General features: G+C 36.8%; 3 protein-coding genes across 5 annotated transcripts; all 3 read left to right on the top strand.

The window, feature by feature from the left end:
- Nucleotides 1-275: 275 nt before the first annotated feature.
- Nucleotides 276-9,408, top strand: LOC133531773 (zinc finger imprinted 3-like). Its single transcript, XM_061870166.1, has 6 exons — nt 276-499; nt 1,306-1,420; nt 2,558-2,662; nt 4,253-4,393; nt 7,439-7,596; nt 8,313-9,408. The coding sequence occupies exons 1-6, from the start codon at nt 359-361 to the stop codon at nt 9,306-9,308; spliced, it is 1,656 nt and encodes a 551-aa protein (XP_061726150.1). The 5' UTR covers nt 276-358; the 3' UTR covers nt 9,309-9,408.
- A 1,219-nt stretch (nt 9,409-10,627) lies between these two features.
- On the top strand, nt 10,628-24,198 carry LOC133531776 (zinc finger protein 431-like). 3 transcript variants are annotated; one of them, XM_061870172.1, is made up of 3 exons: nt 10,628-11,373; nt 12,961-13,029; nt 15,098-15,746. In XM_061870172.1, exons 1-3 carry the CDS (start codon nt 10,857-10,859, stop codon nt 15,376-15,378), a joined length of 867 nt encoding a protein of 288 aa, XP_061726156.1. In that variant the 5' UTR covers nt 10,628-10,856; the 3' UTR covers nt 15,379-15,746. The 3 variants fall into 3 exon arrangements, with proteins under 3 accessions (XP_061726156.1, XP_061726154.1, XP_061726155.1); XM_061870170.1 differs by lacking the exon at nt 15,098-15,746 and adding an exon at nt 22,312-24,198 and having other exon boundaries at nt 10,660-11,373; XM_061870171.1 differs by lacking the exons at nt 10,628-11,373; nt 12,961-13,029; nt 15,098-15,746 and adding exons at nt 17,725-18,249; nt 22,312-24,198.
- On the top strand, nt 13,037-15,089 carry LOC133531779 (zinc finger protein 726-like). The gene has a single exon (XM_061870174.1). The coding sequence runs from the start codon at nt 13,041-13,043 to the stop codon at nt 14,151-14,153; it is 1,113 nt and encodes a 370-aa protein (XP_061726158.1). The 5' UTR covers nt 13,037-13,040; the 3' UTR covers nt 14,154-15,089.
- Nucleotides 24,199-72,089: the final 47,891 nt, after the last annotated feature.

Raw genomic sequence — 72,089 nt, forward strand, 5'->3', positions numbered from 1 at the left:
AACACTATATCTGTCATCTGTGGGGATACCGCGTTATAAATTATCTTAGAGTCGGTTTTATTGTGCCCGAAAATAAATTGTATATCTCAGATATAAAAAAGCTGAGAAGTGCTTTAAAGACCTACTTACCTATCTAACTAGACTCCTGTTTAGATAGAAAAAAATAAAATAATTAGTAGAAACATTTGCAAGAACATGACTTGTCTTCAAATGTGCCTTTTTTTGGTGTTTTTTTGGTTTTAACATGGCAACAACGTTACGATAAGCAATGAACTCGACCAAACACCAAACTAAATATTTGTATTCTTTTCATTTATTAGCATGTAAACTGATGAAATTTACTAAAAATATTTAAAATATGGACACCATTCAAACTTTATACGGCAAGTGTCGTTGCTGTTTAAAGGCGGGCGAGCATTGCGACGTACTCAAAGAATATTACTGTGACGGAACTCGCGAAGTCTATTTCGATATATTCTTGGAGTGTTTCAATGTTTTTGTAAGTATTTTACATTAGATCCTTACAAGTGTTACAAAATTGTTATACCCTCATTACCGTATTGTTTACTAACAAAACATATGTTACTAGAAGTAATATTTAATAAGAGTTTCAGTTCTAAGGGCAGGACCCATTTATTATATAGCTATCCATGCCGTGATCGGCAACGGCGACCCTAGCTAATTACGAGCGTGAGCTCTAATATGGCTTGCAAAGCCGAACTTACTTTTAAAAACTCTATTACTTTATAAAACTCTAACATTTTGACTAGGTACTTCTTATGCTCCAACCTCATAACAATAGACCCAATTCAATTCAATTATTTATTCATAAAATTTACATCTTATATGGAACTATATATTTACAGATTATATGTATATAATAAATAGATTTTATATTTTGCTGCAACTGAGGCGTTCCGGATCCGGCCCTGAGCATTGGCTTATTTACTTTTCCAGTTTATAATTTATACTACATTTCCAATTACCATTTATATATTTATACATTTACAGTACATATTTATACATTTACAATTGATTGTATCTATTTAATATTTCTACATACTTGTTACAAAAAATAAATTGTTGATGGAGTACAAAGCGTCTTTAACTAGCTTTGTTTTCATTTGTTGTACAAATGAAGCGTCCCCATTGATAGAGTCTGTGCTGAAAGAGAAGAGTTGTAGAAGGTATGGGATCCCTTACATTCTGCGACTCTTCTCTTTCCGCACAGACTCTACATTAGGTAGAAAAACAATACATACAGTTATATGTTCCAAAAAAACATACCATAATTTTTGGTTTTAGCTTACAACATCAGATAAGAGCAGTAACCTGATTTGTGTGGATTGTATCCAGAAATTGCGGGATGCTAATGACTTCCGCAAAATGGTGATAAATGCAGAGAAACAACTAGAGTCTGGTAATACTTTTCTAATTCTAGTAGGGCCTTACCATTGACATTTATCTAAGAATGGGCCTTCCAGGCAATAAGAATGGGGCCAGTACAGCGGTGTCACACACACAAATTCGAGCAGATGCAGATGCAATGTGCAGATGAATGCCACAACGCGATTGGTTGATGAGTTCGCATCAGGCGCATGATTGATGGTCGCAACACCAATACACACATTAGAATACATGATTGGCTCGAATTCGTGAGTGACACCACTGAACTAGCACTATTCTATATGATAATATATTTATGATATTTCATGATTTCTGTTAAGTGTACTCCATAATGTAAAATAAATTAATAAATTAATTCTTAGTGCATTTAAGGCCCATCCTTAGATATACGTCAATGGACCATGAGGTTTCTTAAGTTTTAGTAATGGGACAAAACTTCTCACATCTTTCTCTGTACCTGCGGACCACTAAAGTAAAAAAGGAGTACCTATATAGGGTACTATTGCAACCCTATGAGGTACAGAACATTACAGCCCAAAGAATCTTTAATTTCCTAGATTCAAGGCATTTAAGAGCAATCACAATAGATCACTGCTTGGTGGCAAAACCTCAATTTCCATAGGAGTTGTAATTAAATAATCGGTTAAAGTGACCAAGTCCTTATTTAACAATAGACAAAGGATAAGCCGTTGGGGGCCAGCTACAAATATAACGACTATACAAAAAAAAATGCTAACTTAACTAAATTTACATATTTATAGAGCAGACCATTCAAGCAAAAGTGTATGTTATTTTCTTTTGGAGGTCCAGTAAATATGCCTTGCAACGCAGTTTGAAAACCGCCAGGGACTTACTGTTAACTAGGGGTGGCGGCAAATTGTTCAAGCATTTAGACGCAGCATAGCCAAAACTCTCTCCTCTAAATGACTGAAGCCGAAATAGTGGAAGGAAGATACGCTCTTGTTGCTCACGCAAAACTTTCAAATTTCGGTTAGGCTTCCATTTAAGTTTACGCGCGAGATACGGTGGAATGCCAGATTGTTTAAGCGTAAATACCATTGCCGCAAGCTTTAACATTCGTCTGTTTGACATATTCAGCTTACCCGCTTTATTAAGGTAAGGGGTAATATGTATTTTGTTAAATTTACAGTAAAAGATCTTCCAGACTTTGACGTAAAACAAGAAGAGGGTTTAGAAGTAAAGCTCGAACCTGATGATGATCATGGCTACATGGACACAGAGAATAAGGATTTTGGTGAGCTATGACCCTTTATATGACAAATTAGAAAAATTAGAAATTGGTGCAAAAGATCAAAAAAAAAATCAAAACAATAAATAAACAATCTTACACAGATCGACCTAGCCCCAAACTAAGCAAAGCTTGTACTATGGGTACAGTCGCCATCAGATATATCGGAGCGGCCAAGGTGCTCAAAAATATCTGAACACGCACTCTAGCGCCTTGACAATAGAGGCGTGTTCAGATATTTGTGAGCACCTTGGCCGCTCCGATATATCTGGTGGCGACTGTACTAGGTGACGTAATACATACTTATATAAATAAATACATACTTACATATGACACCGTTAGGTTGTGCACCCTTTAGTTTATAATCTAACATAGTTTAGGTTAGTTTGTAATCTAACTACCGTCAGTTTATAATGTAACTAGCGAGATTATAAACTGACTAGTGTTTACAATTTTACGGTGATATATACATAGGAAACACCCATGACTCATCGCACAAATACATGCCCTTGCCGGGATATGAACCCGGGACCATTGGCTTCATAGGCAAAGTCACTACCCACTAGGCCAGACCGGTCGTCAAGTAACACTCTCATTTTAAAATGACATGCTTAATATTACGTGAAACTTGGCATGAACATTTTACGTGGCATATATCTATCACCATGCGGCTAAGCCATACAAATAGAAAGTCAAAAACTCGCCACTGAAATTTGAACCTATAGTGCAGGGAATAGAGTCGATTTTGGTTTGTTTGAAAATTGAACGAATCAAAACTATGGACACCAAACGGAGTTCCATTGCAGAACTGAGATATTTGTATTATAGGCAAATTGTCATCACCCTTATTACCTAGGCAATAGAGTCCACCGCTGGGCGAGCGCGGCAAACAATTCGCATAAATTGTTTTAGTAGTTCTAAGATTTTGTCTTCAAATGTACCAATGCGATATTTGTGATGTTAAATTACTGATGATGTGCCGAAGGAAACTTTCCAAAATTGCGAAATTTTCCACATTGGAAAGTTCCGGAAACTCCATATTATTTTGTATGGGTATGAAAGTTTCTGAAACATAAAATGGAAATTTCATGTATTTCTGTAAAATTTTCAAGAAATTTCCGAGAACTTTTCCTATTTTTGGAAACTTTCCGCAACTTGCACATCTGTATGTTAAATAAAACTTTTCTATGTCTATGCCTAATAACACACAGATACTGAAAGTTACTAGGATCTTAAAAATTAAAAAAAAAACTTTAAAAAATCCCTGACATATATATTTCAAACAGCATTCCTAAAATACAAATCATCACCGAACAATAGACAATAAGTTATATTTTCATAAATAAAAATTTTCATTTCGTGATATCTAAATGGCTCATTCCAGAAACTTTCAGTATTACCCACGTAAATGCCCTTAAAAAGTATTTCAGACTGGCAGCGATCCATATTTTGTTAGTAACTTTATTTTAGCCTTACCAGGATTCTAACCCGGGACCTTCTGTTTCACAGGCATTAGGCTGGGTCACCACCGAATAGGCTAGGAGTTTAATGGCCTCCTATTTATATTTTTAATAGGTTTATTTTATCTGTGAAAAGGTCCCGAAAATGATGATGAAACGCTAGCACGCGACGAAGCTCGCCTGCTGGCTCGCTTTCCAACCCTGCGCGCCCTGCCCACCCGGAACACCCTGTACGAAGTATGCCCTAAATACGTCATGCATCTCGACATGTTACAGGGTAAGTACCTAACCTGTTTGTGTTTGACGAGCTGTCTGCCCTAGGGGGTAGTGACCCTGCCTATGAAGCCGATGGTCATGGGGTCTAATGGTAAAGGCATTTATCGTGTGATGAAAACGGATATTTGTTCCTGAGTCATGGATGTTTTCTATGTAGTTAAGTATATTTATATTATACACCGTGGGCTGGTAAAACCCGTCAGATTTTACCACGCATTACTCAGGTCATAAGGAGCAAAAATGTTATATGAGTTTTGGTCAAATTCAGCAAAAAAAAACTTTTTGTACATTTTTTTTTGCGTTTTCTGCACACGACGAGGTTTTTTTACATCTTGGCAAAAAAAACATAACAACGAATAAGTAAAGTTTTTTTTGCTTACAGATTAAAATTACGAGTTATTTTTTAAACTTTAAACTATGTCTAATCCAAATCACATAGTAGCAGCGTCGTAGCCAAAAACTAATTTTTGACTGAATTGTCACAGAAATATTTTTTTACAAAAATTTACATTATCTCTAAAACAAGACAGATTTCAGAAAAATTTGTATGATATTTTAGTGTCTAAAAGCGGTCAAGAATACACCTTTAAAACCTGTCGGGTTTAATTGGCCCACGGTAAAAATATAGGGGAGAGATCCTAAATTATATAAAATATTTTGTTTTATAGAATAAACTTAACAAAAGTCGTCTGTATATCATTTCATCGTCCATGCAAAGTTGATTAACAATTTGTAACCCTTGTGCCTTTCGAGTATCAATCAAAAATACGAGTATCCTTTAACGCAGACAGCAACGAGGAGGAAATAGACAGAAGGGTCAACTGCAGTTGGAAAAAATTCTGGGCACTAAAAGAAATTTTGAAAGGGGATTACCACTTAAAACTAAAGAAAACTGTAATGGATATATGCATTTTGCCCAGCCTAACTTATGGAAGCCAAACATGGACTTTCACCAACAAAATAAAACATAAAATTGCAGTTTGTCAGCGCTCGATGGAAAGAAGTCTATTACATTTAAGAAAAATACACAAAGTAAGAAACGAAGATATAAGAAAGAGAACCAAACTCACAGATTCCCTTCAGCATGCACTGAGACTCAAATGGAAATGGGCAGGTCATATTGCTAGACTTAACGATAAAAGATGGACACTTAAAACAACAACATGGTCAGGGCCTATAGCACAAGGAAAAAGAAAATCAGGCAAGCCACGAAGGCGTTGGGCAGAAGACATTTATAAGGTCGCAGGTGCAAGCTGGATGGAGTCAGCCAAAGACCGTGAAAAATGGCATAAGTTGGAGGAGGCTTTTACCCAAACGGGGTCCATATAAATCTATCATTCATGTTTTTAAAATATAATATATATAACTGTTTAAAATATGGAATAAATAAAGCTTTAATAATAATAATAATAATAAGCCCCCAGGGCAGCTTGTGGCGAGCTGAATGGGAAGTGACGTCCCTTGGGTCCCATACCCCCGAGAGTCGGCCAGGTCCCTCTCCGGCTTGCCTTGATTGGCCGGCTGGAGTGAACACTGAGCAGGGGCCGCAGGACTCTCACCTCTGGCTTGCCTTTACCGGCCGTCCAGAGTGGGGTGTCAGAGCTATATGCTCGCAGGGTGGAAGTGAAATTTGCATAAGACGCGAGTTGGCACAGTGGCTGCTTACAGCCACTGGGTAGAAAGCGGCGTACACCTCTCCACACCCTGAGCCGCTCACGCAATGTTGTCCCCTTGTCGCTCCGTGCGAGCGGCCGTTTTCGGGGACCCATATTGTGAGTTGGCAAGTCACCACCTGCCCATTTTGTCGTGTTTTTAAAAACATATGATCAGGGCAGGTGCCATAGTATTCTCCATAGTCTCGGTTACCAGTCCACTTGCAACTCAACCCAATAGCCCGGTTTATTTTGGTACCCTTTTTTTTTACAATAGTCCTACACTAACCGGGGCTTGTCCTTGGGTGCACTGCTATAGTGTGAACAGGGATAATCGTCGGTTGGTGTCACGTTACATTTGGAGTAAATTGTCTTATTACAAGGGGCCTCTACGTGTTGGCTTCGGCCCCACGCACGCCTTTCAAATGTCCGGGATCCCATGGTCCCGAGAATTTGTAAAAGACAGACAATAATAATAATAATAATAACCCTTGTGCCTACTGCTAGTGGAACAGCAATAATTAAAGTTAAACATACTAATTTCACATCAGTGATCATCACCTATTCGGATAAGGGTTTTTCCTTCCCTGCTAGTAGGAATCAAACTGGCAAATTTCTGCTTTAGGAATTTTTTTGCCAGTAGAATGTGTTTACACAAATGTGAAAATATCTGTAGTATGCAATATAATCGTTTGCATTTTCTTTTAATATCGATTTCGTACACTATTTTTTTAGCCTAAATAATATATTGAAACAATTTCCTCATATGCTGATGTGAAAAGCAATATAAATAATAAGTATTATAAGGACATTATTTTGACGACCGGTTTGGCCTAGTCGGTAGTGACCCTGCCTACGAAGCTGATGGTCCCAGGTTCATATCCTGGTAGGGGCATTTATTCGTGTGATGAGCATGGATATTTGTTCCTGAGTCATGGATGTTTTATATGTATTTAAGTATTTATAATTATTTATATATTATATATATCGTTGTCTAAGTACCCTCAACACAAGCCTTATTGAGCTCACTGTGGGACTTAGTCAATTTGTGTAATAATGTCCTATAACATTGATTTATTTATTTATTATTACACAAATTGACCAAGTCCCACAGTGAGCTCAATAAGGCTTGTGTTGTAGGTACTTAGGCAACAATATATATAATATATAAATACTTAAATGCATAGAAAATAGCCATGATTCAGGAGCAAATTCCGTGTTCATCACACAAATAAATGTCTTCTTTACCAGGATTTGAACCCGGGAGCATAATTATTTCCACCTTGGGCGTTAACATTTGAACTCCTCACTAATTCTTAGATTCAATGTACGCCCATGCCCTAAATATCTCATTTTGCTCCCTTGTGATACAATCTACTATTCTTCAATTGCAGGAAAGAAAACTCGCTCAAAAGATATCGAAGCCCTACTTAACCTGGAAACTGAATTGGAAAGCAAACAGAAAAGCGACCATCGCTACATCACCGAGAAGGTCGCTCACATCCACAACGCACAGCTGATTTTGGAGCACTCCAATGTTACTGCTTTCAAGGTACTAAAATTAATTCAAATTATAATAAACATTAACCCCCTTATTCATAAACGTGTACTAAAGTTACGATGCCGCTAATAATCGTTTGTCCCTTTCCATCATACCAATACGTCGGAAAGGGACAAACGATTATTAGCGGCATCGTAACTTTAGTACACGTTTATGAATAAGGGGGCAAATGTAGGCAAAGAAAATTGAGTATTGTCAAGTTGCGTATTGTCAAAATAAATTTTGTAGTCAACCTAATTTACTGCCATCTTTCGACATAGAACTACAACTCTTAGAATGACATATTGCTACTTGATCAATGTTCTTTCTCTGATATGTGTTAAATATCATACGGTGTTGCCATCTAAATAATGGCAAAATAAATAATTTCAATTTCAATTTCTACTCGAGTATAAGCCAAAGGTATATCGCCATCTATTCGAGCATACATTTTTCATGATTTTTCGAGTCACGTTTTTTTCTTAGATTTTATTTATTTTATACGGAGTTATATATATCTTTGATGTAGGTCACTCGATGTTGCCGCTGCACATCTTTAGGGGTTTTAGCATGCTATTGTAGTCGATAATTCTTATTGAAATTAAATTATTATTGACATACTTAAGAATATAAAAATTATAGACAAATTTTACAAAAGTAGTCAAGTTCATCTATTTTGTACTTATAGCCACTATTACCAAATAATTGTGTGTTTCTTGTTTTTTTAGGGTAAAAGTAGAGTTGGACTTCCCTGTTTCTACTGCAAAGACATCTTCAACAACATTGAAGAATTACGAACACACCAAAAAGAACATAAGAAAAGTGACATGAAGAAATCCTTGCATTCCCTCAGCCCATACTGTCTTGTTATAAATGTAGACATAACAGACTTAAAGTGTACTTCATGTGATGCTAGCTTAAATACCTTGAAAGACTTTAAAAGTCATCTAGAATCAAAACATAACAAAAAGTTTTACACTGAGTATGAAGACAGAGTAATACCATTCAAAGTACCTATGGATAATAATTATATTTGCCAAATATGTGGTTTGAAGTTTGAAACTTTTGGATCGATTGAAAGACATATGAACGGACATTTTAGAAATTATATTTGTGATGAGTGCGGGACGGGATTTGTAACTAGCTATAGGTTAAAAATGCACGTTAAAACTATGCATGTTGAAGGTACATTTCAATGTGAAACTTGTAAGAAGGTGTTTTCATCACATCAAAAGCATAAAAGTCATGTAGACACTGTGCACAAAATGGTAAAGCGCTTTAAATGTACAAAATGTTCGGAGCGGTTCACAGATTATTTTAAGCGACATCAACATTTAGTTAAAATACATGGTCAAGCCGAATTAGAATATAAATGTAATGTATGTGATAAAGTATATGCAAGAAGATATATGCTATCTCGACATATGAAACGAGATCATTTGGAAGAGCGTTATTTTCAGTGTGAGATATGTTTTAATAAATTTTTCGCTCGGCGAGATTTGGAATCGCATATGGTTAAGCATAACGGGGCTAGGATTTTTGAATGTACGGTGTGTAAAAAGGCATATGCGCGGAAGAAAACGTTGACTGAACATATGAGAATACATAATAATGATAGGAGGTTTTCTTGTACAGTTTGTGGTCAGGCTTTTGTACAGAATTGCAGTTTGAAGGGGCATATGAAGACGCATCATCCTGAGTATGTAAGCTTTGGAGAAAAATGAATTTTGGAGAAAATTGTTGTTATTCTGTATTGGATATATTTATTTATACGCTAAAACGGCATTTTATATCAATGTTATATTAAATTTTTATCACAAACAATCTTGTATTTTTTTATGACAATAATCCCTGCAGTTGCCTGTATGTTGCCTGCCATGTCCGTGTAGGTAAAATATCGTGACATATTATTTGGACACATTATGTTCCTTTCGAAATAGTAGATTGTGTCACAGCGGAGCAAAGTGACATATTTACGGCGAAGGCGTACATTGAATCCTTAGCGTGAGGGATTCGAGTGTTAACGTCCAAGATGGATATAATTTGGCTACAATGTGACATATAGTGGTTTTCACATCACCTATGAGGAAATTATTGTTAAAAACAATTATAAAGCTATTTAATTAAAAATTAATCGATTAAGTGCGTACTAAAGTAAGGACGCTAAGCACGAAGAACGTACATTGATCCGTCATTTTTTATGTCTATTGCACGCGCATATATAGATTTAGCTGACCCGTTCTCACTGTGGCATTGACCGCTGGCGCATGGGCGGGCGTGACAGCAATATAATTAAGCGCGCATTGTGTAAAACGGTTCGTGCTTACTTGCTTAGCGATGGCGTACTTACTTTATTTTCATATTTTTAATGATTTTAATATTTTATACTGGTAATAAAGTATCCTAGAACAGAAAAAAATCCTAGCTAGTGCAGTTAAACTTTGAGTTAAACCCTTAAGCGCCAATTACATCCACACTTCCCGATAACGGGTGCGAAATTAGTTCCGATTTCGGGCCTGATAAACGTTATCCGTTCGTTCACGGAATATCAGCACATCGTTAATAATAATTGAAATGTAAACAATACTTTGTCTCTAATTGCTAAAAAAGTTCAATGTTTAATACTTTTGCATATGAACCATTTTTTTACATTTCGAATATTGTAAACGATGTGCTACAGCACATCGTTTCCGTGTATTCCGTGATAGTGAAAAATATTCTTTTTAGGGCCGGAACGGGTCTGATATCAGGCCGGATAAAGTGTGGATGTAATTGGCACTTAACTGAATGTTCTATGTATTGCTGCTTCCCTACCCTACCATTCCCTACGGTCAGTTACACTGAATCATGGTCAATCGAATCAAGTGAGATCGGCGAGCCAATTTAATTTTTGCATCCGAACCACCAATTTAATCAAATTATTTAATCTTGTCGCGTACGAATAGGCTTTTAAAAAAATCACTGTCAGTGTCTAAACCATAGACGACAGCCTACAATTGAAACAGTTTGTTGATAGTTTGTTGGTTTGGCAATGATATTTATGTTGAATCATAGTTTTTTGAGAATATCTTAAAGGTCTAAGAAAGTCTAAGTACTCCTTTCAGAAATAATAATTGTAAATCTTCATTAACACAGTATTACGAGACTACCTCGAAATTCTTTATTTCATCTAATGATTATCTGTAAAAGTAAATGTGTTTTCTCATATATCGTAAACATCGGCGTTTTTTAGTAGAATAGCAACGTGTTTCCGTGTTTATCAGCGGTTGATAATGTCGCTGGAGGGTGTAGAGTGTGTGCGGGTGAAGGCGGAGCCCCCGTGGGAGTACACAGAGCTCGAGCAGCCCGAGGCACAGGCGACGCTCACATATACGGTGAAGGTAGAGCCCCAATGCCCCCAATCGGAGAGCGAGGTCGCTTGTGGCGTGAGCGATGCCAGCCTGCAGCTCAAACATGAGGTGAAAGAGGAAATTGAAATTGAAGTTGGCCCTGAGGAGTTCCATCAATCCAAAGTCTGTCGTTTGCTTCCGCGGGAGTTAGCTAGCCTATATACGCATGAGCAATCCGGTACGTTGATGGCAGAGGTTAAGACAGAACCTGAAGATGATATTTGTGACAGTAAGACACATGCCAGCTTGTACAAAGTTCATGAGAGTGCACAGACCAGGCATGTAGACTACATGGTGAAGGTTGAGGATGCATGTGGGGTGAGTGCCGCGCGAACAGGCGAAGACGAACTTGTTGGCCCGGAGGAATGCCAGAAGCCCAAAGAGATTTTAATGTCTCCAGGTATATTATTTGGTTCTTATTTTAGCATAATTGGAATAGAACAAACCTTGAAATCTCTGGGACAGTCCTAAAATTTGGTATGTATGTAAATTAAAGACCACTTTTTCATGTCCACACCATTTGACATTTTGGGACCTCGAGGAATCACAGCCATGTTGGAAAATGTGTACCATCCTGGAGAAATTCACATTTTATTCTAAATCTACGTTATGAAAGAAAATATGATTAAATGATATTAAATTCTACACAGAAAAGTACTGGATATCATTGCAAAAAAATACATCTTGTTATAAAAAATACTTCCTAAATCTAGGCTTAGTTCTTATACATTGTCAGGTGACATACACTTAATAGGAAACTCGTAGGCATATGACTTCCACTTTTTTCTATACATTTGTACATGATCTACCCCTATATCAATATTTTACTCGACTGCGACTTCACCAGAAAGTAGAGTTGTACTGATGATGCTGAACACCCTGTAGCTTAGGATACTTGCCGGATTTTTTGAAATGACATATCGGTAGATTCCTCTTGCCCTTCACAACTTGCTTACACTTGTTTTATTAAAGAAAAATCAGTACAACCACCTTGAGAGGATGCCGAATATTAAACAATATTATATTCTCTAGCACCTAAGTTATTGAGCCGATTTCAATACAACAGACATGAGGCTAAATATTGTGATTGCAAAAACAGATTTTAGATCTTAAATGGGTTTCAAACAATAGTGACAGTAATCAGTCTGACAGATGATCAGGCGCCATCTTGAGAAGTATATGTCTTTTTTGGTTTATCCAATTTTTTCAGATTCTATGAGTTTTAAGTGAATATTGTGTATGGCGAAATGGAAGCTTATTAAATTCTACACAAAAATGATATGATGATGTATAAAATTTGTTTTGATTTGAAACAAAAAAGTATATTTCCAAATCGGTTCAGGTGTCTTTGAGTAGGTAAATGGGGGACATACATAATTGAGAACCTAATCTTTTATTGAAGTCAGTTAAAAACAGAAAAATAATTTCCAGTAGTTACCACTAAAAATTTTAATGTTCAATACTGCTTAAAATACATAGATAAATATGAACTGGGAATATTTTACGACAGGTGATTCGGTAAACTATATGTGAGTAAAGATCTTCATTTTTTTCAGTTTGTGGCTATAATGTTAAACAGATTTGTGTAGAATTATTTCATACATATAAGATACAAGAAATAAATTGATGAAAGTCAATATTTCACATATGTATATTGATAATCTTATTTGGAAATATTTGTTCAGTTTTAGAGCAGTTTACTGAATTGGCTGTTGATGGGAAAAATAACCCACTCTTATATTGATGAAGGTAATTTTGACTGATTAATTTTTTTTTATGGGAAATTGGTCACTGAAAATTTCTACTTGATACCACCAAAATTATGTTGGTAAGTACTGGGAATTATTCTTCTAAGTTTTTTACCGGGGCTGGTTAGAATAAATATCTAAAATAATAATAGGAGGAATAACTCAATTCTCACAGCTTGCTATTGTATTAACTTTTGTTTTATTTGTTATTAAAGTTACATGTAGTATTTAATTTACAGGGCCAATTCAACGTGAAGACCGAAGGACGAAACAAGGCTCGAAATCTTTACGGATTAGCAAAAAACGAAGTAAGCACAAAATGTATGACGAAAAGAAAACATATCAATGTGAGCAATGTAGTTACGCTACTGCCAATAAGAATCATATTACAACTCATATTATGATACATAATAGAGAGAAACCATTCCAATGTGACCACTGTAGTTTCACTTGTGCCCGAAAGGCTGGTTTAAAATGTCATATTATGACACATACTGGTAAAAAACCATTCAAATGTGATCACTGCAATTACGCTAGTGCAAAAAAATTTCAATTACAACGTCATATTACGATACATACTGGTGAAAAACCTTTCAAATGTGAGCACTGTAGTTTCGCTACTACCAGTAAGAGTAATTTGAACCGTCATAAAACGACACATACTGGTGAAAAACCTTACAAATGTGACTACTGTGGTTACGCTTGCGCAAATAAGATTTATTTAAAACAACATATACTTACACATGGCAACAAACTTTACAACTGTGAGCTCTGTAGTTTCGCTGCTACCAGTCAGCGTTATTTGAACCGTCATAGAATGGTACATACCGGTCAAAAACCTTACAAGTGTGAGCAATGTAGTTACACTACTTCCAGTAAGAGTAGTTTGAACCGTCATAAAAAAATACATACTGGTGACGTTCTTTACAAATGTGAGTACTGCAGTTACACTTGTGCTCATAAAGGTAATTTAACAAAACATTTAATTGTACATTCTGCTGAAAATCCTTACAAGTGTGAGCACTGTAATTTTGCTACGACCAATAACAGTGCTTTGAAACATCATATACTAATACATTCTCGTGATAAACCGTACAAATGTCACTTATGTAGTTACGCTTGTGCAAGTAAGCGTGTTTTAGAACGACACATGCTTAAACATGTGGAGAAACCATACAGGTGTGAGCAGTGTAGTTTTGTTAGTACCGATAAGAGTTGTTTGGACCGTCATATGATCTTACATGATGATGGTGACAAACCATACAAATGTTATCGCTGTAGTTACGCTTGTGCACTGAAAAATAATTTGAATAAACATATGGTTGTACATTCTGGTGAGAAACCTTACAAGTGTGAATACTGTAGTTTTGCTAGTAGTAGAAAGAGTAATTTGACCCGTCATATAACTATACATACTGACAAACCATACTAATGTGACTATCGTTGTTACGCTTATATAGATAAGAGTATGCACTTTCAAAACATACAATTATACATTCTGGTGACAAACCTTACAAGTGTGAGCACAGCAGTTTCCCTAGAACCCATAAGAGTAATTTGAACCATACTGGTCACAAACCTTACAAATAGATTGCAGTAGTTTCGCTTGTTCACATAAACGCGTAGTTGTTTTAACTAGTACGGGGGCCACCGCCTATTTTTTTTTAATGCTACGAAATCAATGTAACGTCACATTGCAACATCAGCGTCAGAATTTAACTCTCATTTCTGACCTTTGTGTTCCGTATGCCATGGTATAAGGCCTATATAGATATTTGATCCTCAGGAAAATCGAGATTGATTGACTTTATTTACAAAAAACTGTCAAGTAGCCAATTGGATTTACCGCAATTTAAAACGAAACTGTTTAGGTGGTGTTTAGAATAAGTCCGGAAATTTGCCATTTGATAATGAAGTAATAATGTAAATATAGATTTAAGTTTTGTTATTATAGTTGTTAGGTTATTTGATTTGTATGTCTGTATAGGTTGAAAGTGAAGATATATCTATATAAAAAAAAAATATGTACACCAATTTTTACATATAAATATTTCCTGGTAGATGGCGCTGTTACGACCGGCGAATATGCTAAATCTTGCGAACGTTTTTGTATCGTGGGATCTATACGATGTTAAACTTGTTTTTGTATTTTTGAAGGGATCTATGTGGAGATCGTTTAGATTGAATAAACGTGTCTGTTTATAATTAAACTTGTTGTTTATTGCTTCCCCTTTGAGACAAAACGCTTCACTGAGTTGAAAAGATTGATTCATATTAAGGAGTGCCATAATTCATATTATATTAATATCTTCCGCTCGCGGAGGTATATATCACTCTGTACAATCGCCCTCGATTAAGGAAATTGTTTTTTTTTAGCGAGAAAAATTACCAATCTCATGCCAGTGAAAACGAAACAATCGAAAGCCAACTCACCTCGTCTCTGCACCGAACAGCTGGTTGGTACCAACACTTTACAATCGCGAGCTGATGCTGGGATGGCTCTGGCGAGGGTCTTGAGCACACAAATCGACAGTTGTAGCGTATTTTTGATTTATCACGACGAACGAGCTTGCGCCATCGAATCTATCTACCTTCAACTGCCTTTTATAAACGTCAAAAAAATATTCGAAAAAGCTACCCTACCTACTGTCGCTTAATAATGCGTTCCATTTACGATATAGGTATAGAAATTACGTGTATCAAAAAATAACAAATAAAACTAAACTACATAGATATAGTGTCCGGAACCATCACACTCATTTCGCTCAGGTGATCTTAGAGTGCGTAATAAATAGATGGTTGTATTGTAATACACACAGTTATAGTGCGACCACAGACATCTCAAACGCTATGAGTGCGACCAAGATGGCGAATCACACGATAAGATCCCGCCATATTTTCCCGACACCCGACACACCGGTCGTTTCGTATATTCCGAATATAATATTCGCATCGTCTCACTCATTTGGCTTGGCTGGATAATGAGGGATAGAGCGAGCAAGTGACACTGAGATGAGTTACTGAGCGAGTTAAATCTCAAGTGATACAAAAGAGTGAGTGAGTTCAATCAAAATATACAAGGTGACCTTAGTCATTGGACAAACCCTGAAATCCCACGTAGGGTTACTTCTCAGGAATGCTCTGACGTTAATATTTTTTAATTAGAACAAAAGATAAAAGTTATTTGCAATAATCTACAACAAAAAGAAACAACACTGTGTTAATCTTTGGCAGTATTTTTGATTGTTTCCGTATAATTTGTTAGTGTCATAAATAAAAAAGATAATAAAAAAGGTTGAAGAAGGTTCCATACTATTCTTTGAGGATATTTACCTTAGGAGCTACTAACAAATACAGGATGCTCTAAGTAAAAAATGGTAATTTGTTAATTTCTTCGAAACCGCTACAACGGTTGTTATGATACTTTGTACACTGGTTCTAAATACCCTAATGCATATGTATATTTCGGCTTTGTCCAATGACTAGCGACACACTGTATATTTCATTTAAATCACTCGTGTACGAGTAATGACACATGACTAGTCCAAAAGCTGCAAGTGTTACTTTAAACGTCAAACTCATAAATATAAATAATTATTATAGGGACATTCTTACACAAATTGACTAAGCCCCACAGTAAAAGATCAAGAAGGCTTGTGTAGTGGGTACCCAGACAACGATAAATATATTATATAAATACTTACACAGAAAATATCCATAACTCAGGAACAAATGTCTGTGCTCATCACAGTAATAAATGCCCTTACCGGGATTCGAACCCAGGACCATCAGCTTCATAGGCAGGGCCACTACCCACTAGGCCAGACATGTCGTCAGCTTGTATGAATTTATGACGTTAACACTTGCACCGTCTGGGCTATCAAAATCGCTGCCAACTTGGTCTGACTTTAGTACAAATAACCCTGGGCTATAACCGCGAAAATCGAAGTTCGTCAAATTGCGAGCATTTTTCTCTGTCACCCTAATTACGTCTTAGTAAGAGTAAAAGAGAAGGATCACGGCAATTTGCGAATTTCGGTCCTCGCGGTAGGCCCACTAGGTCCCATAACGAATGAAGAAACCTCGAGAGCAGTATAGTCTGTCTAAATGTGCACCGATTTCAAAAGAACATAGTGAGAGATTGTCATTACAAACGTCATATTTTCGCAGAAATTTGCCAAGGTACAGTCGCCTCGCACAGGTGCAGTTGCAATAATTTGTTACTCTTCGAAGGGCTCAAAAGCAAAGAGCATATAATCACTCCGTTTTACTCAAAAGTATGTGACACGCTCTTATGGCTCTACGATTAAGGCCGTGTCAAAATTATTTTGCGACCTTCGTTGTGTAACATATTATTGCAGGTGACTGTACTATTACTGTGCAGCGGCTGTAGCACGGTTGCATTGTTAGCACTTGTCACTTTCGCACTTACATACTTGTTAGAACGTGACAGGCATAGTGACAAGTGATAAAAATGCGACCGTGCTATGGCCGCAGAACAGAATTGGAGAAAAAATTGGCAGCACAGAAGACTTCATTTTATACATAGAATTGAAAAGCTATTTTGAAATATTTCAAAGTCCATCCAAGCTATACGCGGTAGCCAGCCAAGTTCAAAGAAAAATAAACTGGCGACCAAATTTGCAGCCACTTGAAGTTGCACAGGGAACTCGTTTACGCATTAGGCACGTATAGGATTGAAACCCTTGCGCAAGTTTTGAAGAAACCGTTTTTTTTTGCACGATATTTAAAAGTAATTACTCAACATAATTTGTGGTTATTATAACACTGATAGCTACTTAATAAGCTTAAGTAAGTTTATTAAAAATAGCGCTATATAATATTAAATAAAGATATTTACATTAATAAAAATCACGGAATAACAGCAGGATAGCAAGTAATCTCTATAAAATAATATTTGACCTCTATCTTTCGTCTGGCTGAATGCGCCAGGAGTGCGATGCCGATGCCATAAAAAAAAAAACTTTAACTGACACTGTGTCACTGTCAGTGTCGTATGCATTTGGGATATATATTTTTTGTTTTGAATCGTAGTTTTTTGAGAATTTCTAAATTGTTCCAATCCTAGACTTTCTACTTTATTCAAAAATAATCATTGTATATGTCCTTAATTCATCAGAAATCAAGAATCAGTGGCCTTCGGGGTCGTTATAATATTTCACCGTTTCGCCGTTAGATTCTGGCAAAGTAAAAGTGTGTCATATCGTGAACATCGACGAGTTTTAATGCGACAGCAACGTGTTTCCATGTTTATCAGCAGTTGATTCGTCTAGTAATGTCGCTGGAAGACGTAGAGTGTGTACGGGTGAAGGCGGAGCCCCCGTGCGAGTACACGGAGCACGGGCACACATTTATCGTTAAGTCAGAGCCCGATTCGGACAGCGAGGAGGGCGCTTGTGGCGTCAGCGATGCCAGCCTGCACCTCAAACATGAGATGAAAGAGGAAATTGAAATTGAGATTGGTCCCGAGGTGTATCAGCAACATGCAGTGCTTCTAGTGTCTCCAGGTATGATGCTTGGTTCATACTTCACTTTGTGTTACATGCTTGCTTGGTACTTTTCTTTGGTCTCTAAATTACATGGATCACCTCAAACTACAGGGGAGAGCATAAAGCATATCTGTCTAACGGAGACAATTTTGGTTTTGTGTTAAATAGTATGATGGCGTATGAAAGTTGCTTTATAAGTCAATGGGAATCAACTTTAATAATAAATTAACTGTATTGAACTTTAACAAAAGAACTTTAATAGTCTCCCTGTCAAATTAAACAGTGTCCGAACAGGTTTGCTTTTAAAAAATCCTTAAGTGAGCACTTTACTTGCAGTACTGAAAAATCTTAATGTTTCCACTTTGTAAGTTCATCTGATTTCATATGTATGTATGTATATGTATTTGTATCAATATTATTTACATATATGTATGTAAATTTGATTGTTCCAATTTACATTACAATTAGGTATCGGTACAAATTAGACATGCGCGAAACAGTGCTTCAAAAAGTAATGCTATATCACATCACTTTTTCGAAAACGTAATGTTACACTGAGATATCACATCACTTATCACTCGAAACGAAACATTACCCGAACGAATACAGCGCGCGGGCGCGCGCGTGATGGCAACGTCACACTCATCACAGTACCAACTACATTACGCAGCGAGTGTTAGGACTCTAGGGCGTATCATATCGGCACGTCGATCTATTACGCATTGCGTTTTGTCACCGCCATGTGATAGATCGTTTTTGTAATGTTTTTATTTTTATAGTCGTAAAATATGCATCATAGATAAAAAATAAAAGAAAATATCTGTTAATTAATGAGATTACGCCATCGAGAGTCACTAGGTAGTATTTTTATTTGGGTATATCAATAAAATTATGATATGATACTGATACGAGAATGTACTGTAAACACTAGCTCACTATTAAATTAAAGATAAATAAGTAACTTCACTCGTGCTTAATTTAGTTTGCCGCGAAAGTCAACCAAACCAAACATTTCACAACAATAATAAACAGTAAATACGTTTTTGTTTGTCAAATTCAAACTCGCAAGCGAATTATCATTTAGCCGCATCCTTATAGGTAAAATACTAAAAACATTGTAAGCTCTATGGTAACGCATTACAGTTTGAAATCGATTGCAGGTGCAAAAATCCGTTATCGTATCAATTTAATGAAATTTGCAATAACTCAAACGACTGCTACCGACCGGCCGAGCGGACCGATCCGAAGTGTTCCGAAAGCATTGCGGAATGAGAGCGAGCGAGCAGTGAGTGCGGGTGCGAGCGGGATAGCAAAGTAATGATAGCATGGCAAACAAACATCACACATCACACCATCACGTGTCATTGCTCATTATACATTACGCGGATTCTACTTGAACGGACCTTTCGTACCGACTACCGGCGCGTCAATCTATATTGATGCTTTACGAGTTTACGCGCGCTTCGGCCAGTCATATGCTCGAGTGATGTTTGAAGTAATGCTTGGTTTCTCGGAGTGATGCGTAATGCAACATTACGCGTTTGAGTGATATCTCATTTGTGATGTTACGCGCATTACTTACACATGTCTAGTACAAATGTCTTCTTGATCTCATGGTCAAGAAGGTTGTTCGACATAGAAGGGCGTGGAAGGATCTTGTGGAGGCCCTTTGCACCTCCGGGGTTCCTTAGGACCAACAACAACTAATCGTATCATCTATACCAGGGGTGGACAACTTGATTAGACCCAAGATCTCCTGTTTATTAATGAAACCCTGTGCGATCTACCAATTACATACATCTTGAAACCTTAAATGAAACTGGTCTACGTATTTATATTTTTTGCCTTGCCACGATCGACTGGACTAACAGTCGCGATCGACCTGATCTATACCATATGTTTTTGCACCACCTGCAACTTATCTGCTTTGCCTAAAGGTTGACTGGTAGAGAATGCCTTATGGCATAATTTTGCCTTTTGTGCAGTGTGTTTTCTTATGTGCAGTAAAGTTAACACTATTATGTAAACTTAAAATATTATTGGTGATATTCATAAACGCATTACTGGCCTGAATTAGCTATGAATTGTTTGTCTTTATCTGACATTTTGACTTATGTATTTGTAAGAAAGGGGTAAAAAAATAATTTAACTAAGCCTACCTATGTATACATTGACATTTTCTTTTTTGTGGTGACATTTCTTTATTTATTAATTTTATATTTTTTGTTTTAATGTTAAGTTGACGATCTTTTAGTGAAAGCCTTTGTTTTATCCTTTTGTGTAAAATACTGTGTCTTTTTCTTTAAGAAATAAATAAATCTAATCTAATCTAATCTAAATCAGGCCCATAAAGTTTTATGAATAAGGGGGTATGATTGTAAATATAATATTAATAATATAAACTGAATAAAAAAAAAAAAAATCAACCTCAAAATAACATTTACTGAGAAACAGACATAAAAAGACAGAGGAAACAACAGGCGGTCTCATCCCAAAGGAGCTATCTCTTCTAGACAACTTTTCGGAGAACAAAGTCCGCTTACCAAATATAGGCTCTCCTCTACTAATTATTTTGGTGACTATGTTTACAACCTGTTACAATAGGCACTCGGGAATCTGGTGCTTGTCAATTGAGGATTTTTATAAATATAATAGGACATTTATTACACAAATTGACTAAGTCCCACAGTAAGCTCAATAAGGCTTGTGTTGAGGGTACTTAGACAACGATATATATAATATATAAATATTTATAAATACTTAAATACATAGAAAACACCCATGACTCAGGAACAAATATTCATGCTCATCACACAAATAAATGCCCTTACCAGGATTTGAACCCGGGACCATCAGCTTCGTAGGCAGGGTCACTACCCACTAGGCCAACCCGGTCGTCTCACGGTCGATTTAACATCCAGGTTGCCGATCCGGCAGTTTACACAGCCAAAGATTACAGAGCGTATGAATTGTTTGGTAGTTCCACATATCTGTTTTCATGCTTTTATTTCCCATACAGTACTAGGCAGTTTCAATAATCAGGCAAATGGGGGAATAATTCGGGTGCCGCATATTACACAAAAAAGTAATTAACTCAAAAAAAATTGAAAAAAGTGGAAAATAAAAAGAAAATTATTCAGCAGTCAGATAACCACAGCCTCTTCAATCTCCCCTTGAGCGACGCAACGTGCGTGTCTGAGCGGAATAGGCAACCCATTCCAGTTGGACTGCACGCACTGTGAACGATTTGTCCACGATTTTTTATTGGAGAGGTAAGGCAAGTGATAAATACGCGAAATATTATAAGAATAAGAATAAGAAATATTTATTAGCACAAAAAGTTACAAAATTTAGATTAATATTTAATTGTACTCACAGAAAATTGCGCTAAAAGGTCTTCACTCAGCTTGATGTCCCGAAGTTTCTTCCTTCCAAGTCTTACGACACACTACGGGACGCTGGTTTTCAGTGAAGCCTGGTAAAACTAAAACTAATTATAAAACTAGAACTAAACCTAGATCTAGAACTAAAAAAAAAAAAACTAGATGCTACCAATATCCAAGAAAATATACTCAACACAATAAATATACACAGCATTTGTAACAAAAACATAGAATTCGAATACTTACTAATCTTTTAATGAACATAAAGAACAAACACAAGAAATAAATATAAATAAAAAATCAGAAGAGAGGAATTATAATTCTTAAATTAAGGTTCTTAATTTATATATATATAAACCCATATCTTAATTAATATGTATACTTGTTGTGTCTTTGTGTGTGCGTATGTGTGTGAGTGTATGTGCACGGTTGCCTAAGTACTACACTTTTGTTTGTCCAGCAGAAAATTTCTAAGCTTAAGTTTAAAAGAAGCGATCGACAAATATAACACTCATATAACACTCCTTGGAGATGTAGATTTAGTGCAGGGACACCCTTGCATACATTAGCCCGATTCCCTAGAGTTGGTGCTGCAGGTACAGTCACTAATAAAACCTTGTCCCAAAAATGATGTTTTTGCCAAAAACTTATTGTTTGTTATAACTTGTTTTATTAACACGAAGTATTTACCTTACAGAGCGAAAACATGAAGAAACGGCGCAACCAGACTCGCAATTTTCAATTCTTCGAAAAACACTTATTCACGGGAAAAGTGCAGACGAGAACCCATATAAATGTAACTATTGCAATTACTCTAGCACTAATAAGAATCATGTAAAAAATCATATTGTGACGCACACTGGAGAGAAACCATACAAGTGTGACTACTGTACTTACACTTGCGCCAGGACTGGTGATTTGAACCGTCACATGAAAATACACACTGGTGACACTTTTAAATGCGACTACTGTACTTACGCTTGTGCAAGTAAGCGACTTCTAAAACAACATTTATTTACTCACGGTGATAAACCCTACAAATGTAAACACTGCAACTACGCTGCAAACAATGCGAGTAATTATAACAATCATATGTTGATACACACCGGTGAAAAGTCTCACCAATGCAGTTACTGCTCTTACTCCACTTCCCGAAGAACCGATTTAATATGTCATATCAGAATACACGTTGGTCTAAAGCCTTACAAGTGCGATCAGTGTGGTTATGCTAATGCCAAATTAGGTAATTTAAGACATCATATGAAGATACACACTGGAGACACACCTCATAAATGTGAGCACTGTGGTTATGCTACCGCGTATAAAAGCAATTTAAAAGCCCATATGAAGAGAGTACATAAAAATTACTTACCTTCGTCTGAATAAGGTGGCCCGTTCAGTTTTTTTGCGAACACACTAGTGTTTTACATTTACACCGACCGAAATCAAAGAATAAATAATAATACTATCTTACAGAAATGACAGTTCCTACAAAACCGAAGTTCGACAGCGATTCACGGACAAATCATGCTGTCTCTTTCTATTTTATGCTACTATCCCTTTCGGCTATTTAGGGTTGTCAAAATTCAAGTCATCTGTGGTTGTGCATACAAAGGGACGTGAAGTTGTACCAACCCTAATAATTGCTCGGAGCAATGCTGAGCCGAATGCAGCCGAGAATGCCCGAACGCTCTTGTGTCTCGCCACTGCCGAAATGAACTAAAATAACTAAAGTCTGTCTGTCTGAGCTCAAAAATGACCCCACAGGAATTGTGCCGCGAGCGACTCAACTACAAAACAAAAAAAAAAATCAAAAAAAATCAGTCGAATTGAGAACCTCCTCCTTTTTTGAAGTCGGTTAACAACTAAGAAGATATGGACTCAACCATACATCGAGCCGCTTCACATCGACGAATATTACAACCTTTTGTCTCGTCTTGTCGGGGGCACGGCTGTGCCCCCAGATGCCGCGCAAGGGGTTTGGCATATAGAATCTTATTTTAGCCAAACAACACTTATTGGCCAATCACGTCTTTCTGAATAGCGGGAAATTGTGCAATACTATCATCCAAAGCAAAGATATGGAGTATATGCCGGCAAACATCCATTGACGAAGAAATGGAGACACGGAAATGGATAGAACATACTATTCGAAGATGGGAAACTAATAACGCTACCATCGCTTTGGATTGGATACCGCCGGACGGACACCGTGGCTCCGGGCGCCCTGTACACTTCGGGCAACGGTCCGTCCTAAGTGATCTACGAGCGGTTGAGCTGGAGCGAGGCCAGAAGGGTCGCTGAAGATGATGATGTTCGTGGCGTGGCGCGACCTTGTGAAGGCCCTTTGCACCTCTGGGGTGCCTTAGAACAACAACAACCATTCAAAGCTGCGCGCGATGGGCGGAGGTATATTAATGGAAAAGAGATATAGGGATGACTTTTAGTCAAGTCAAAAATATACTAGGAGCTTTGTTTAGGTGTATATATTCCGTCGCGGGCTATATAAAGTCAAGTTAAATACTGGATTTGGTGGGATCGAGTGCTATGAGCGTATAAAATAAACAATTTGGTTTGGAAGTAATTACATCGTTTTATTTATACCATCTCATTATTAAATGCATTGAAATTAATTGTCACGAGGGTTATAGGTCACCGGTATGACCGGTTTGACGACCGGTTTGGCCTAGTGGGTAGTGACACTGCCTACGAAGCTGATGGTCCCGGGTTCAAATCCTGGTAAGGGCATTTATTCGTGTGATGAGCATGGATATTTGTTCCCGAGTCATGGGTGTTTTCTATGTATTTAAGTATTTATAAATATGTATATATTATATATCGTTGTCAAAGTACCCTCAACACAAGCCTTATTGAGCTTACTGTGGGACTTAGTCAATTTGTGTAATAATGTCCTATAATATTTATTTATTTATTTATTTGTAAGTAAGAATTGTTCTGATAAATGTATGGTGTCTGTAGGTGTGTGCTCAGGATGGGCACGACAGTATTTCGCCCGTGAAATAAACTAACTGCCTCTTTCTAATTAATACAATGAGAAAAAGACGGGTAAGTACCTAGTCTAAGGGAAGGAATGGAAACACTGTTCACGCAAATAAATAATTTATGATTTATGAAATATTCGCATGCTTCTGGTAAACCTCGTAGCTCTGTAGCAGCGATTCAACCGGTTGTTCCAATGGTCGCAAGTTCGAGCCTTGCCGGAGATGGTGAATTTTTCCATTTTACAAGCTGTTGTTTAACTTGCAATGTTTGTATTTATTTGTATGGGGAAAATCTTGCAAGTTTAACGTGACCTAGGTACTCCCCGGTTTCCGATGAAACTGATCTGATGATGGAGACAGGAGGTGGCCATAAGGAACTCTGTGATAAAACGCCGTTTTGTCGCCTAAATAGTGTTTAGTTGTAATTTTATAAAATGTATATGTATGTTAGTCTTAAGGTATTTGTAATATGGGCCTTGTTGCCTGAATCTAATTTTTAAATAAATAAAACAACGCAACCGAATTATGTTTGGGGTTGTTAGAATTGTCGCCATGTATATTAATAGGGTTGTTTCCATCTACAAATCTTAGGGCAGAATTGTATCCCAATAAATTCTTTTGGATTATAAGAACATGTTAAACTACTTTTAGGGTACCTGTAATGACCATATTTTTGTAAATATTGAATTTAAAATATCTTTTGGCACACGTCACGTGACCAAACTCGAAACGTCATTGAATATTCTGATGAAAGCATTTGTCAAAATATATTTTGTTAATTTAACATATTTAAAGCCGTTTTTAGTATTAAAGTTGAATTTAAGGCCAACTTTTAGTTAATATAGAACGTAATACCTGTGGAAAGAAAAGTATAGTCGTCGATTAAAGCTTGTACCAAAAATGAAATTTTTGCCTAAAACTTATTCCATTTTCTTTTTATAATAAAACTTCACATCATTCAGATTTTGATCCCACTTTTGATATTTGTCAGCACTTTGTCACGAAATCTTGTATATAGATATATAGGTCACATCGTGCAAAACTACCCATAGATATGCAATAAAACCGCACTAGTTCACACGTCACAGACAGACGGACGGGCGTTGTTTATGACGTCATAAACGCGGCAAAATGGCCGCCATCCGTCAAACGTCGCGCGCAGGGATGTAATTCCTATAAAAATTCCGAGGCAAACGCGAGATTCCGAGGCAATTTGCATGTGACGCAAATGTTATGCTTGTGAGGCCTTGTGACAGTATTATTTTAGACTTGGCTCCGCCCGCGATTATGTTCTTGTAGAAATATATTATTGTATGTGTATATTAGTGTACTCATTAGTCATAAGGTATAGTTAAACATACTATAGTATTTATTTAGACATTTTATTTCGCTCAAAGTTACGGTTTTTTGTTTAATTCTCACTGGCACTTTTTTTTTTATATACTACGTCGGTGGCAAACAAGCATACGGCCCGCCTGATGGTAAGCAGTACACGTAGCCTATGTACGCCTGCTACTTCAGAGGAGTTACATGCGCGTTGCCGACCCTAACCCCCTCCCGCCCCTCGTCGAGCTCTGGCAACCTTACTCACCGGCAGGAACACAACACTATGAGTAGGGTCTAGTGTTATTTGGCTGCGGTTTTCTGTAAGGTGGAGGTACTTCCCCAGTTGGGCTCTGCTCTAGATCTGGAATGACATCCGCTGTGCTGTGCCCTACCACACAGAGCGAGATGACATTCACAATACCCATACCTCTCTTGTGGACGTAGTTTAAGGACTGCACCCACCTTGAAGTCTTTCTGTTTTGCCTTATGGTTGACTGGTAGAGAATACCTAGTGGCATTAAGTCCGCCTGTTGTACTCTTTTTTATGTGCAATAAAGTTTAAAATAAATAATAATAATAATAAATCTTAATCGTATCTTGATCTTAACAATAGTTATTTGTTTTACAAGGGGGCAAAGTTGTTTAACCCCTCGTGCTAATATGGATACCCAAGAAAGCGAAAGTTTTCTAAATTTAATCACGAGCGTAGCGAGTGGTACGAGAAGTGGAATCTTGGGCGTTGCAAGCGTTTCAAGGCACCAGGGTTAAACAAAGTTTGCTTCCGAGTGAAACACAACATTTTTCAGCATACGAGTACCAATGCGAGGAAAATACTAACTAAAATAAAAAACAAAGCAAAACTAAATGATTGTAATAAAAAATGTATTATTCAAAATCATCATTTAAAAGTCAATTCCCCTAGCTACCATAAGGAAACAACTCGAAATTTGCATCTGATTACTTTGCCCCACATGTGGATAAAACGCAATGTACGAGTTATAATATCGCATTATTTTGAATAATTATCTTTTATACTTAATTTGACTCACCTACTTCGTCGGAAATTTCTCAAAAATATGTAAGTAGCATTTGTTGCAAAACTAGGTAAGGTAGAAGTACTAGTGCTCGACGCTGGACTAGTACTCGACATGGGCACTTTATGTCAAAGTGACAAGGATTAAGTTCGAATACAGAAAGATCTTCGTTGTTCAAATTTAACCTATGTTTCCATGAAATACTCGTAGAGTGCTCATGTCGGTGACTAGTGCAGCGTCGAGCACTAGTACTTCTACCTTACTCTTTAAAATTGTTTCAGATGTCCGAATTCGGCGCGAGACGAACTTTCAGATACGTCAAAGATTTCCGGAAGATACGATATGGATTGGATATGTCAGTGTCAAAACTGACGTTTATGTTTAAACAAAATTCACCTTAAACAACATGTGGTCTTATCGCTAAAAAGTGTTCTCTTCCAGACAACCTTAAGGTAGACTTTAACCTTAAAGTTCGAATCGAGCCGTACATTAACAGTTCTTCATAACATAACATTTTCACACATAAAAAAACTGTAATAATTAAGACGGTAAGTAATTTATTACTAATATTAGGCGATCGTGTCATTCACGATGACGCGTGCCTTGATTCGTAATGTCATGTCATTGAAGGTTTGATTTAACTAATCGGCGCGTCATCGTTGATGACACGAACTATAAATAATTTAAGCGAAGGAATTGATAAAAAAGGTATTTTAGTATTTGTAGTCGTGTCACGTTAAAGGCATAACGGATTTTTAAATTTTTGGCACAAAGCCAGATGGAACCCATAAAACTTTTATTGGTATCAGGATACTTTTTACCTGCTACGGTAAAGCAAATTAAGGGTCATTGTGACTAGGGATACAGTTGCGAAACATCCACAACAGACTACAGAATATGGCGATTGCAATATTTGCAATTCTGTACTTTCTCCTCCTCCTCCACCCCCGGTTTATAAATGCCTATAGTCTGTATCTTTAGGTATTTAAAAAAGGTAAACAAACAATTTGTAAATGTTCGGGTAGTTTTAATATTTATTGGTTAACCAACCAAATACAAAACCGCCTGGATCTGTCACTGAACGACCTGACTTTAAACCTACATTATTTGATCATGTAATGTTTTCATCTACCCTCAGCTGCCTTAAGGAGCCATTTGAGGGTAGATTTTGTTTACCTTTTTTTAAATACCTAAAGATACAGACTTCTAAACCCTCCCGATACAACGCCATCCAGCGTGATATTTGGTAAACCGTTTTATATGAAAGTAGGTACTCTACAGAAGTACGGACGTGAACAGAGGGCACATAATATTTTTGTTTTAATTCGTATGGATATCCGCAAAGTAACGGCTGATTCTATTCATTACTTCAAGCAAAGGGTGAAATCCCACCTTGAAGGCCGGCAACGCACTTGGAACTCCTCTGGTGTTGCAGGTGTGCATGGACAACGGTAATTGTTCACCATCAGGTGCAAACGCACATAAAAAATCGGTCAAGTGTGAGTTTAACTCGCGCACTTAGGATTCCGTACAAACTTTCAATTATCTTCATGTGAATAGTCACATGAACAATAGTTATTTGTACAACAAGAGAGCAAAGTTTGATATTTCTTCGAGTGCTTGTTTTGAGTCCCGTGCAAGCGAAAGATTCTATAATAGATTCACGAGCGTAGCGAGTGAATCTAATTTAGAATCTTGAGCGTAGTAAGGGACTCAAAAGCGCACGAGATGTAAATAACTTTGATCTCGTGTAGTACACAAAATTTTTCACGTCAGTCAGCCATCAAAAAACACAACCTGAAAAAATGTAATCCGTCTTCATCACTATTTCACTACTGTGTACTTCTGAAGGTATTCTAACAATTAACTTTAATTAACGCTTTAAAACAAAACGAAAGAAATTTCAATAAATTTATACGAAAATAATGAATTAACGAACATCAATTGACAGTTCAATCGTCAACTTTTTTTTTGTTAAAAAATCTTTGTAAGATACGGTCCGAATTGCGGATACTACTATTTGTCAACTATAGTAGAGATCGTTAAAAATCGTTAAGTAGAATTATTAACTGCGTAACAATTGCGTAAATTTGTATAAGTACATTGTTTTGATTGTATAATAAAATACGTAAAATATGGTATTTTTATTAAATTTTAAACTTTTATTTCATTAATTAATTATTAATTTATTACGAATGAAGACTCGTAGGGTGTTTTGGAACGATGCGGTCTGACTTATTTCGGGGGTCTATTATAAACCGTCAATATACCGTTGAATTACGTATGCACATTTTTTGTCTCTTTCTTTTTGCTAATGTCGTGAAAGAGATAAAGACAATAGAATCCAAATATTTCGAACTTGTGTTAGGCCCCGCACGTTGAAATGACATTCGAATCTAAAGGTCACTTGAATGTTATTTTGTCTCACTCGGTGAGCAAAATGTCATTTTGCTCACTGTTTTTAAGCAGCAAATTACCCTTGTACGTGCTGCTGCTGACGTGAAAAATAATTTAATTTAATAGTAAAACGGAAAAGTTTTGACCAGTAGGTGCTTAAGCGCTGGTAGCTTAGCGGTAAGATCAATCCGGAGATCGCCGGTTCCAACCCCGACTCGTACCTACCAATGAGTTTTTCGGAACGTATGTGCGAAATATCATTTGATATTTACCAGTCGCTTTTCGGTGAAGGAAAACATCGTGAGGAAACCGGACTAATCCCAATAAGGCCTAATTTACCCTCTGGGTCAGATGGCAGTCGCTTTCGTAAAAACTAATGCCTACGCCAATTAGGTTTAGTTGCCAAGCGGGCCCCAGGCTCCCATGAGCCGTGGGAAAATGCCGGGACAATGCGAGGAATATGATGATGAACTTATACATGTAACTTTTTTGTTGATTCAATAATTGGAATTTTTCAAAACTCACAGCTGAGTCATAACTAGATGTTTTTGAACAGAGTTACAGATATTTGTTATTTCGTACACATGTAAACAATCTCTCAATTCAATCCAATCCGTACCTCGGTGAAGTCTGGGGAGAATCTAGGCAAATATTTAGACGGTCTGCCACCGCCTGTCAATGAGAGTTTAGCGTGAAGGAATTTGCACTTGCATACCGATATAATTTAAGTATTAGTTTAACATTTTAACTTTAAATAAATGTTAATTTTTTTTTTCTAGGGACAATCTTACATAAATTGACCTAGCCCCAAACTAAGCAAAGCTTGTACTATGGGTACTAGGCGACTATATACATACGTATATAGAGAAATACATAGGTACTTATATAAAACATCAGGACTGTTTTAAACAGTATGCATATACAAAGGGTATTAATTAGAATTTAAATTCTCAGGATAACATTAGAGTAACATAACATCAGTAAAAAAAAGAGGCAGTAATATAGAGAGTAAGAATCAGTTAGAATTAGAAGACACTAAGTAGTTTAAGAAATTGTTGTAATATAACACATCACTCCGTATGGTTCATAAAATCATTTACATTATAAAAACAGCGATCAGTGAGCCAATATCTCAGTTTTTGAGTAAATTCCTTGCCCTTATAAATATTAAGCTACTTATCTGATGAATACCGTCATCGTTGGCATTTCGCTATCTTCAAATAAGCTTAACTTTATCTGACAGTTAATTTATTTGTTAATTAGCTATCCAAGTTATTTACTTTACTTGGACATTGTAAACAGGCCCTAACTTTAACATTATACCTACTGTGTAAAAGCAATTGGATTTGGGTCCTCATTTTAGGTAAATTAAATATATACCAAGAAGCGGTGGTAGCCGAGTGGATATGACGTCCGACTTTCAATCCGGAGGTCGCGGGTTCAAATCCTGGTTCGTACCAATGAGTTTTTCGGAACTTATGTACGAAAAATTTGATATTTACCAGTCGCTTTTCGGTGAAGGAAAACATCATGAGGAAACCTGCACACATCTGCGAAGAAATTCAAAGGTGTATGTGAAGTCCCCAATCCGCATTGGGCTAGCGTGGGGACTATAGCCCGAGCCCTCTCGCGCATGAGAGGCCTGTGCCCAGCAGTGGGACGTATATAGGCTGAATTATTATAATAAATATATACCAGGGGCCTACCGCGAAAACCGAAATTAGCAAATTGCGGGGATCTTTTTCATTTACTCCAATGAAAACGTAATTAGACTTGGAGCGCTGGTGGCCTAGCGGTAAGAGCGTGCGACTTTCAATCCAGAGGTCGCGGGTTCTAACCTCGGCTTGTATTGTACCAATGAGTTTTTCGGAACTTATGTACGAAATGTCATTTGATATTTACCAGTCGCTTTTAGGTGAAGGAAAACATCGTGAGGAAACCGGACTAATCCCAATAGTTTACCCTCTGGGTTGGGAGGTCAGATGGCAGTCGCTTTTGTAAAAACTAGTGCCTACGCAAATTCTGGGGATTAGTTGTCATGCGGACCCCAGGCTCCCATGAGCCGTGGCAAAATGCCGGGACAACGCGAGGAAGAAGAAGAAAACGTAATTAGACTTAGTGTGACAGAAAAATGCCCGCAGTTTTTGAATCACGGTTTTCGCGGTAGGTCTTTTCATTGCGCTTTACCTTATTGCTCTTAAATTGTCAATTCACCCGGTAAACATTACATAAATTTCCATAAAAACTCATAACATTTCACCTAATTGTCATAATCGTGTCATAACAATTATACGTGGCGTTTGTGTGCGACCCTTTTGTGTAATACGAGCCGTGAAAGGTTTGTGTGTGTGTGCGTGAGCAGGTATCAGCTTGGGTGGCGACGGGGTGAAGAATTACCCGGGTTTGTGGGAGAACTGGGAGCTTTGGGGAGCTTTTAGCGGAAAATTGCAAGTCAATTTTAGTGACACCTTTTTTAATTTCTATAAATATTTTGCTTGTTGATCATTTTCAGTTTTAGCGAAAATGGTCAACTATACCGCAAAAGAAAAAAAATGTAGCAACGTTTATTGAACACATGTAAAGAAAGTGAGAGGTAAAATACAATGCAAATATTCTTTACTGCACACCTCAATAAATAAATAATAAAAAACCGGCCAAGAGCATGTCGGGCCACGCTCAGTGTAGGGTTCCGTAGTTACTCTTCGGTCACAATAAGCTAAACTGGAGATTAAAGTATAGTAAATTGTTAACCAAGGGATGAAACGGTACCTTTCACGCGAGTTAAACAAATAGGCAAATTTGCATAATCAGTACCTAATTAAAGTAAGTCTTTTTACTATGAAGGGGAAACTTTTTGCGATAACTCAAAAACAGCTAAACTGATCATGTCCGCTATAGTTTTCATTTCATGTCTTTCTTAAGCTCTACTTCCACGGTTTTATTCATATTTTTTGGACCTATGGTTCAAAAGTTAGAGGGGGGGGGACACATTTTATTTTCTTTCGGAGCGATTATCTTCGAATATATTCACTTTATCAAAAAATGTTTGTTAAAGACCCCTATTAGTTTTGAAAGACCTTTCCAACGATACCCCACACTGTAGGGTTGAAGCAAAAAAAAAATCACCCCCACTTTACGTGTAGGGGAGGTACCCTCAAAAAAAAAAAAATTAGTTTTTTTGTACGACTTTGTCGGCTTTATTGATTTATATATCCATGCCGAATTTCAGCTTTCTAGCACGAAGGACCACGGAGCAAAGCCTCGGACAGACAGACAGACAGACAGACGGACATGGCGAAACTATAAGGGTTCCTAGTTGACTACGGAACCCTAAAAACTATACAGAGAGAAAAAAGCATCAGAGGCAGAGGTAAACAAACAGGTGTTCTTATCGCCTACTATCGAGGTACTTAAAGATATTTCAATTTGATTAATTGAACAAACTAAAACTTTTTTTAATACCACGATGGTGGCAAACAAGCATACGGCCCGCCTGATGGTAAACAGTCACCGCAGTCTATGGACGCCTACAACTCTAAAGGTGTTACATGCGCGTTGCCGATCCTTCACAAACCTGTACATTCCTCTTTTGAAGAACCCCATACTGTAGACCATCGGGAAAATCTCGGAAGGGAGCTCATTCCACAGCCGGAGCGTCCGCGGGAGGAAATTCCTCTTAAACCGCACAGTACGCGACCATTTAGGTTCTAGGCCTTCTAGGGAGTGAGGATGAACACCCTGCCAACGGCGAGCGGTGCGGTGATAGAAAGTGGCCGTTGGCATCATGTCAAACTTCTGTAAATATATACCTATAGTAGAGTTTAGAGTCAAATATGAGGAATGGTCTGGTCATATAGCACGAAAGACCGATTCGTGGCGTAAACGACTACTCGAGTGGCGACCATGGGGGGAGGAACGTCGCCAAAGTAGACCTCAGATGCGTTGGGACGACGATATCAAAAGGACTGCGGGGAAGAAGTGGCTTCAGGTCGCTTAGAACCGTGACGAGTGGCATAAAATGAAGGAGGCCTTCACCAGAATGGTAGAGACGGGCTAAAGTGTGTGTGTGTATGTGTGTGTGTGTGTGTGTGTGTGTGTGTGTGTGTGCGCGTGCTTGCGTGCGTGCGTGCGTGTGTGTGTGCAGAGCGCATAGAGTCATAGGAAACCGACGCCAAAAAGGCGCTCCCATACAATACTTTTGCTATACAAACAAACACTCATATTAAACTGAACTGTCACCATATACTTGAGAATAACAGCGCCCTCTTGACAATTGTTATATATTTCCGGTCGGGCTTTTGTTACGTCACTACCAGCATCGAAACATCGAAAATTGTTATCTGCTTCTCTATCGCTCTCGAATATTCGAGTGACAAAGACACAGATAACGTTTTTGGTTTTTCGATGTCGGAGGTAGGCCCCCAGAACAGAATTGTAAAAAAAACTATAAAAATAAGGGTTCTCGTCTAACAACAATAGCAACATCAATATATTCAACATATCATAGCCTGAAATCGGCATTCGCAAATTAATTTTGAGATCTTGGTCACACACTGGCGCTGCCATAATATAAAATTGACATATTTGTCTTAATTTGACATAAATCGTAGTGCATTTCCCACAAATAAATATTTTCTCGCAGAAGCACTGCGAATAATGTTAATCAAGATCATATTTCAAAACCTCAAATGCCGCTCAAGATCACAAATCAGTTTTCAAATCAGTGGGGTGTTTGTAACTGAATAAACTCAACAAATTCGACATTACCGAACAAAGCACCTTTTGTGCAGTCGGTTAAAATAGGGTAATCTCCCGACCGGGAACTCTCCCCACCGTGGCAACACCCGCCCAACGAGTCGGCAAAACAAAATTCCTACTCCAGTCCGCGTCCGTAGCCCGCCGCGTCCGATCACGTCCCTCGATTTTATTATCGTGTAAAAAAAACAGTCAGTGTCTCATAAAATATCGAAATTGTGAAGTGTCAGTGTTTTTAGGTTATAATCTGTGATAGTGATTGTCATTTTTCCCGCGCGGTAAGTTGACAGCATGTTGTTTATTTTTTAATTTTTGTTTTTAATTTAAAGCTGTGTTTTCGTTTTTGTGTTGATTCTATAGTCTGTTTTTTTGGTTAAATATTTTATTTTATCGTATGTTTGTAAATAAGTTAGGTATGCAATAAATGAAGTGTATAATAATATCGGACCGAGCTTTTTACTAAAAGCTTCATTCTTATTTCAAAACAAATTAATTACCTGTATAAAGGTAAATTTCGTATTTTTTCAAAGACGTTTTTCTTGATTCAAAATATCGAATGAAATAATAATCGTAAAAAAAATAATAAAATACTTTATTGTGCACTACAAAGAAAATACATGTTACAAACAAAAAAAGGACATAAGTAAGTAGGTAACAACAGGCGGACTTATCGCTAAAAAGCGAAAATATATATAATAAATAACAAATAAAAATATATTTCAATGATTAATGATTAATTTATTAAGTTATAAAATACACCAAAAATGGCGCTTGATACTAGAAATAATCCTTTCTTGCATTATTGTGTAATTTCGGTTGTTATTAAGTCTGCAACTGGTTTGGAGGGGAAACCCATTATTGCCGAGCTTCGATTTCGTAACCCGCATCTTCTGTTTTATTTATTTTATTACCACGTCCTTGTTATAATATATTCAACTATCTGTACGTGTTTAAAAACCGTGTTTCATGCAAAGAATTGATATCGCGTTGTGGTTATGTGAACTTTATTTTTTATACCAGACATGTACTTTATACTCCGATATTAATTTTCATGGTTTGTAAGCATTATTATTATTTATTATCCTTACTTAAATGTAAAAAAAATATATTTGTTAAAAATAATAAAAATTAAAAATATACCAAATAACAAAATAATATATTTTCTATAAATTAGATAAAACCGAAGTTTTTCTTTATAATGTTTTCATTTGTATTGATTTTACTTATTTCTATATACAGTCAGCAAAACAATTAGCTTAGCATCTATGCATACATATATTATTCATATACAAAATTGAAAACACTATAAAGAAAAAACTTTGGTACCTATTCTAAAAATCAAAAATAATGGCATTGGTCTTTATCGCCAGGGTGGCTAAAATTTTATTCATAAAAAATGTTCCTTGTCAGAATGCCATACCCGATTATGGCTTTACGTTTTCAGATGTGTGTGGTCGTCAAAAATCGTGGGGTTCAAACCCCGGTTGTGCTGCATAGAGCAGAAAAAATATCCAAAAAGATATCTAAAAGTTCTGTCTCTTATCATAGGTACACGGACAAGAAGTTATCCAGATAAACAAAAGTAAAAAAAAAATATCTTATATGCCTATGCAATATGAATACTTCTGCATAATTACATAATAACGTAAATTAAAAAACTGCCGCGTACATTTTTGAAATGCTCTTTTCACTAGCTTTCATTCGATAGCCATATTGCTTTGGCAAGAAAAAAAAACACCCCTTCCTTTTCTTCATTTGTAGACGCCATTTTACAAATTTATATAGCCTATGTCATTACCACAATTCTGACAAATTCAACGACACCTCATATCTCAAACCGTCCAGCCGTTTAGGCTGTCGGGCGTGTTAAAGAAATGGACATACATAAATACGCTCGAAAAACATTACCCTCCTGACGCAGTCGGGTAAAAAGATAAAAATCTGCAATAACAATTGTCAGTTTATGACAATAAAACGTTATGAGTAAAATTGGCATATATGCGCTGTGACCGTAACGGGTTGAAAGGACGACCTTAAAAGCTCATATTAGTACAATAATCTTTTTAGTACTATGGCGTAATAACGAAATAATTTGTCTGCATTTTAGGTGCGGTTAGCTGCAAACAAATATTATTTTTGACCGAACTTAAGATAAATGGGGACGCCAGCTTTTCAATATAAACCTAGTCCGTATTTTTCTCGCTGAATATTAAGATTATGGAAAATATTTTAAGGTAATTTAATGTATATTAACAATAGCTAAGCCGCTACGTTAGACGTTTTTTCGAATTTTTGATGATTGCAAAAATTAGGAGCGAAAAACAGGTTTCATACAATTTTTAAAATGCTCCTAACTCTTAATAATGATTAAAATTTCGGAAAAAATCAAACGTATGGACATAGCTGTGATTGGTATACAACAAATTGTGTCAAAATATTTCGAATAATGTTAAAGCCTGACCAGTAATATATTATCACGCGCCATATTGCGGAATTTCATTGGAACAAAATTTTTCATACTAAACTGAAATGTCATCCTATACATGAGACACAACGGTGCCCTCTTGGCAATGATCATATATTTCTGGTCGGGCTTTTATATCCTCTCAGTGAGGTCCTAGGGTCAATTAAAGGAGAAGAGAGAAGAACCTCGACTATCCGAACTCGAATGTGGGTTTTGGGGACGAAATCAAACAAAAACAACACCATTTTTATACCACAACCAGTATAACCACACCCACCATATAAAAATCACACAACCAAACTACGTACAAACAAACGTTTTAGGGTCGACAACGCGCATGTAATATCGCTGGTGTTGCAGGCGTCCATAGGCTACGGTGACTGCTTACCATCAGGCGGGCCGTATGCTTGTTTGCCACCGACGTGCTATAAAAAAACCGGGCAAGTGCGAGTCGGACTCGCGCACGACGGGTTCCGTACCATTATTTATAAATACGGCAAAAAAAATATGTTTGTTGTATGGGAGCCCCCCTTAAATATTTATTTTATTTTGTTTTTAGTATTTGTTGTTATAGCGGCAACATAAATACATCATCTGTGAAAATTTCAACTGTCTAGCTATCACGGTTCATGAGATACAGCCTGGTGACAGACGGACGGACGGACGGACAGCGAAGTCTCAGTAATAGGGTCCTGTTTGACCCTTTGGGTACGGAACCCTAAAAACTAAGTCCGCGTTCGGATACTTCGGATACTTGGGTATTATTTTTGAATTTCGATATAAACTTGCTACTCGTATTAATTTAAATGCATTGATAAATATCAATACTATATTTACTTGTGATTTTAACGCACCATAAAATTTGAGTCAAGTCAATAAAACAAGTTTTAATGTTAAATGACTATAAATCTTGCCATATCTCGTCACTGACTAATATGACATTCCAATAGCAACATTGTAAAGTAGTAACGATAAAATAATACGGTGGTTCTCGAACTTTTTGGTGACGGAACCCTTTTGGAAAACGAAATATTTGACGGAGCCCCATTTAAAAAAAATCGTTCGCCACTGTTGAACTGTGGATCAGACATATAGAAGAGCTGGTTATTGATTGCTTTTTCATTTTTTCTTGCGGAGCCTCCTAGGGCTTCTGGGTTCCGTGGGGGACATTTTGAGAACGGCAGAAATAAAAAAACATTCTCTTCTAACGCCTGATATGTGACGACGAACCATAGACATATTTTAAGGTAGTTTATTTTCAATATTTTCAATTCTAATCAACTAAACGTTCGGGCAACACTGATTGGTACAATAAGATCTTTTTTGTTTACTTATTTTTTTAAGCCAAAATTCATGTCCTGTAGCTTTCTGAATAAAGCAGCTTTTGTGTTCATTTGTAACGTAGTATTTTATAAAAATAATTTAATTTCGTAATTTGTCCTCTTCCATTCCATTTGTAATTCGAGACTCAGGGATCCAGGATGATAAAGAATTTCCTATATGTCTAAAACCCAATTTTATAATGAGATATTTATTCCCAACGTTATGTAACTTTTTTAAGGATTTTTGAATGTCGTGTTACATCTTATGACAATTTGAATATTTAATATATTAACAAACACATATTTCATGACATTCCAGTGTTTCTTGTAATGTGGAATACTCAATAATATATACTGCTTAAAAGAAAATACGGGCCACTAACAGTTTTGAACGTTACGTGAAAAGCACAACGTGAAAACAGGGCCTTTGGTGACTTGTTTGCCAAATTTAAATGTCAGATAGGTTAGATTGTTAACTATCTTTTCTGCCCTCCAAAAAAATCTTGTGCTTGCGGATTTTGACTTTTTAATATTAATTTTCATAAGTCCTGCTCTGAAGATCTTACCCGTAACTTGAAAAAAAAAAGTGGAAGTGTAAGGCCTATATTTTTATTGTAATGTGTAAATGAGTAGATCTTTAGTACTTTTCAATGTTAATTTTAAAAATCCGTGGGCATCCATATGTTGGTGGCCAGAAAAGATAGCAAAGTCCCAACCTATCTTAAATTTTTTTACAAAACTTTTTTTTTTACTAAACATCCTGTATTTCGTTTTAATAACAGTAAAACAAGGCTTCGGTTGTTATTAAGGCTTATAAAAATTAGATACGTAGTCTATTGTTTCACATATTTCAATAAACATTAAATTATTTATCCTTTACTGATCAAAATTCTTAGTGGCCCCTATTTTCTTTTGAATAGTGCATAATTTAAAACAAAATACAAAGTCTATGTGGGTACAAGTCCCACTTTGGTCGGTAATTTTCTTTGTTCCAATTTCTTCTCTAATCGGGTAGGTATATCACCGTATATGTCTATGCGGCGAGCCTAATCCCCCTACTTGGTAATAATGGTCGTAACCATAAATTTGTTCCCGGTTTTTATGACTTATTACCGAGGTTTTGAGTTTTTAGATGCTGCGGTGAGGTTAGGTTGGGCATTAGTGAAATGCCAAGGAATAGGGGTTGGTGTTTTTTTGTTATTTGCTAAAATTAGGGGCTCTAAAGTGCAATATATCTGGGCAAAATAACTTTGGAAAGTTTGATAAAATTGCTGATTTTTTTAAAGGCAAAAATTTGTTATACTTCATAGTTATTAAGTAATTATTGTATCGAATTTCTTATTGCAAAGTGATTACAATTATGTTCTATATAATTAATATATGTGTTCGTATTTTTTTATAGGTACAACTGGTACAAGAACAAAAATAATTGATACCTTTATTTTATTTCTGACGAAAAATACAAAAAAAAAACACCACTTATATTTATTGTATTTTTTATAAAATAAGTAAATAATGTAAGGTCGGGTAAGACTATCACCGGGGCAAGACTAACTGACCTTTTCCGCAATTCGACAACCATTGTGACTATTGTGCGTAAAACGAAGCACTGCTCTAACCACCCCAGCTTGTAGGAAAAGACAAGCACTTGTAGAGAATCCTTATACTAATGTTCGTCTTACCCCACATTTTACATTCATACCCCAAAATATCGTTTAAGTCAAACGTTATAAAATACTTCAAAAGAAACTCAAGTCAAGGATGTTAAATTCGAAAAATGCAATAAAAAGACAAGGGAAGCACTAAAAACCGTTCCTTTCCACTCAGCCTAACGAGATTAGAGATTGACTAAAAAATAATCCGATTACTGTGGCTCTGAGACGGTTTAGAATACATTTGGGCAACGAAACAAGGAGAATTAAAAAAAAAAAAGAAACCCGGTATTTTGTCCAAATCGTGGTGGATTACTTTTGAAGAGATTTTTTATGATGATGAGGATTTTTTTCTATTTCTACTGTGACGATTTGTGGTAAAATATGAATTCGTTTTTTGTGGTCTGGTAACTCAGGGGCCTTATTCGAGATGCAACAAATTCAAATCAACAGACTTTAAAGCAAAATGTCAAATTCGTGTTTTGGCAGGAATTACCTATAGGGAGCGTGCATGAACTGTAGTCGGCAGCACAGGAGCTGTCAAGATTTTTGGCGCGAGGCGTAAATGTGATGTTTATTGTTCCGATTCAGGCCACAAGATGGCAGACCCTCCAACGTGCATGGTCCCTATCTAGTAATTTCGACTCGCAGAGGGATTAAAAGAAATTCCATGCAAACGCACTCGACTGTTTCCTTCCTGGATTTTTTAACCTAGAGCAATGATTTTTTTCAAATAAAATAAGATATCATCAATTCATCAATATCTGTGCCGCTATGTGTTGCTTTTTAGGATTATTTTATTTTGACAAAAACTTACAGCGCCTCGAAAATCGCAAAAACTGGCAACAAATATCCAAAAAATCAAAACATAGTGGCATAGATTATTACTTCCTCTTGCAGTTTCCAAAATTTCATAATGATTGGTTGCGTTTCGGAGGAGGAAAGAGAAGGAGCGAAATCTCGATTTTTGAGTTTTTTGCGTGGGAATTATAGTCCGAACTGCAGTTGTCCTAATCGCACGCACGCACTCCCGCCTACCGCAGCGCGACAGAAATAGCTTCAAAAGTCAAGATTTGAAAAGTTGCTCAGCTAGGAATTGCTTTTAACAGATAGGACCTTTTTTTGTACATTTTTTATCACAAAAATTATCATGGACATTGAAATATCAGAGTCAAAAGTGGTCTCACACCGGTTAGAGAAGTTACCAATCGTAGTACGCAACCGCATTAATTCAAACGTTACTTTATCATACTCGTGTTAACTAGTAATGTACACATCGTAATCATGCGTAAATGTAAACGGTCGATATACGTGGGAATGTCAATAAAAGATAAACATATCGGAGCTTATAATCGATCGTATTTACATATCGATAAGTAAATGAATGACAGATGTTTCCGGATAATTTTAAACTTAGAGGATTAAATCGATGGCGAGGCATTTTTTGTGAACGCTCCAGTAATGGCAGAGAATAAATAATAGTCCTACCGTACAGAAATGAAACTTCCTACAAAACCGAAGTTTGACATGCGATGCAGGGACGAATCATGCTGTCTCTTTCTAATGTATGGCACTGTCCCTTACGGCTATTGTACACGCAAAGGGACGTCAACTTCTGCCAACCCTAATAATTGCTCGGAGCAACTCTGAGCCGAACGGAGCCGAGAATGACCGAACGCTCTAGTTAATGTATGTAGCTGCAGGTGGCTTATCGCGAACAGCGATGTTCGGAAATTGCGGGCTTCTTTTTCTTTTACTCGCATTAAGGCGTAATTAGAGAGACAAAGAAAGATGCCCGCAATTTGCGAACGTCGATGTGCCCTATGTAATGTTCACGTCACGTCCGTACTTCTGTAGAGTACTTTCATACACAACGGTTTACCAAATATCACGCTAGATGGCGCTGTACTGGAAGCGGCGATTTCTACATCGCGCTAATTAAGTTTTTATTGGGATTGTATTATAAGGGTTTGGATTTTTATATGAAAAATTAGCTTAGCTGTAATTCCATAGTTATGTTATTCCTGCACCCAGGCCTCACTGGAACCATAGAGTGTTCACTCCATCCATACATCAGTTTTGATACCAAAATGCTTATTATTTTCGCAGTCCACATCTAGCATCGAGTAGCGGACTTCTCAGTACTGATACTCGGTATCTGTACAATAGATATCGCGGCAAACAAAAAGTCTAATGCTCAACGATTTTTCGCTAATATAATAACCAGAGTAACCGGAACTCTATTTTCAACTCCTACGCTTACTCTGGTTATAATATTAGCTGAAGTCAGTGTCAAGTAAACGTCACACTTCCATAGAAGCTTGACGTTTAAAATAATCTTTACAGTACATATGGGGCTACTTTATAGCACTAGTGCGAGAAGTAGCATATTATGTTACTGTGTCGAACATTTAAAGGGCCATATGTACTGTAAAACGTTGTACGATACATGTGCGAATAGGTAATTCGCAACTCGTGTCGATTTAAAACACTCCCTTCGGTCGTATTTTAATTTATCGCCACTCGTTTCGAATTTCCTATTTTTCGCACTTGTATCGTAATGTACTATTACAGTACATATGGGGCTACTTTATAGCACTAGTGCGAGAAGTAGCATATTATGTTACTGTGTCGAACATTTAAAGGGCCATATGTACTGTAAAACGTTGTACGATACATGTGCGAATAGGTAATTCGCAACTCGTGTCGATTTAAAACACTCCCTTCGGTCGTGTTTTAATTTATCGCCACTCGTTTCGAATTTCCTATTTTTCGCACTTGTATCGTAATGTACTAAAATATCTTGGTTGGATTTGAGTATTTTTTATCAAAAGGACGTCTAAAGGTGGTCAAGTAACAAGACAAACATAGATATAGTCTACTTTCCCAATAATCATTTCAAGTTGTATCAAGCGTAATCAATATGCAAAGGTTACTGATTAAACAATCAATCATACGTAACTTGCTTGATTGATTCCATTAATCAAAACCTATTCGATAAATTAATCTGTTATATAAAATGTTAAGGTAATGTTCGGTTGGCATCAGCATCCACGCGACAATTTCATTTTAAAAATAGGTGACGTTTGTTGCCGCATTGCTGCCGCCATTATAACATTTATATCGTTCAATCCGTCTCTCATTTTATCAAGTAAATTGACAGTGATTGCCCTCGTCAACACCGCAATAGTAAAAATGCAGTCGTTATTCACATATCACCTTAAGTCCCCGGTAAGCTGGGTCGAATTTCACCTTCCCATACAAACGGATTATCGTTCTCATTTTAAAACTACGTGTTGGATTGTAATGAAACTTTGCTCATATACTAACATGAGTTATATCTAGTACTGCAATTAGTTTATATAGCTCAAATTTATAAAACAAACAAAATAGAGTAAAAACAAGTTTTGTATGAACAACTTAAATTCGCTGTAATTTTTTAACTATGGTATCTGAAGCTACATACCATAATTATACGACTAGATATACCTCATCCTATTGTAAGTACAAAGTTTCAGAGGAATCTAGCTAGTCGTTTTAAAATGAGAACGTAACCACGTTTGTATGCAGAACCGAGCTTGCTGGGGACCCTGAAGACCGATATAGAGGCTTAAATAATTTTTGCGGCCATCACACTTTTTCTTAATGTAATTTAAGAAGTATGTACTTATTGCAAATTATTAATAAGACTATGGGGGGTCCAAGGCACTGTTTATTGAACACGACCACACACAGAGTTTTGAATAAATTATTACAATATACTTACGAGTGTGACATCTATCAACCATTTTACAACATGATGGACGCAAACGGAGGCAAGTTTGACTTGTACAGAGAGGTACAATAATGTAGAGATGAAATGGACGTAGTTAAAGGAAAATGATTCAATCCACAGCGAGATGAGCAAAAGTTATGGAGGTTTAAAGTTAGAAATGGTATTCCTCATTACTGATTCACTTTTCCCATAATACTTATTTGGATGAAACATGAGTTTTGACGTGTTTTAAGATTCTGTACATAAACGATTTAGTTTAATGTCGTATTTCTTGAGATATTTAACTAAATGTGGGGTTGGATCCATTTTGAGAAAATACTTTTTCCATGTAACCTTTTTCATTTTAAATAGGCAATAAGGATCCATCCCAATAAATTGGAAAAAAAGCGAGAAAATCACCAAGAAAAGATAAAAAACTATATTAAAAAAACAATGTAATAGCTTATCAAAGTATTGAGTATTAACAAAATTGAGATCACTTCTGTTTAACGATAATAAAAGCCTCTTATAATCACTAATAGTTTATTTTTATTTTTTTTATTAGCCTATTTGTGTGTCCCACTGCTGGGCAAAGGCCTCCCCTCTAGCTTTCCAATCCTCCCTGTGCTGAGCAAGGTCCCGCCAGTCCCGCTGAAACGCATCACTAATCGTTTACATAAAAAAAAAATTTAGGACATAAATCAAAATACCATTTTTGAACAATATTTCCCATGACATACCAAATTCATCACATATTAATCTTTTGTAAAACTAATGGAAAATGAATATTTAATAGTTAATACCAAAGTAATTGTAGATTAAAAGATATATAACTATAACCATACCACTTACTTTTATGCCTATATTCCTTGCAAAAAAGTTAGGATCGCTATTCTCAGCTAAATAATAACATACACATATTAGAACAGAACTTTAATAATTTATCTTATAAGTCGGAAGAAGTTTTGATGGACTCAACCAAAATAGCTTTTACTCACCATTTGTGTCGTTACAAATCCACAGGCCTGTTTTCGCGACAATGCACAGCATGACGCAATAGCAAAATCAGTTTTTTTAGTTACAAAAATGATAGGTAAAGTTTCAAAATTATAATTACTATAACATTATTAATACCAGCAACGTATAAACGAAATTAATACTAAAAGCAATTTTTTTTATGAACAATATAATTAACATGGATCGTTATTAAAATTTAGCATTATATTGCCATTTTAAATATAAAAAATCTCTATAACGTATTTATGTAAACTGGATCTTTTCCGTTGATTAATTTGCCACTATGAAACTATACCTGGAGTAAATTATCAAAAAAGATCCAAGTAACTTAAATCGACTTTGATGTTTGACGCTGAATATAAGAACAAGTTAATTTAAATCTGCAAAAATGATTCAAACAGTTTGAATGATTTCTGTTATTTTTCCTCATCTATTTAGTTTGTTTATGAATTACGATCCAAGTCGACATATATAGTAAAAAATTCAAAATTAGCCTATCATAGCAGTAAAACTGCCTTTTAGGTTAAGTATAAAGTTGTTTAAATTTAAAAAGTCAGCCTAAAGTTAATATATTTAACATGAATCGTTCTTGTTGTTTACTGATACACCAATGCTGGATTAACAAGAATTCCACAAATGTGAACCAAGTTTGCTGAATCGTTTTTGTTGTTTAGCTAAAGTATTTACACATCGTCAAATTAGTTTCTTAAAAACGATCCAAATGGGTTGGATCAGTTTTGTTGATATATATTTAGGACGAAAAGTATTCATTGCATTTTCTCAAAAAGATTCCAAGCAGTTTGGATTTTTCTTGTTGAAATTTATATAAACCAGTCCTGTCACTAACCTAATTTTACAACAAGGTACCAAGAGTATTGAATACTTATTGGTGAATATCATTTTTAATCTTTCATACATGGGGGATGGTATCCGATGTCGATTAAAATATGAAAACGCTATGTGAGCTCAGTGCTTTTTTGCTGAATGAAAATATACACATTAAAGGCCTGCCTGGTATACTTAACTCATGTTTTGGTATTTTTGTGGATTGGATCCTTTTCCTTTAACTACGTCCAAATAGGGGAGGGGCCAGATGACCGAACGCAGATGGACTTATGCAACTTTCAGCAGTAAAAGCGCAGAAAAAGCGCTATTATTGTTTGTCCTTGTCACAGTCTTTTTTTTTCTGAAACGTAAGACATTATTCCCGCGTGTTTGCCACCGTCGCCTTCGGCTCGGGTAACAATTTCCCACGCGGTACGCAATTTCCTACTTTTCCTCCATTGGGACACAAATAACTATTTATTCCCCACCGTAAATAGTATGGTTTATGGTGGGCAACAAATAACCCCACCAAATTACGTCGGTTGTTTTTGGTATGTTGTCAGATGTGAAAACTTGTTTTTAATTCCGTCGCATTGCGTATGTTCTGTCCCTCACGGGCACGCGTATAGCACATCTATACGATCCTATCATCTATGGACTTATGTGGTGTTTGATGACACAATCACCTGAAGTGGGTGTATTCCTATTTTTCCCCACGTGACCACCGACATACATGAGGCGGGGACAGATATTAGCTCTGATACTTTTTTTGCCCCTCATAAACCAACCAACCGCATAAGCAGATTGGCGAGTAACTTTAAAATTGATTATGTATATGTGCCTTTGAAAAAAAAAAAGAAAAAAAAACCGGCCTATGATGAATGTGTTCACTATAGTATTTTCAAACTCGATGGGTAGTATGACAGATGTCATCTCCATATAATTACGAGTATGTGGAGACCGGTCTATTTAAGCTTACACGGGCTACATGTTATGTTATAAGTATGTAACTTTACATTTGAGTGGCATTAACGTGAGACACTTCATTGGGTTCTTGTCTGTTTATTGGGTTTCTTGTCTTTTAATTATTTATATAAGAATTTAAGTCTTGGAGAGCCTTAACATCTCTAAGAATAATTAAATGATCGTTTTTTTTAACTATATTTTATCTCTGACACTTAGAGACCTTTACATCTCTAAAGAATTTTAGTACTTATTTGTTGGTTGTATTTTTTTATCACAGTTTTTATTGTGTAATTCGACATTTAGAGACTGTATACACCTCTAATAAAGTATCTAATATTTCATTGATTCCATATTTGTAATTGTATTTTGTTATTTTTATTGTTTGTAAAAAAATGACATGTAAATTGCCCCTGCGGCCTATTTGCTGAAAATGTTGGTATTTGATTTTAAAAAACGCCAAACTTTGCAAAATTGAAGTGTTGGCCGAACGTTAATTAAAATTGAATAATAACCATTACAAATTGAACCGTAAACCGTAATGGACGGTTCAATTTACGGTTCAATTTGTAATGGTTAATGGTAATTGTTTTGGCCAACACTGCAAAATTGTATTGAAATGACACTTGTCAATGTACCCATCAAGTTAGAAAAATACTATATCAAACCAGCTTCTAAAGTGACATTTTAGTACGTTGTTGTAGTGTAACAATACCACGGGAGCGGATACGTCAAATCATCAAATCAGTGAAAGTGACAACGCCTATTATGTCCACCATTTTGAGGTTAATCGTTTTACATATAGGCCTGGGGCAAATTGGTATGACAATACCAACATATTTAAATTACGGAAGGTGGAGATAAGGAACGAAATCTCCATGTACCAAAAAGTGTCATCAAAAAACTTTAAATAGGTGGCGCTACAATACCTAGAGTACTTGAACAAAAAAATCAAATCATAGACAGCGCAATTCACTCCGTCAGTAACGCCAAGGTTCTTAGCTCTCTAGCGCTACTCTGGAGAGATTTAGAACTATTATTTATAGCTGACAGCTGAACACTTTTGCAGCAGTTCTACCATAAGAGATGCCACTCCTCTTAGTTAAATATTTAAACTGAGCTGTGAGCTGAAGAGCTTGCGTTAAGCTTAAAAAATGTAAAAGTGAAAAATATTTAGTTCGTTGAGTTATCACGGTGAACTCACAATGGTCTTGAGCACCATAGATGCTATGGGCGCTTAAGTCCTTGCCAACTTCCGCATTGAAAAAAATCCACAACTCGATCGACAAAAAATGTTTTAATCATAGATTCGGGTCACCAAATTTCACGAGAATCGGTTAAGAATTGCGACCCGTAGAGGAGAACATCCGGTCATACGAAAGGACCCGTTCTTAAACTACGTCCAAAAGAGAGGTATGGGCATTGTGAATGTCATCTCGTTTTGTGTGGTAGGGCACAGCACAGCGGATGTCAATCCAGCAGAGCCCAACTGGGGAAGTATCTCCACCTTACAGAAAACCGCAGCCAAATAACACTAGACCCTACTTGCCAGAACCAGGGTGCGGGGTGTTAGGGTCGGCAAAGCGCATGTAACTCCTTTGGAGCTTCAGGCGTACATAGGCTACGGAGACTACTTACCATCAGGCGGGCCGTTTGCCGCCGACGTACTTAGTATTAAAACAAAGCAAAATGCTCGAGTCAAAACGGTAAGGTTGTATCGTTGATCATTTGATATTCGGATCGGACATTGGGAAAACGCTTTAAGGCGAGGGGCGCATCTAAACTTTTTCTTCTCCATTTACTATAGTACTAAGAATATAAGTTAAAAAAATGTCAATAAAAGTGTTTCGCAAGACGATCTTAAGACGCTTTAAAAAACGATCTATTTCCTAGCGCGTTCATGCAAAAGTTCAATCAAAGTTTAAAATAAATTCTTTGAGCGAATATTTCAAAGCACTATTTACCGGTTTCCCCGCAACGAGCAGCGCCATCTGTGCAGTCTAGACAGGAAACACCGCAATCCAATTTGCCTAGGCAGCCGTTTGAAATAACTTTAGCACTTTCAACACAATGCGTTTTGATTTTGTTTGTTGATAGGTACTTTGCGGTTTATAGGGAAGAAACGATGATAGCAGGCTACAATTTGACTTACATTTTCATATAAAACACCCCTATAATGGAACAGGCACCAGTAATGGGATGGTATAGACAAATACTGTAAAACAAGTATTTACCATCAGTTTTTAAACGCTGTCAACATTTAACCATAAACAAGAGCCAAAGAGCTGCTTAAGTTTAATTTTTCTTTGATATTTGTTAGTTTGAAAATTAATAGAACCATATATACATCCTATGACTGGAGCAAGAAACCATAGTTTTAATTGGTTAATACCAATTGCAGTAGCTTTCACTAAATACATAGAAAACATAGAGGAGGAATTGGATATTCAACTTTTAAATCATAAAGCGGCAGATATTTTACAGATGTCGTTGAAATATCAAAAATACTCCAATTTTTCTCTTAAATTTCCCATGATTGGTGCCGTTAACACAGTCTCTATATAATATATAGAGTGGCGCACCAAGTGGTGAGGGCGCACCAAGTTGCTGCGCGAGGCGCCGATGACACGCGCCGTGCGTACCCTGAACATCATAGCCACACATATAGACCTATTTTCATGTACGATGAGTGAATTCACAAAAGTAGCTGTATTAACTCTTTGTTATATTGAATAGGTAGTATGTAGGTTAAGAATTTAGTTGTTAGATATAGGTACTTGTTTTTTGTTTGTTTGTATATTTAATTTGTTGCTACATTATCGCATTGGGTACAGCCTGTAATGATAATTGTATGTGTGGAAATAAAAAAAAAAAAAAAATATATATATATATATATATACACGTATAGCACGTACGTCATGTCATTTTTCGCTCTCGATATTAACATTATTGAAAATATTTTGATACAATTTGTTGTATATCAACCACAGCTATAACCCTACGTTTGATATTTTACAAATCTTGAATTATTATAAGAGTTAGAAGCATTTAAAGTATGAAATCTGTGTTCGCTCGTAATTTTTGCTTTATTTATTTTAAAATTGGAAATTATCTTTAGATTTTGTTTTTAGCCTTAAGTAATACTAACATTATATTTATTTTTATTTCGTTTATTGTTTTGTTACTAACCAAGATATAGATACCTAATGTGTCTGAAATAAAGCTTTCAATTTCAATTCATTACGTCACAGTAACTGTCCCCACCATTTTCGGGCTTGTCTACACATATATTTGTGTTCAAGACATCAAACTGAATGCATTGATACCATATTCACCCATATCCGAGATGAAATAAGCGAAAATCGATTTCTAGAATAGATAAAAAGATAAGAGGAGAAAAGATAAAATACTGCAGCGCTTCAGGGATGTTCGCCGCGGAACTAACTGATGACTTCTATGCCATCAGGCGTAAGGGAATAGCGTCTCTGTTGTGCCGGGTGCGGGGCAGTCATAACAGCATACTCAAGGTCACAGCTGACAGGGTGGATCGTACCTTCCTAAACCTTCCTTCCTTCTAGGAAATCCTTACACATAGTAGGCTTAAAACTTTACAATACTCTAAACGAACAATTAAAATCTACTTTGGACTCGATGTTTGAAAAAAATCTCAAACGGGTATGGCGTGACATGGCGTGCTATAGTGTTGACGAATTTGTTAACTGCTACAAGTCAATGACCCATCTACACAATCGTTAAATCTGATGTACCTGTGATATATATTGTAATTGTATAATGTTACCTAATGTATAGTATAGAATAAGCAATTAGCAATTGGCGTTGAAACTCTAGGTCCATGGGGTACCAGCGCGCACAAGTTTTTTTGGAGAAATCTCGAAACGTCTGGTTGACGTAACTGGTGACCGAAGAGCTGGCGGCTTCCTTGCACAACGTATCATATTGCGATACAACGAGGAAATGCCGCCAGTATCCTTGGTACAATGCCTCAAGGGCCTATTTTAGATATAAGCTAGTTATATTAATCATCTGTATATATCCATTATGTATATTGTTATCTCAATAAATATATTCCATTAGCAAAAATGACATGTATTTTTTTTTCAATATTTATCAATAAATGATCTCTCTATCTATAAAATTTTGGGTTCAATTAATTATTAATAAATAATGTAGTAGTTAAGTTACTAATGTAGCCATAAGCCACACTAACAATTATATGGATAAAATGTATATGAAATAAAGAATTAATAAAAATACCGACTGACTATTAAAGTGGACGAGTAGAAAAAAGGTTTTAATCAGAATTTTTTTTTTCGACACCGAATTTTAAAATAGTTCGTCATCTATTTTAATTTCAAAGCGAAAGTTGAGTTAATTTACAAAATATGGTTCTGAATTTATGATCACTAATTTAATTTATAATTAAAATTCTGTTCCTAATACACTTTCTGCTTAATTAATTAGATATTACGTTAATTATTTATTAATAAATCGGAGGCACATGTTTATTCATTTTCGATAACGAATATTTCTTGATATTAATGGAATCCTAGCGGAGGTCGGTAGGGACCCTGCCTAAGTTGTAGGAGGTCCCGGTTTCAAATTTTGGTAAGGCGTTTATTACAAATATTCCTATATACGTAGGTATACACAATTTAATACACATAGAATCGTTATCACAATTGTCTTAAGCGCCAGATACTATTAACGCTTAAAAAATGGAAATATTTAAAATATATTAATATATTGAAATAATTATCTCATCCCTTGACACTATTTTATATGTATAGTGCTCTTTTTTCATTACTTCAAGCAGGCACTTTGCAAGCCCCTCCACATTTTCTTTTCCGTATAAATAAGTTGAAGGTGGCTTGGTGAGTTGGTGCTGTTTAATGTTATATCAACGAAGTCTTGAAAAATTTCTAAAAACTAGCTATTTAACCATAGAATCTGGTCACAAAATTTCACGAGAATCGGTTAAGAATTGTGACTTCTGGAGGGTAACATCTGGACATACGAAAGCAAAATGCCTGAGTTAAAACGGAGACTTTTCGCTAATGCTTCGGTCAATGACTAACGTGATCTGAACTAGCCTTTAGTTCGAAATTCGATACCCGTTTAATCCTTAACATCTAGTGGGAATTAATCTTCCAATAAACGTTATTTCTTGCCATCTGCCACCCAGTCTGAACCGATAATATATGCAGATTGAATGCAGCACATCACTATTTGAACAGGTTATCGCATTTGTGCAGTGCTGCGGCTAAGGAAGGGCATTTATTGATAGTAAACGGTTTAGTATCGATAAATTCTCGTCAAGTCGCCATATTGAAAACGTCTGTATCAATTGATCGTCGATTTAATAGTCGACTTAAGATTAGGAATTAGGAGGATATAGATTCCTAGCTGTGGACTGTAATATTACATAAATGAGTTAATTGATTAATATTTGTTAAACTTAGCTAATTATAATATAATAAAGATTACTTTCAATGTAAAGTCACCCGCACTTATGTGTAAAGAGTTTTTGATCTTAAACTTTTTTTTGTACTCTTCTTAATTGGTGTATTTTTAGTGTTTATTTATTAGTGTTTGAAGGATCTTTTCGTAATTTCCGCAAGTTATACAATCGCGGTAGGTCTGGGTCTAACGTGTTTCAATTTCTGTCATTCCAGTAAGTCAAAAATTATAGAGATAGACATAGGTAATATTCCAATTTCTTTATATATTTGCGGTAGCCCTTCAAAATTCTCCCTTGCTCGCGAGTCTTGTTCTGTTGACCTGTTGGTTCCATCCTTACCTAAGTGTAGAGAAGCATAATTAGTGACGTGATTTGTTTATCTAACGTCCATCCAATATGGAAATGTAAAAAAATCAGAATTGAAAATCATTCTCTCTTTTTGTATGAACGAATACGTGCTATATTTCCCTCTTAACCGGCTCCTATGAGCCGTACCAAAAAGCCGGGATAACTGGTTTTGGTAGGAACAAGTATTTTGAGTCTAAATTTAAGAACTCGACTCGTTTTTACGAGACTCAGAGCTTAAAAAACTTCTGAGTCTTTTAAGTCCCGAGTTGAGTCCTTTATAGAGTCTTTTTTAAGCGCAACTCAAAAGGACTCGAGTCTCCGAATAAAGACTCAGTCAACAATTTTATAGGTTTTACATAAAGTACAAGTAAAGTAAATAGGCGTTATTGTATGATTTATGTTATGTACATCCATGAATTTTACATAAAGACAACGCATTTAGAAATTATTTGTAAAAAAATACAAGTTATTCGAAACGGAATCAAGTCTCTACAAAAGACTCGTGACTCTAACTAGTCGAAAATAACTCGAGTTTCGTCCTAATTATACGAATCTGAAAAACTGACTCGATTCTTAAAGCAGAGAACTTAAAGGACTCGAGTCTTAACCAACACTTGGGATAACGCCGACAAAAAAGATGATGAGACCGTCTTATATCGATAATAATCTGTTCGTCTCCTCCCTACGTCTAGAGAAGCATAATTAGCGAGGTGTTTTGTTTATCTAAGCCGACGAAAGGCGATTACGCAAAGGGCTAATCAACTGGGCCTATTGAACTTGATTTATGTCTGCTTGTCTGTCCTACCTTAAGCTTTGTTAAACTTAACTAGGACAAGTATATTTTATAGTTTGTGAATTTATTATATTTTGCAGCATTACGCTTTGGAAGAAACCTTTTTTGTAGGTCGATTCCCGAGAGTTTGGTTTAACAACTGCCAAAATAATAAGAAAAGAGGAAGAATGTGTCATCGTGAGATCATATTTGATGACATCTTTCAAAGCGGAATAAAATTAATTTTGCTCATCGGTGCCTTTGTTATTGTTGATAACGATTATCGCGTTATAAATTGGGAAAACCGCTCTTTGTCGCGGGTAAGTCTGTTCGATCTTTGTTTAATTGTTTTTATTTATTTCAAATGTATACTTTAGTGTGGCCTTTCTCTTCGTCCGCAGTTTTTCCTTTCGGGGAAGCATATTTTGTACTATTGCGTTTAAGGACGCGGACTAAGGCGCCTACCACGAAACCCGGCTTAGTTCGTCCGGGACCTACAGCACCGACGTCAGCCTGAACGTTGGGGGTGCCTATTGTGCTGACGCGGTGCATCATAGGCCTAAGCCTATTTTTTCTACGCAGCTGTCTCTCTCAAGGGAAGTGACCAATTATTTTTTTTTTTTAATTAATACAACCAGATGAACTATTTTTAGCAAACACTCATTTTCAACGGCTTTCTCTGTGTATTTTATACATTAAATTCTGTAATATTTTTATGGTATGTAGACTTTACTCCTGGCCGTTCCTTACTGGTACCAATAGGGAACAAAAAAGATTTAGCCAGTTTTTATTTTTATTTCATAAGTTTTATTTCCGTGGCACGTTTCTTCTTAAAGTTAACTGGATGTATTTCTGATTTCGGTGGCAGATACTTTTTATTACTACTTGTGTTTGATTTCCGTGGCACGTGTTAGATGGATAACATTTATAGGATTTGTATAATTTAGTGTGAATTAAATGTTTATCTGTAAATTCCTGCGGTGATCCCAATTTTTTTAATGTTTTTTTTATGTCTAAATTTAAAATAAACGTTTATTTCTCGTAGCGAGTAAACCATTCTTTCTCTTATTTCTTGCTACAAAAATGGCGCCCGAACTCAAAATAACTGACTTATTATTATTATTTTTTTGATTAAAAGAAACTTCCGTGATTATTTTTATTTATTTTTTTTAAGAAAGGGGAGGGAGTCAGTTCATTCTGCCTTACTATAACGTTCAATCCATTCGTTCATTTGCTAGTCCGCGAGTATCGTTTAATTTCGACTCCAAGAACGTACAATAGTATTGAGCATAATGACAGATCAAGCTGAAGGATTCATTGGTGACACTCCACGCCGATCTCTAAATCCATTTGCCAACCCAAATCCACGTGTGTTAGCCATGGATAGCGGTGAAATGCACTCATGTCCAATCGCGGAATCGCCAACGCGATTTGGGCCATTCTCTGGTTCTACTCCTGGACACCAATCCGGATTTCCGAATCCAATGCATACTAGTCACCGATGCAAACCCGAGTCACTGACCAAGTGGAATCTCACCTTTTCGGGTGAGAAGTGCGTACGTGATTTTTTCAGTCGTGTTGAAGAAGAGGGTATTGCGCGCGGTGTTAGTCCATCCTACGTTGTACAGAGGTTTCACGAATTACTTTCCGGCAGCGCTCTGAAATATTTTCGCGCTATTCGCCAGCCGGACCTTTTATATGTTGATCTAAAGTCAGCCTTTATGCGCACTTTCGATATTGTTGACTTTGATTTTAAAACAGAACGTCAACTGCGAGAACTAAAACAGTCCGATTCTCAGACCGTTGTCGATTTTGTCATACAGGTTCGTGACCTTAATGCTAAATTGCGCGTCCCTATCGGTGAAGTCGACTTATTTACTATCGTCAAATACGGTTTACACAAGCGATATCACCCGTGTCTTGCCACAAATATTATAAGAGACATGGACGCCTTGCTAGAAGTAGCTAAAAATTTTGAGGCGTTCCAACCACAGCTGGTTCCGGCTACTACAGTAGCTCCAATTAACACCCTAAGTCCAGCATGCCTTAAGTGTGACATGTTAGGACACGATTATAGGGGGTGTCCAAATGTTCCAGGTGTGGTATGTTTTCAGTGCAAGCGGACAGGTGCTGTGACCCGGAATTGTCCAAACTGTAATCCTCTCACGCCACCAAAAAACTAGGTGATGGCGATGCCACGCTCAATCCTTCGGTGTCGCCTATAGTCATAAATGACTCTTTGGATAATAGATTGTTTGTCGAAGTTTCGGTTTCTGGTACTCCTGTTAAAGCTCTTTTAGACTCTGGTGCCATGAGGTCTCTCATCGACCTCTCACTACTTAGGGATTTAGGCCTAAACTATTACACGGGTACAATGCCACTAGTGGTATCCGCGGATAATTCACCGATCGAGATTCTTGGAGGAGCGGAAATTTCTATTTTTTTTAATGGATTGTCTATCTCCCATCCATGTCTCGTAGGCAGGGAATTACCTACACAATTTATCCTCGGAATGGAGTTCTGGGACGTGTGTGGATTAACGTCGCTCATCAAGCAGTTTTTCAGGGGTAAAGACAGCGGTAAGCTTTTTGTGCCGCCCACTCACGTTCCTGTCTGTGGGCGCGTCGAGGCTAGTGTCACTCGATATTTACATCCAAGAAGAGTCCTTTCTGCCGATCAAGAACTCAAACTCCAGTCCGTCATCAGCACCTTGCAAGGTATCTCTTCCGACGAGATAGGTCTAGGATGTACATCTTGGCTCACCCACAAAATCGAAACTACTGGTCCGCCTATCCGTCAGCGTTATTACCCACTGTCACCTGTCAAGCTGAAGATTCTCAATGAAGAGATCGATAAAATGCTTGCGATCGGGGTCATACGCCCTTCTCGGTCGCCCTGGGCAAGCCCAGTGGTAATGGTGACAAAAAGCGACGGAAGTGTCAGATTCTGTGTAGACAGTAGAAAATTAAACAGTGTTACCATCCGCGATTCCTATCCGCTTCCGCGAATCCAAGACATTCTAGATAATTTACGCGGTGCTAGGTACCTCACTTCACTTGACCTTAGAAGCGCCTTCTGGCAAATTCCGCTCGCAGATAAAGAGAGTTGTGAGCGTACAGCATTCATTGTACCACAACGCGGGCTATTCGAATTTGTCCGTATGCCTTTTGGCCTCACGAATGCTGCGTCAGAAATGCAACGGCTAACTGACATGATAGTCAACTATGAGTTTTCAGCTGAATCAGACGACTTTGTATTTGGTTACGTTGATGACTTAATTTTAGTATCTCGCGATTTTGATAGTCATCTAAACCTCATCACGAAAGTCCGCGACCGCTTAAGAGAGGCCGGTCTTTCCATCAACCTGAAAAAGTGCGAATTTTGTAAATCTGAACTTCGATATTTAGGGTATATTGTAAATGAACGTGGGCTCCAAACCGATCCAAAAAAGTTAGAGGCTATAGGTAATTTCCCAACGCCTGCTACGGCAAAATCTCTACGGGCATTTATTGGTATGTGCTCGTATTACAGACGTTTTGTGAACAATTTCTCATCAATCATCGCGCCTTTAACGTCCCTTATCGGAAAAAAGAAAGGGAAAGATCTCATCAGTTGGAGTGGGGAGGCTGAATCTGCATTTAAGCAATTGAAGGCGGTCCTTATTGATTCTCCGGTAATGGCATGTCCGGACTTTTCAAAGCCATTCGTGCTGCAGTGTGATGCCAGTTCGGTGGGTCTTGGCTCGGTTTTAGCCCAAAATATTGACGGAGAAGAGCATCCTATTGCTTATTACTCACGGTTGTTTTCAAAAGCTGAACGAAATTATTCAACGTCAGAACGGGAGCTGCTCTCGGTTATGGAATCAATTAAACATTTCCGCGGTTATCTCGATGGGATGAAGTTCAAAATAATTACGGACCACATCGCTCTAAAATGGCTCATTACCTTAGACAATCCAAGTGGCCGACTAGCTCGTTGGGCTACTCTGATATCTCAATACGACTTTGAGGTCGAACACCGAAAAGGTGCATTAAACGTTGTCCCTGACGTACTTTCTCGTCCCCAAGTCGGTTTGATTTCTTTCAGGCGGGGTGACAGCATTACGACAGATCCCTGGTTCGAGAGGGTGTTTACGGGTACAATAAGATCACCACAAACATTTCCGGCGTATGCAATACGAGATGGTATTCTAATGCGTAAGATGGCAGTTGATAATCCCTTAGTGTCCAACTCCTGGCGGACGGTTTTGCCTAAAAGTAAAATAAGAGAGGCGATCGCCGAAATTCACAACGGGTTCCCGAATGTTCATCCTGGGGTCATGAAAACTTATTTGAAATTAAGAAGTTTATACTATTGGCCAAATATGTATCGCGATGTAACCGATTACCTTGCGGAATGTCAAGTCTGTAAAGTGTACAAGATTTCTAACACGCAACCGCGTGGGCAACAGCTCTATCCGAGACCTGTATATGCTCCACTAGATTTAATTTCTTTAGATTTGGTGGGTCCTCTTCCGATAGCATATTACAGATATCGATATATTTTAACCATAGTTGATGTTTTTACAAAATTTGTTTGGTTGATACCATTGAAGAAGGCTGATACGAGATCTATCACGGTTGCTTTGGAGTTGGAAGTGATATTGCGCTATGGAACGCCATCCAACGTTCTTTGTGATAACGCGACTGTTTTCCGTAGCGTGGCTTTCGTAGATTTTTTAAGGTCTTACGACATTCCCGGTCCATGCTACACACCCTATTACTCGCCTCAGGCCAACGTCGCAGAACGCTACAATCAAACCGTAATCACGACTCTTAGTATTTTGGTTGGTAATGATAATCGCACTTGGGCTAGGAATTTGCCAAAAGTAGCTTTATATTTAAATTCATGCGTAAGTCTCGCGACTTCGTATACCCCTAATTTTTTAATGTATGGACGTGAGGTGGAGACAACACGACAGCGTGCCCAAACTCAGACTCCAGGCCCAGAGTTGGCCCGTAGTCGGAGTGATCGCGCCTTGAGTCTTGTAGCACTTCAAGACATTTATGCGAAAGTTGCTGATTCCCTGTTTCTTGCTTTTCAACGGAACGCTAATACTTATAATGAGAAAAGAAAGGCTGTTATGTTTCAGCCAGGTGAAATGGTATGGCGGAAGAATTTTCAGCGCTGTTCTGTCGGGGAAGGAATTGGCGGGAAGTTCGCTCCGCGGTTTGTTTCGTGCCGCATAGTCAGGCGTATTTCGCCACAAGTTTATGAACTGGCTGACGTGAGTTCACCTCACGTTGGTTTCTATCATGTTAAGGACATCTTAAAGTAAGTTGTCATAATTTAGGTTTTTTTTTTGTTGCTAACATAATTCATTTCGTGTGTGTCATAAGCTACCATTGGTTTTGTTTTCGCATTGTTGCATCTACGCAATATTCATTTGTTATTAGTGTTTAAAGTTTTTTTAATTGGTTAAGAAGAAGGGACACGTTGGTTAAGGATTAGATTAGGGTTTATGTATAATGTTCAAAAAAAACCTTTGTTTGTGAGTTCATTCCCTATATTTGTAACATGGCTATGAAGTAATACTAGGAACTCTAGTCTATTAAGTAGTTAAGTCGGGGGTGTTGGGGATATTTGTGTTGAGACACCTATCATAACAACAACTTTTTTTGTGTATGTTAGAGGATGTCTGCAGCATTACGCTTTGGAAGAAACCTTTTTTGTAGGTCGATTCCCGAGAGTTTGGTTTAACAACTGCCAAAATAATAAGAAAAGAGGAAGAATGTGTCATCGTGAGATCATATTTGATGACATCTTTCAAAGCGGAATAAAATTAATTTTGCTCATCGGTGCCTTTGTTATTGTTGATAACGATTATCGCGTTATAAATTGGGAAAACCGCTCTTTGTCGCGGGTAAGTCTGTTCGATCTTTGTTTAATTGTTTTTATTTATTTCAAATGTATACTTTAGTGTGGCCTTTCTCTTCGTCCGCAGTTTTTCCTTTCGGGGAAGCATATTTTGTACTATTGCGTTTAAGGACGCGGACTAAGGCGCCTACCACGAAACCCGGCTTAGTTCGTCCGGGACCTACAGCACCGACGTCAGCCTGAACGTTGGGGGTGCCTATTGTGCTGACGCGGTGCATCATAGGCCTAAGCCTATTTTTTCTACGCAGCTGTCTCTCTCAAGGGAAGTGACCAATTATTTTTTTTTTAATTAATACAACCAGATGAACTATTTTTAGCAAACACTCATTTTCAACGGCTTTCTCTGTGTATTTTATACATTAAATTCTGTAATATTTTTATGGTATGTAGACTTTACTCCTGGCCGTTCCTTACTGGTACCAATAGGGAACAAAAAAGATTTAGCCAGTTTTTTTTTTTATTTCATAAGTTTTATTTCCGTGGCACGTTTCTTCTTAAAGTTAACTGGATGTATTTCTGATTTCGGTGGCAGATACTTTTTATTACTACTTGTGTTTGATTTCCGTGGCACGTGTTAGATGGATAACATTTATAGGATTTGTATAATTTAGTGTGAATTAAATGTTTATCTGTAAATTCCTGCGGTGATCCCAATTTTTTTAATGTTTTTTTTATGTCTAAATTTAAAATAAACGTTTATTTCTCGTAGCGAGTAAACCATTCTTTCTCTTATTTCTTGCTACAATTTATTATTTATTTATATAAAAGCGCTGGTGGCCTAGCGGTAAGAGCATGCGACTTGCAATCCGGAGGTCGCGGGTTCAAATCCCGGCTCGTACCAATGAGTTTTTCGGAACTTATGTACGAAATATCATTTGATATTTACCAGTCGCTTTTCGGTGAAGGAAAACATCGTGAGGAAACCGGACTAATCCCAACAGGGCCTAGTTTACCATCTGGGTTGGAAGGTCAGATGGCAGTCGCTTTCGTAAAAGCTAGTGCCTACGCCAAATCTTGGGATTAGTAGTCAAGCGGACCCCAGGCTCCCATGAGCCATGGCACGGCCCGCCTGACCACACAAAAGAACACTTATCGTACAAAAGGCTGACTTAATGCCAAAAGGCATTCTTTACCAGTTAACCTTAAGGTAAAGCAGAGAGATTGTGCTAATAGCGCCGTCTACATTTATTTGTAGGTTTAACTTTAGTTTTATGTAATATTATATTTAAATTTAGTTAGATCAGAAATATTGTTTAAGAGCTTTATTATTTCTTAGAATTAAAACAAGTACGTGCTAAATGCAAACCAATCTTATATTACCTGTGTCTCACTCGTGTGTAAATTAAGCTTCAATATAGCATGATATGATATATAGATGAAGAGTAATCTAAAAGTACTCTATATCTTATACCTTTAAACGAGCAATTCTTGAATATATATATATGTATATATATTTCTGTGATCTCGGAAACGGCTCTAACGATTTCGCTGAAATTTGGTATATGGGGTTTTTGGGGGTATACAATCGATCTAGATTAGTCTTATGTTTGGGAAAACGCGTGTTTTCGAGTTTTTATGCGTTTTTCTTTCGACGCAGAATATGGTCGCTATGGTTCGTGCTGCCGGCCACTGTCCGTCTGGTCCAGCGGGTTAAGACGCGGACGGCTAGAAACGAGTGTTACGGGTTCGAATCTCGCCCGGTGACTAACTTTTGTTTTTTTTTATATGTTCAAGTTTACATATATATTTTTTAATTTTTATTGTTTTAGACAAGTTTAATTTAGTAAAAAAATGTATTTAAGATTATCACCTATACACCACCATATTATAATAAATAGTTAGAACCGAGCAAAACCGAGCTCGGTCGCCCAGGTACTTTATTATAATACTAGTATCTTCGAGGGTAGATTCAGTTTTCTGCCAAAAAACTGCTCTGCAGTTTGGCAGATAACTTATGACTACTACTGTATTCTTCTTAGAATTTAATAAACTAAAATAAAATATCGACAGAATCGGCTATTATCGTTCGTCCCCTCCCTACGTCTAGAGGAGCATAATTAGTGAGGTGTTTTGTTTATCTAAGCCGACGAAAGAGCCGATTACGAAGCAAAGGGCTAATCAACTGGTCCTATTGCCCCTATTGGACTTGATTTATATGTGCTTGTCTATCTTAGGAGCCAGCTAAGCTACTGGCCGCCGTCACCGCGGCCCCGAAACCTGGCCCCGCTCAAACGGTATCACCAGGGGTCGTGGGGTTGGGTAACGATCGGTAACGAAGAGCTGGCTCACACGAGTATCACACGCCGTCTTCCAAAAGACGTCAATTTACCTGCACACATCGTCCGTAAAAAGACGTCAATTGCAATTGACCTCCCCACATTGGTGGGGAGTGACCTGTCACAGCCGCCACATGTGAAAGGCGGAAGCGGCCTCTCATTCCTCCCTGGAAGGGAGGTATCGAAGGACATCCACACCCGCTTAGGACGATAGTAGAGGTCTGCTTCTCTATACAAATGTAGTCCTCCGTAAATATGATTAAGTACACAGTCAGTTATTTTAAAAAGGTAGGAGCTGTTAAAATTTGTATAAAATTGTTTTACGGTCTTAAAAGGTCTGCTATTTGTTGCACCGTCTTTAATTGTGACGTTCTCAATTCTCGCTTACCATAAGGACGAAATTTGCTTGTATATTTATACGAATAACCTGTTAGCTCGTCCTTGTGGCAAGCGACAATTGGTACCTTTTGCTTGAGAACGTCACAATTAACCGCCTTAAAGTAATATTTACTTTATTTTATTACTCAGGAATTTATTTATATAAATAACACATTTAATGCATTATTTGCCAGTTAAACCGATGATTTCTAGTACACTTTTAAAATGATTAGAACTAACGGTGTATAATCAATAATTTCCATATAAAAATATTGAATTAAACCAAACTACCTTTTAAACAGTTTAACCTCTGCACCTCTAATAAATAAAATAAACATTGAAATTTAACTTATTCATAGTTTCTTCACACTATCTCCGAAAATCGTCAAAACAAATAGTTTTACATAGAAATTGACAGATTATGGTTTATAGTTAACTTTAATGGCGCGAGAAAGCTTAGACATATCTTTCGACGACGATAAATTTCTGACCAAAGACAAGGCAATAATAAAGACAGTTATATGTCTACTGTTTAAATGAGGCAATGATAAGCCAAAATGATCAGTTACCGACTGTCTGGCTGCATCTAATTTGTATTATGTTAAGCAAAAATATTGGTAATACATATACCTACGCATATAACACCTCTGGAGTTGCAGGCGTCCATAAGCTACGGTGCCTGCTTACCATCAGGCGGGCCGTGTACTTGTTTGCCACCGATGTGGTATAAAAATACTATGAACTAGTTTTAGGAATACAATTTAGAGATCTTCCACTAAAAAGATAGGGCAAAGCTTGGCTATTTGGTGATACATAGTTATTCGGTGATAGTCAGTTTTATTGTCTTTTAGCCAAGTTACCTGGTAATTTTATGACTTGTAACCATATTACACCACATTAGCCACATTCTTGCTATTTCTTAGACATCGTTTTAAGCAATAAAATTACAGGGCAACTCGGCTAAAAGACAATAAAACTGACCATCACTGAATAACCAAGTATCACCGAATAGCCCAGGTTTGCCCTACTAAGCAACATCTTAAATTTAAAAGCTGTAGACCTTGTTTTTAGGGTTCCGTAGCCAAATGGCAAAAAACGGAACCCTTATAGATTCGTCATGTCCGTCTGTCTGTCCGATTCTGTCACAGCCACTTTTTTCCGAAACTATAAGAGCTGTACTGTTCAAACTTAGTAAGTGGATGTATTCTATGAACCGCATTAAGATGTTCATACAAAAATAGAAAAAAACCAATAAATTTTGGGGGTTCCCCATACTTAGAACTGAAACTCAAAAAATCTTTTTTCATCAAACCCATACGTGTGGGGTATCTATGGATAGGTCTTCAAAAATGATATTGAGGTTTCTAATATCATTTTTTTCTAAAATGAATAGTTTGCGCGAGAGACACTTCCAAAGTGGTAAAATGTGTGTCCCCCCCCCCCCCGTAACTTCTAAAATAAAAGAATGAAAAAACTAAAAAAATATATGATATACATTGTCATGCAAACTTCCACCGAAAATTGGTTTGAACGAGATCTAGTAAGTAGTTTTATTTAATACGTCATAAAATTTAAAAAAAAAATTTTTTTCATCAAACCCATACGTGTGGGGTATCTATGGATAGGTCTTCAAAAATGATATTTAGGTTTCTAAAATAATTTTTTTCTAAACTGAATAGTTTGCGCGAGAGACACTTCCAAAGTGAAAAAATGTGTGTCCCCCCCCCTGTAACTTCTAAAATAACAGAATGAAAAATCAAAAAAATATATATGATATACATTACCATGCAAACTTCCACCGAAAATTGGTTTGAACGAGATCTAGTGAGTAGTTTTTTTTTTAATACGTCATAAAATATAAAAAAAAATTTTTTCATCAAACCCATACGTGTGGGGTATCTATGGATAGGTCTTCAAAAATGATATTTAGGTTCCTAATATCATTTTTTTCTAAACTGAATGGTTTGCGCGAGAGACACTTCCAAAGTGGTAAAATGTGTGTCCAAAGTGGTAAAATGTTGAACAAGATCTAGTAAGTAGTTTTTTTTTTAATACGTCTTAAATGGTACGGAACCGTTGATGCGCGAGTCCGACTCGCACTTGACCGCTTTTTGTAGCCTATTTTTTTTCCTAGTGCTGGGCAAAGGCCTCCCCATTCTTCCGCCACTCATCATGGTTTGTTGCATACTCCCCGTCCCCGCCAGTCGCTGCCAAAAGCGTCGAGGTCGTCCCGCCATCTCGTTTTCGGTCTGTTTCTGCCCCGACTTAGCTGCGGTGTCCATTTAGCCCACCGATCCGGGTGCATTAGGCAGACATATCCAGCCCAATCCCACTGAGTTAGGCGGCCTTAACACCCATATCTATGTTACCAGTGTTGGAGCGCAGTTCGGTATTTCTAACCCGATCGGTTCTGCGGACTTCAAGTATGCTGCGCTCCATTGCTCGTTGGCAAATCTTGATTGGCAGACCTATTATTTATAAATAGAGCATGGACACAATTAATTGTCATCTTATACGAATTTGGAATACCTTCTAAAAATACTACCGGGGCAGTATCTTTACCCTACTGAAAACCACAGCCATAACAATGATTAGTAGGAACTATATTAGGATATAACTCTCTGTGTCCGTGGACAGATGTCCGACGTCCGGCAGCCATATTTGTTTATTACAATTTGTATGGAAGCTCCCAATCTCTATTATTCACTCGTCTCTGATCACTACAATTCAAACCGTATCTGATCTCGATAGAGCTGTATTACGCTCCAAGATATCTCTAGAGCTGTTAAAACCCCAACTGAATATTACCAAGATATCTCTAGAGCTGTTAAAACCCCAACTGAATATTACAGTCCGAGTAGAATAGTTATGTGACACTAACTCTATTGAATGGTCGAATCTCATTAGATGTATAGTAGCTATTCTTAGTATCAAGAATTACAATAAGTAAGAGTGTTTTAGAAGTAAAATGGAACAGGCAGCTTTAAGAGGCCGTTATCGATTTTAGTCGCAAAAATGTCAAATTAATAGATTTAGTCGATGAAATTGTACACCTTTTGTTAACTATTAGAAATAACTAGTACTGGTTTCTTAACAAGTATTAGCACGTCTTGTTTTCTTTCATTATAATAAAAAAAAATTGAAAACAGACTCACTTAATTAATAAAGATTTTTTGAAGAGATGAGAAGACGTGCAAATAGAAATCAATACTTGTTATTTAGATATTACGTATAGGGTTTCTGCTCGAGGCGAGAAATCTCGAGAAATTTGTCCTCCGTCCAGGCGGGAAAAAAAACCTCAATAACCTCGAGAACTCGAGAAAAAAATTTCTTGGCATAAGTAAAAAGAAAACACACGTATACATAACAGGTGATGATACATGTAAGACAATGTTTTTTTTTTAACCTATACACCAACTACATAAAAAACTGCCTTGATCCGTCCCCTATTGTTCTGGCTTAACAGATTTTCAGGATTAGAAACTTTTGAACTAACTACTAACCTCAGATGTCTAAATAATTCGTCTCGTTTTAGGTTCATTACCATGCTCCCTTTTTTTAGCATTAGAACAAAGGTGAACAATCTTGACGCGTCTTTTTATTGAAGAACGATTTTAAAAATTAGTTACTATTAGTTATGAAAGAAAAATAATGTAAATAATCGTATATGATTTATATTATAATTGTTACACATTTGCCTCGACTTATTTTTCAAAAGTGTTTTTGATAAAAAGGCACGTTAAGATCGCTTATCTTCTTTCTAATGCTAAAAGATGAATTATAGGGGGGCCATACAAAAAATATTACAAAAAAAAAACTTTTAATAAATCAAATCATTCCGATATATTCCTATTGGCACAATAGCACAATTTTAGCAGCTTTGTTGCCACATCGAGTTCAATTATTTGTCTTGAATATTCTTGCCTAATAAAATACCATATTGTGGATTGTTTAGGTACATTTTGTTAAATACCTAAAGAAATACACTACAGCATATCACATCGCCTGCACGCACGCCTGCACCTATAGTATTTTTGTTGTTGAATTTTTGATATTTAAGTGCAATTTATGGTAATTAAAAATTTACCATTTGTTTGATTATTGGTCTCAACTATGAATCCTATGCGCCTGATTTGTAATAAAGAAAAAAAAAACGGAAAAAAATGGTGTTTTTTGAAACTTTCAAAATTTCTCGAGATACTCGAGAAATTCAACAAATTCCTGGTCGAGAATTCCCGTGCCTTGAGAAATAAATAAGGTCGAGAAACCAGAAACCAAGGTGTAGAATTTCAACGGCTATATCTATCAATTTTACATTTTTGCTCTAAAATCGTTACCGGGCTCTTAACAGGGAAGTACCACGTGATCGTCCATATAAAATGAGAAAACGTTTCTCCACTTCTAAATATCTTCCATTCTCACACAATGAAAAATTAGGTTTATAGGTTTCCTTTTTCTTAAAATTTGCAAAACAAAAAAAAAGTTTAAAAAAGAGAAATCTATAAATCTAGAATTAATATATTATGCTGAAGCGATCGACATCAAAATCAAAGTGATTTGTTAAGATTTTTGTTTTTCCACTAGAAAACGTTTTCCCGAGAAATGTAATTTCATAGAACGACGACCAGTTTGGCCTAGTGGGTAGTGACCCTGCCTACGAAGCCGATGATCCCGGGTTCAAATCCTGGTAAGGGCATTTATTCGTGTGATGAGCATGGATATTTGTTCCTGAGTCATGGGTGTATTCTATGTATTTAAGTATTTATAAATAAATATTTATATATTATATATATCGTTGCCTAAGTACCCTCAACACAAGCCTTATTGACCTTACTGTGGGACTTAGTCAATTTGTGTAATAATGTCCTATAATATTTATTTATTTATTATTTATTAGATAAACAAAAACCGTGAATTTTTAGTTACATCATATAATAATATATACCTACACACTAAAGTGCACACTAGAGGAGGCAGTTAGCAACCTGAAGACATTGCTAGGCTTCGTGGCGGAGCTGGGGTGGTTAGAGTAGCGCTACCTCGTTTCACGCAAAATAGGCACAATGGTTGACGAGTTGCGGAAAATGCCTAGAAGCACTAACTAATATACCCGGACCCGGGTATGTCCTTAAACTACGTCCACAAGAGAGGTATGGGCATTGTGAATGTCATCTCGCTCTGTGTGGTAGGGCACAGCACAGCGGATGTCATTCCAGATGTAGAGCAGAGCCCAACTGGGGAAGTACCTCCACCTTACAGAAAATCGCAGCCAAATAACACTAGACCTCTACTCATAGTGTTGCATTCCTGCCGGTGAGTAAGGTTGCCAGTGCTCAACGAGGGTGGGAGGGGGTTAGGGTCGGCAACGCGCATGTAACTCCTTTGGAGTTGCAGGCGTACATAGGCTACGGATACTGCTTACCATCAGGCAGGCCGTATGCTTGTTTGCCACCGACGTAGTATAACCTACAGGTTTGTACGGAACCCTCGGTGCGCGAGTCTGACTCGCATTCGCTCGAGTATTTATTGAAATTTCGTTATTATCGTATAGTCGAGCGAGAGATATGTAGAGTAAAGACGTACCTAGGTACCTACTTTACTGTCAAAAAATCCTCTTAGCGACGGATAACCATCATACACATAAAAGATCTCAAATTAACAAATAGTGAGGGACTCTGTGTTTGATTTATAGCATAACTTTAGTGTCCCACGGTTATATTAGCTTGACCCTAACTTTGTGCTTTTCTTCCGTTTTTAAATCCTATAACGGCTTTGCTTCTGCTAACCATACATATTCAAATAGACTTCAATTCAAACCTAAGCCGTTTAAAAAGTGAGATATCACGTATGACCTATTCATCTGAAGCCGACTTTCAAAAAGGCTTAAATCCCAAGTTTAAAATTTGAATTGAATATTGACATTGATAATTTCAATCCTATTGCGTCGACTTATGGTTGGTTTTTGACCGGATTGTATTGGTAAATTTTAAATACAAATTTAGTATACTGGCAACACTGAAAGCCGTGACGTTTATCGTTAAATATGGCGGATCGGCGCAGGAGATTAACCATAGATAGTAGGATCGGGTGCCGTTATATTTTAATACAAACTTTTAGCATAATTTCATTTAACTACTATTGAAACTCATAATAAACATTATGTATAAAAACAAAACATATAAAGTTGTTAGTCATACTAATTTAATGACAGAATGCTCTATAATCATAAAAAACATTCTTCATAACAATCCTTAGGAATAATTTTACTTGTTATAACATACATTTCGTATAATAATTAAAATATAGTACTAAATTTTAACGAATGGTGACATAGTGTTCTATGATAAATATACTTGGTGTCAATCAAACTATTAAATTATACAACAATCTACCTATTCAACTTTAAAGCTGGTCGCCGTTAGGTACGACGACGAGCGAAGCGAGGAGGAGTGTTAGGTAGAACTGCGACCATATGGACAGAACCATATGTCTCGGAAATTGTATTTTTGCTTGTTCATTTTCACTAGGCGTTTATATGAAGTTTATCTGAATACCTTAGGAACATACTGGCCACTGCTTTGCGGTAAAATGATATATGTCGACAGACGTAAAGTACGGATGTAGGTAAGTTTGACGCTTAGAAAAATCGATTATGTTCCATGCAAATATAATGTTTAAGTTTTTTTATTAATTAGTAATTCAGTGTTGTTAAACTTTCAGCAAACTCAATCAAATAAAGTTTATGAACGATTTGCCGTGGTTTGATTGTGAAACCACACCTTCAACATTATGCTGTTGGTTTTCATGAATAAAAAACGTTCTGAGTATAAAATAGTATACAGAGTGAACATTATACTGGTTGCCTGTTATGCAAATACATTACTATGCTACTAAACTATAATTACTTTCGAAATTATGCAATTCGTTTTTATTGTATTTGTTTTTATACCAAATCATAATTTCTGCATATCAAAATTATGCAATTCAAATTATGAAAAATGAAATTTCGCAAATTGTTATTATTAAAAACATTACACACCCAGTAGGATCGTATAGATGTGCTATACGCGTGCGCCAGTGAGGGACCACATACGCAATGCGAGAAATTAAAAAACACTTCTTAACATTCCTGACATCATACCAAAAACAACCTACATAATTTGGTCGGGGATATTTGTTGCCAAGCTAAAATTTAAATTTACGGCGGGGAATAAAAAAAAAAGATATTCAGGGTACATGAATGTAATACTTAACACCTTATAAAGAACAGCATGATGCAATAAATATACTGAATACTGAAAAACGAAACAGTGACAAGGACAAACTATCATAGCGCTTTCTCTGCTGTTCCTACTGAAAGTTCCATAAGAGCATCTCGTTCGGTCATCTGCCGGCTCCACCATTTATTTTCTATACTTATCGTAGCTCTATGGGATTAACGCAATTTAACCGTTTGACCGCGAAAGACGTCAACTGAAGCGCGCAGTTAGTCGGCTACAGCCAGTACAGCCCAATATCAACCTTCGTGCATTCCGATAAAGTTCACAATGACGCGCCGAGCACGATAGGCGCCGTTCAAAAGGTAAAGACGGTCTTTACATTGAATGCAGAAGGCCTACCGCGAACCACGTTCGACGTGTTGCCTCCCTGTTATACTTACGTATGAATTTACAAGTGTGACAGAGAGGCAACACGTCGAACGTGGTTCACGGTAGGCCCTCGGATCCGTACGCCGCTCCGGGACATCGCCATATACGCATATGTGCAATGTTTGATATTTATGCATGCCATTTTTTTACATTTTAAATATTGTTAACGATGAGCTGCAAGCGAATAAGAGTTGCGACGATTATATAGTATAATATATTTGTGTGAAGAATAACGCACGTGATAAACTTCAGCTGCGTGGAATTCATATTGCGTAGAATCGCGACTAGGTGGAAACAATAATGGCATAAACATCGCATAATCCCCTATATGCAATAAATTTCTTAAAAAGCTTGTGAGTTACATAGTACATATGAATGCAATATTATTTTAATTATTTCCTGAGAATATAGTAGAAATAGTTATTGATTTAACATGCACAAAAAATCCTTTCATCCTTAAATTTTACGAGTTTTCGTTTTTAATTGTTTCTTTATGGCTTGTTAAATAAATAATTGTGACCCATCTCGGCAGGGGGTATATCAATTATAATAAATAAAAGGTAGGGTGTAATTATGTTTAAACATTGGGGTGGGGAAATAAAAGTGATTGACATTTATAGTGACTCCACCTGCCTTTTTGGATTCCAAGCGGCCATATTTGACTGTTTAGAATGGTCGTGACGTAGCTTCTAAAGATACGACGCTAAGCTCGAAGAATTTCATCCATTGATCCGCCTGTCCTTTCTCTATCTTTAATACAGAGTGTAAATCCAATACGAGCGTTAAATTAAATTATATCGTATATTAGTATATAGTATCCCATATTTACTTCAAAGTTCATCGTCTTCCAGATATTTGGCACCAAAGTTGAACAATTTTAGGCCGAAAATGGTTTTCTGGCCATGGCTTTTGTGTTAATTAGTTTTAAATCTGTGACCAGTTTTTAGAGAAGCCAAAGACATGCATGGTTGACATCATTGTCTACGTTTGCGTTTGCCGTCACAACAGAGCCGAGTTATTTGAAGTGCGATGCTTTCGGCAATACCTTATCTTCTATGAGTATGTCACAGTTGGTATCTTCGGTTCCTTTATAATCACACTCCATATACCTACTCAGTAGGTACACACCGTATAAAATAACGAATCAAATGCCTTAGTTCCTTTTCCACATTCAAAGTACTATCTTCGAAATTCGGCTTAATAAACTATGTAAATACCTACCCGAACAAAGAAAGAAAAAGCTATCCTTAAATGAAGTTCCATTCAAATATCGTTATCGTTTAGTCCAAAACACGGCATCGATAATATCCCAAAATACACCATTTTAGGAAATATGTTAAGTAGTCGTTCAAACATCAGCCATAGACAGGCTGCCCGCTGTCCTTAGTTTAAAAAAAGTAAAAAAATGAGTGAGTTGTCTCTGCGTGTTAATGCCGGTGTCACGTCGCGCTTATTGGCTCTTCTCACGAGTAGGGATGGGCGTTCGTAAACAAACATATCGATAATGAAACAACAAACATAATGATAAATACCTACATATTGGTTGGCTGGTAGAGAATGCCTTAAGGCGTTAAGTCCGCCATTTGTGCTCTTTTTTTGTAAACTTGTGCAGAGCTTGTTCGTTAGCACGCTAAAGAGCTACGTTTACGACATACTTAGACGTATACTATTTCTACCGTTTGCTAGTAAGTTTCGTTAGTTAGCAGGTTTTCTAAATTATGCCACATACTAACGTCCTGGTTGTAAAATGTACTTACGCATAAGCTATTAACCGTTGGTTGCTTGCATCTCATAAAGATGTTAGTAAACACTCGTTTTATGACGGCATAAATTCATAAGTTGTGTTTATTAAACTGCACAATGAAATGGAGTAGGTATTTCTTCTCTGCACTTTGTTTACATTCGCATAGAGAAATAAGTAAGCTTAAAGTGCTCATTCTATACATGGATTTTCTTATTTGATAATTAAACTTTGCAGAGCGAAGCGTCTGGTTGACGTAACTGGTGACCTAAGAGTTGGCGGCTTCCTCGTACAACGTAGCATTGCGATACAACGAGGAAATGCCGCCAGTATACTTGGTACAGTGCCTCAAGGACCTATTTTAGATTTAAGCTAGTTATAGTAATACCACTGTATATATATTATCCATTATGTATTCTCTTATTGTAAATAAAATATGTTGAATAATGATTAAACTTGCTTAAAACGTATAACTTATTAAGCTTGAATCTTTTCGCTGAGCTTGTATAAAACTTATTATAGATGGGTTTTGATCTATGAATGGAGTGGATACTCAAAGCTTATTTATTTGTCTATGGTACTGGTGTGATATTGTAATTAGTGTATTTTTCTTTAAAAAACTTAAAATATAAGTTTTCTTTGAGAGTTATAACAATAAGGTTGTAATCGATTGGAGTTACTTTTTGATTATGTCTGTATTTTTGGTAAAATAACACAAGCGAAAACATTAATTTAGATGAATTAAAATTGTTACAAAACTAAAGCTTAAAATCTCTCCTTATCGTTAACAGTATCGATATAAATCGTAATTTGTTATTTTAACATTATGTATTTGTTTGTAAGTATTTTTTTTATTAAACTTGTTTGTTTTGTGTATACGGACAATCGTGTCTGAAATAAACATATTGAATTATAGAATTGAATTTGTAAGAAAGGAATAAAACAGAAATTAACTAATTGAGGCTTGGGGTTAGTCTTTTATTTATAAAGAGCTACTATCATATTCTTTATCGACATCATTTTATCGACAAAAAATATCGATAAGTGTCCCTTCGACGCTACAGCACAAATATTGACGCATCGATCGCGCGTCAACAACCCTATTTGTGTAGAAAGTTAATTTGCTCCTCAGTGCTCGACATTGCCCCTAGACACCAACACGGTTTTAAGGTTTTAAGAGGTTATTCCTACTTGCTCTTATTTAACAGATACTTTCGTATAACTATACTTTCATATTTTAAGGCGACTAGTGTCCTTAAGAGTAAATAAGAGGAAAGAGGACGGCCGCTTCTCCATACACACGTAGTTCCCATTTTTAGGGTTCCGTAGTCAACTAGGAACCCTTATAGTTTTGCCATGTCCGTCTGTTTGTCTATCTGTCTGTCTGTCTGTCCGAGGGTTTGCT

This window comes from Cydia pomonella, chromosome 25 (genome assembly GCF_033807575.1).
Source record: "Cydia pomonella isolate Wapato2018A chromosome 25, ilCydPomo1, whole genome shotgun sequence".
Taxonomy (NCBI): domain Eukaryota; kingdom Metazoa; phylum Arthropoda; class Insecta; order Lepidoptera; family Tortricidae; genus Cydia; species Cydia pomonella.

Bases quoted from the DNA above. Each gene is read 5' to 3' on its own strand.
- LOC133531773 (XM_061870166.1), top strand. From the start codon at position 359: ATGGACACCATTCAAACTTTATACGGCAAGTGTCGTTGCTGTTTAAAG. The intron at 1,421-2,557 runs GTAATACTTTTC...TTAAATTTACAG, and splicing joins AGAGAAACAACTAGAGTCTG to TAAAAGATCTTCCAGACTTT. The intron at 2,663-4,252 runs GTGAGCTATGAC...ATCTGTGAAAAG, and splicing joins CACAGAGAATAAGGATTTTG to GTCCCGAAAATGATGATGAA.
- LOC133531776 (XM_061870170.1), top strand. From the start codon at position 10,857: ATGTCGCTGGAGGGTGTAGAGTGTGTGCGGGTGAAGGCGGAGCCCCCG. The intron at 11,374-12,960 runs GTATATTATTTG...TTTAATTTACAG, and splicing joins AGAGATTTTAATGTCTCCAG to GGCCAATTCAACGTGAAGAC. The intron at 13,030-22,311 runs GTAAGCACAAAA...TTTACCTTACAG, and splicing joins ACGGATTAGCAAAAAACGAA to AGCGAAAACATGAAGAAACG.
- LOC133531779 (XM_061870174.1), top strand. From the start codon at position 13,041: ATGTATGACGAAAAGAAAACATATCAATGTGAGCAATGTAGTTACGCT.